Below are 72089 nucleotides of genomic sequence, written 5' to 3' on the forward strand. Positions count from 1 at the left end.
CTGCATCTGTTTCCCCGCCTCTGATTCCCCACCTCTGTTTCCCCATATCTGATTCCCCGCCTCTGATTCCCCAACTCTAATACCCCGCCTCTGATTCCCCAGCTCTGATTCCCCGCCTCTGATTCCCCGCATCTGATTCCCTGCCGCTGATTCCCCGCCTCTGATTCCGGCCTCTGATTCCCAACCTCTGATTCCCTGCTTCTGATTCTGATTCCCTGCCTCTGATTCCCCATCTCTGATTCCGCACATCTGATTCCTTGCCTCTGATTCCCCACCTCTGATTCCCCATATCTGATTCCCCGCCTGGGTTTCCCCGCCTCTGATTCCCCGCCTCTGTTTCCCAATATCTAAGTCCCCACCTCTGATTCCCCAAATCTGATTCCCCACCTCTGATTCCCCAGCTCTGATTCCCCGCATCTGATTCCCCGCATCTGATTCCCTGCATCTGATTCCAAGCTTCTGATTCCCTGCCTCTGATTCCCAACCTCTGATTCCCCACCTCTGATTCCCCATATCTGATTCCCCGCCTCTGTTTCCCCGCCTCGGATTCCCCGCCTCTGTTTCCCCATATCTGATTCCCGGCCTCTGATTCCCCGCCTCTGATTCCCCGCCTCTGATTCCCTGCCTCTGATTCCCCATCTCCGATTCCGCACATCTGATTCCCTTCCTCTGATTCCCCGCCTCTGATTCCCCGCCTCTGATTCCCTGCCTCTGATTCCCAACCTCGGATTACCCACCTCTGATTCCCCATATCTGATTCCCCGCCTCTGTTTCCCCGCCTCTGTTTCCCCGCCTCTGATTCCCCGCCTCTGTTTCCCTATATCTAATTCCCCACCTCTGATGCCCCAACTCTGATTCCCCGCCTCTGATTCCCCAGCTCTGATTCCCCGCCTCTGATTCCCTGCATCCGATTCCCCATATCTGATTCCACGCCTCTGTTTCCCCGCCACTGATGCCCCGCCTCTGTTTCCCCATATCTGATTCCCCGCCTCTGATTCCCAACTATGATTCCCCGCCTCTGATTCCCCAGCTCTGATTCCCTGCCTCTGATTCCCCGCGTTCTATTCCCTGCCTCTGATTCCCCGCCTGTGATTCCCCATCACTGATTCACCACCTCTGATTCCCCACCTCTGATTCCCCATATCTAATTCCCCGCCTCTGTTTTCCCGCCTCTGATTCCCCGCCTCTGTTTCCCCATATCTGATTCCCCGCCTCTGAATCCCCAACTCTGATTCCCTGCCTCAGATTCCCCAGCTCTGTTTCCCCGCCTTTGATTCCCCCCCGTCTGATTCCCAGCCTCTGAATCCCCGTGTCTGATTTCCTGCCTCTGATTCCCCGCCTCTGATTCCCCATCTCTGATTCACCGCCTCTGATTCCCCACCTCTGATTCCCCATCTCTGATTCCGCACATCCAATTCCCTGCCTCTGATTCCCCAACTCTGATTCCCCACCTCTGATTCCCCAGCTCTGATTCCCCGCCTCAGATTCCCCGCGTCTGATTCCCTACCTCTGATTCCCCGCCTCTGATTCCCTGCCTCTGATTCCCCATATCTGATTGCCCGCCTCTGATTCCCCAACTCTGATTCCCCGCTTCTGATTCCCCAGCTCTGAATCCCCGCCTCTGATTCCCCGCGTCTGATTCCCTGCCTCTGATTCCCCGCCTCTAATTCCCCATCTGTGATTCACAACCTCTGATGCCCCACCTCTGATTCCCCATATCTGATTCCCCGCCTCTGTTTCCCCGCCTCTGATTCACAACCTCTGATGCCCCACCTCTGATTCCCCATATCTGATTCCCCGCCTCTGTTTCCCCGCCTCTGATTCCGCACATCCGATTCCCTGCCTATGATTCCCCACCTCTGATTCCCCGCCTCTGATTCCCCATATCTGATTCCCTGCCTCTGTTTCCCCGCCTCTGATTCCCCACCTCTGTTTCCCCATATCTGATTCCCCGCCTCTAATTCCCCAACTCTAATACCCTGCCTCTGATTCCCCAGCTCTGATTCCCCGCCTCTGATTCCCCGCATCTGATTCCCTGCCTCTGATTCCCCGCCTCTGATTCCAGGCCTCTGATTTCCCGCATCTGATTCCCTGCCTCTGATTCCCCGCCTCTGATTCCAGGCCTCTGATTCCCAGCATCTGATTCCGGCCTCTCATTCCTGGCCTCTGATTCCCTGCTTCTGATTCTGATTCCCTGCCTCTGATTCCCCATCTCTGATTCCGCACATCTGATTCCCTGCCTCTGATTCCCCACCTCTGATTCCCCATATCTGATTCCCCGCCTCTGTTTCCCCGCCTCTGATTCCCCGCCTCTGTTTCCCCATATCTGATACCCCGCCTCTGATTCCCCAACTCTGATTGCCCTCCTCTAATTCGCCAGCTATGATTCCCCGCCTCTGATTCCCTGCGTCTGATTCCCTGCCTCTGATTCCCAGCCTCTGATTTCCCTTCTCTGATTCACCACCTCTGAATCCCCACCTCTGATTCCCCATCTCTGATTCCGCACATCCGATTCCCTGCCTCTGATTCCCCGCCTCTGATTCCCCGCCTCTGATTCGCAACCTCTAATTCCCCACCTCTGATTCCCCATATCTGATTCCCCGCCTCTGTTTCCCTGCCTCTGATTCCCGGCCTCTGTTTCCCCATATCTGATTCCCCTCCTCTGATTCCCCAACTCTGATTCCCCGCCTCTGATTCCCCAGCTCTGATTCCCCGCCTTTTATTCCCGGCCTCTGATTCCCTGCCACTGATTCCCCGCCCCTGATTCCCCACCTCTGATTCACCATATCTGATTCCCCGCCTCTGATTCCCCAGCTCTGATTCCCCACCTCTGATTCCCCAGCTCTGATTCCCTGCCACTGATTCCCCGCCCCTGATTCCCCACCTCTGATTCCCCATATCTGATTCCCCGCCTTTGTTTCCCCAGCTCTGATTCCCTGCCTCTGATTCCCTGCCCTGATTCCCCATCTCTGTTTCACCGCCTTTGATTCGCCACCTCTGATTCCCCATATCTGATTCCCCGCCTCTGTTTCCCCGCCTCTGATTCCCTGCCTCTGATTCCCAACCTCTGATTCCACACCTCTGATTCCCCATATCTGATTCCCCGCCTCTATTTCCCCATATCTGATTCCCCGCCTCTGATTCCCCAACTCTGATTCCCCGCCTCTGATTCCCCAGCTCTGATTCCCCGCCTCTGATTCCCGGCGTCCGATTCCCTGCCTCTGATTCCCCGCCTCTGATTCCCCATCTCTAATTCACCACCTCTGATTCCACACCTCTGATTCCCCATATCTAATTCCCCGCCTCTGTTTTCCCGCCTCTGATTCCCCGCCTCTGTTTCCCCATATCTGATTCCCCGCCTCTGAATCCCCAACTCTGATTCCCTGCCTCAGATTCCCCAGCTCTGATTCCCCATCTCTGATTCACCGCCTCTGATTCCCCACCTCTGATTCCCCATCTCTGATTCCGCACATCCAATTCCCTGCCTCTGATTCCCCAACTCTGATCCCCCACCTCTGATTCCCCAGCTCTGATTCCCCGCCTCAGATTCCCCGCGTCTGATTCCCTGCCTATGATTCCCCGCCTCTGATTCCCTGCCTCTGATTCCCCATATCTGATTCCCCGCCTCTGATTCCCCAACTCTGATTCCCCGCTTCTGATTCCCCAGCTCTGAATCCCCGCCTCTGATTCCCCGCGTCTGATTCCCTGCCTCTGATTCCCCGCCTCTAATTCCCCATCTGTGATTCACAACTTCTGATGCCCCACCTCTGATTCCCCATATCTGATTCCCCGCATCTGTTTCCCCGCCTCTGATTCCCCGCCTCTTATTCCCTGCCTCTGATTCCCAACCTCGGATTCCCCACCTCTGATTCCCCATATCTGATTCCCCGCCTCTGTTTCCCCGCCTCTGTTTCCACGCCTCTGATTCCCCGCCTCTGTTTCCCTATATCTAATTCCCCACCTCTGATGCCCCAACTCTGATTCCCCGCCTCTGATTCCCCAGCTCTGATTCCCCGCCTCTGATTCCCTGCATCCGATTCCCCATATCTGATTCCCCGCCTCTCTTTCCCCGCCACTGATTCCCCGCCTCTGTTTCCCCATATCTGATTCCCCGCCTCTGATTCCCAACTATGATTCCCCGCCTCTGATTCCCCAGCTCTGATTCCCTGCCTCTGATTCCCCGCGTTCTATTCCCTGCCTCTGATTCCCCGCCTGTGATTCCCCATCACTGATTCACCACCTCTGATTCCCCACCTCTGATTCCCCATATCTAATTCCCCGCCTCTGTTTTCCCGCCTCTGATTCCCCGCTTCTGTTTCCCCATATCTGATACCCCGCCTCTGAATTCCCAACTCTGATTCCCTGCCTCAGATTCCCCAGCTCTGATTCCCCGCCTTTGATTCCCCCCGTCTGATTCCCAGCCTCTGAATCCCCGTGTCTGATTTCCTGCCTCTGATTCCCCGCCTCTGATTCCCCATCTCTGATTCACCGCCTCTGATTCCCCACCTCTGATTCCCCATCTCTGATTCCGCACATCCAATTCCCTGCCTCTGATTCCCCAACTCTGATTCCCCACCTCTGATTCCCCATATCTGATTCCCCGCCTCTGTTTCCCCGCCTCTGATTCCCCGCCTCTGATTCCCCATATCTGATTCCCCGCCTCTGATTGCCCACCTCTGATTCCCCGCGTCTGATTCCCTGCCTCTGATTCCCCGCCTCTGATTCCCCATATCTGATTCACCACCTCTGATTCCCGGCCTCTGATTCCCCATCTCTGATTCCGCACATCCGATTCCCTGCCTATGATTCCCCACCTCTGATTCCCCGCCTCTGATTCCCCATATCTGATTCCCTGCCTCTGTTTCCCCGCCTCTGATTCCCCACCTCTGTTTCCCCATATCTGATTCCCCGCCTCTAATTCCCCAACTCTAATACCCTGCCTCTGATTCCCCAGCTCTGATTCCCCGCCTCTGATTCCCCGCATCTGATTCCCTGCCTCTGATTCCCCGCCTCTGATTCCAGGCCTCTGATTTCCCGCATCTGATTCCCTGCCTCTGATTCCCCGCCTCTGATTCCAGGCCTCTGATTCCCAGCATCTGATTCCGGCCTCTCATTCCTGGCCTCTGATTCCCTGCTTCTGATTCTGATTCCCTGCCTCTGATTCCCCATCTCTGATTCCGCACATCTGATTCCCTGCCTCTGATTCCCCACCTCTGATTCCCCATATCTGATTCCCCGCCTCTGTTTCCCCGCCTCTGATTCCCCGCCTCTGTTTCCCCATATCTGATACCCCGCCTCTGATTCCCCAACTCTGATTGCCCTCCTCTAATTCGCCAGCTATGATTCCCCGCCTCTGATTCCCTGCGTCTGATTCCCTGCCTCTGATTCCCAGCCTCTGATTTCCCTTCTCTGATTCACCACCTCTGAATCCCCACCTCTGATTCCCCATCTCTGATTCCGCACATCCGATTCCCTGCCTCTGATTCCCCGCCTCTGATTCCCCGCCTCTGATTCGCAACCTCTAATTCCCCACCTCTGATTCCCCATATCTGATTCCCCGCCTCTGTTTCCCTGCCTCTGATTCCCGGCCTCTGTTTCCCCATATCTGATTCCCCTCCTCTGATTCCCCAACTCTGATTCCCCGCCTCTGATTCCCCAGCTCTGATTCCCCGCCTTTTATTCCCGGCCTCTGATTCCCTGCCACTGATTCCCCGCCCCTGATTCCCCACCTCTGATTCCCCATATCTGATTCCCCGCCTCTGATTCCCCAGCTCTGATTCCCCACCTCTGATTCCCCAGCTCTGATTCCCTGCCACTGATTCCCCGCCCCTGATTCCCCACCTCTGATTCCCCATATCTGATTCCCCGCCTCTGTTTCCCCAGCTCTGATTACCTGCCTCTGATTCCCTGCCCTGATTCCCCATCTCTGTTTCACCGCCTTTGATTCGCCACCTCTGATTCCCCATATCTGATTCCCCGCCTCTGTTTCCCCGCCTCTGATTCCCTGCCTCTGATTCCCAACCTCTGATTCCACACCTCTGATTCCCCATATCTGATTCCCCGCCTCTATTTCCCCATATCTGATTCCCCGCCTCTGATTCCCCAACTCTGATTCCCCGCCTCTGATTCCCCAGCTCTGATTCCCCGCCTCTGATTCCCGGCGTCCGATTCCCTGCCTCTGATTCCCCGCCTCTGATTCCCCATCTCTAATTCACCACCTCTGATTCCACACCTCTGATTCCCCATATCTAATTCCCCGCCTCTGTTTTCCCGCCTCTGATTCCCCGCCTCTGTTTCCCCATATCTGATTCCCCGCCTCTGAATCCCCAACTCTGATTCCCTGCCTCAGATTCCCCAGCTCTGATTCCCCATCTCTGATTCACCGCCTCTGATTCCCCACCTCTGATTCCCCATCTCTGATTCCGCACATCCAATTCCCTGCCTCTGATTCCCCAACTCTGATTCCCCACCTCTGATTCCCCAGCTCTGATTCCCCGCCTCAGATTCCCCGTGTCTGATTCCCTGCCTATGATTCCCCGCCTCTGATTCCCTGCCTCTGATTCCCCATATCTGATTCCCCGCCTCTGATTCCCCAACTCTGATTCCCCGCTTCTGATTCCCCAGCTCTGAATCCCCGCCTCTGATTCCCCGCGTCTGATTCCCTGCCTCTGATTCCCCGCCTCTAATTCCCCATCTGTGATTCACAACTTCTGATGCCCCACCTCTGATTCCCCATATCTGATTCCCCGCATCCGTTTCCCCGCCTCTGATTCCCCGCCTCTTATTCCCTGCCTCTGATTCCCAACCTCGGATTCCCCACCTCTGATTCCCCATATCTGATTCCCCGCCTCTGTTTCCCCGCCTCTGTTTCCCCGCCTCTGATTCCCCGCCTCTGTTTCCCTATATCTAATTCCCCACCTCTGATGCCCCAACTCTGATTCCCCGCCTCTGATTCCCCAGCTCTGATTCCCCGCCTCTGATTCCCTGCATCCGATTCCCCATATCTGATTCCCCGCCTCTCTTTCCCCGCCACTGATTCCCCGCCTCTGTTTCCCCATATCTGATTCCCCGCCTCTGATTCCCAACTATGATTCCCCGCCTCTGATTCCCCAGCTCTGATTCCCTGCCTCTGATTCCCCGCGTTCTATTCCCTGCCTCTGATTCCCCGCCTGTGATTCCCCATCACTGATTCACCACCTCTGATTCCCCACCTCTGATTCCCCATATCTAATTCTCCGCCTCTGTTTTCCCGCCTCTGATTCCCCGCCTCTGTTTCCCCATATCTGATACCCCGCCTCTGAATTCCCAACTCTGATTCCCTGCCTCAGATTCCCCAGCTCTGATTCCCCGCCTTTGATTCCCCCCGTCTGATTCCCAGCCTCTGAATCCCCGTGTCTGATTTCCTGCCTCTGATTCCCCGCCTCTGATTCCCCATCTCTGATTCACCGCCTCTGATTCCCCACCTCTGATTCCCCATCTCTGATTCCGCACATCCAATTCCCTGCCTCTGATTCCCCAACTCTGATTCCCCACCTCTGATTCCCCAGCTCTGATTCCCCGCCTCAGATTCCCCGCGTCTGATTCCCTGCCTCTGATTCCCCGCCTCTGATTCCCTGCCTCTGATTCCCCATAACTGATTCCCCGCCTCTGATTCCCCAACTCTGATTCCCCGCTTCTGATTCCCCAGCTCTGAATCCCCGCCTCTGATTCCCCGTTCTGATTCCCTGCCTCTGATTCCCCGCCTCTAATTCCCCATCTGTGATTCACAACCTCTGATGCCCCACCTCTGATTCCCCATATCTGATTCCCCGCCTCTGTTTCCCCGCCTCTGATTCCCCGCCTCTGATTCCCCATATCTGATTCCCAGCCTCTGATTGCCCACCTCTGATTCCCCGCGTCTGATTCCCTGCCTCTGATTCCCCGCCTCTGATTCCCCATATCTGATTCACCACCTCTGATTCCCGGCCTCTGATTCCCCATCTCTGATTCCGCACATCCGATTCCCTGCCTATGATTCCCCACCTCTGATTCCCCGCCTCTGATTCCCCATATCTGATTCCCTGCCTCTGTTTCCCCGCCTCTGATTCCCCACCTCTGTTTCCCCATATCTGATTCCCCGCCTCTGATTCCCCAACTCTAATACCCTGCCTCTGATTCCCCAGCTCTGATTCCCCGCCTCTGATTCCCCGCATCTGATTCCCTGCCTCTGATTCCCCGCCTCTGATTCCAGGCCTCTGATTTCCCGCATCTGATTCCTTGCCTCTGATTCCCCGCCTCTGATTCCAGGCCTCTGATCCCAGCATCTGATTCCGGCCTCTGATTCCCAGCCTCTGATTCCCTGCTTCTGATTCTGATTCCCTGCCTCTGATTCCCCATCTCTGATTCCGCACTTCTGATTCCCTGCCTCTGATTCCCCACCTCTGATTCCCCATATCTGATTCCCCGCCTCTGTTTCCCCGCCTCTGATTCCCCGCCTCTGTTTCCCTATATCTGATTCCCCGCCTCTGATTCCCCAACTCTGATTCCCCTCCTCTAATTCGCCAGCTATGATTCCCCGCCTCTGATTTCCTGCGTCTGATTCCCTGCCTCTGATTCCCAGCCTCTGATTCCCCTTCTCTGATTCACCACCTCTGAATCCCCACCTCTGATTCCCCATCTCTGATTCCGCACATCCGATTCCCTGCCTCTGATTCCCCGTCTCTGATTCCCCGCCTCTGATTCGCAACCTCTAATTCCCCACCTCTGATTCCCCATATCTGATTCCCCGCCTCTGTTTCCCTGCCTCTGATTCCCGGCCTCTGTTTCCCCATATCTGATTCCCCTCCTCTGATTCCCCAACTCTGATTCCCCGCCTCTGATTCCCCAGCTCTGATTCCCCGCCTTTTATTCCCGGCCTCTGATTCCCTGCCACTGATTCCCCGCCCCTGATTCCCCACCTCTGATTCCCCATATCTGATTCCCCGCCTCTGTTTCCCCAGCTCTGATTCCCCACCTCTGATTCCCCAGCTCTGATTCCCTGCCACTGATTCCCCGCCCCTGATTCCCCACCTCTGATTACCCATATCTGATTCCCCGCTTCTGTTTCCCCAGCTCTGATTCCCTGCCTCTGATTCCCTGCCCTGATTCCCCATCTCTGTTTCACCGCCTTTGATTCGCCACCTCTGATTCCCCATATCTGATTCCCCGCCTCTTTCCCCGCCTCTGATTCCCTGCCTCTGATTCCCAACCTCTGATTCCACACCTCTGATTCCCCATATCTGATTCCCCGCCTCTATTTCCCCATATCTGATTCCCCGCCTCTGATTCCCCAACTCTGATTCCCCGCCTCTGATTCCCCAGCTCTGATTCCCCGCCTCTGATTCCCGGCGTCCGATTCCCTGCCTCTGATTCCCCGCCTCTGATTCCCCATCTCTGATTCACCACCTCTTATTCCCCACCTCTGATTCCCCATATCTAATACCCCGCCTCTGTTTTCCCGCCTCTGATTCCCCGCCTCTGTTTCCCCATATCTGATTCCCCGCCTCTGATTCCCTGCCTCTGATTCCCCATATCTGATTCCCCGCCTCTGATTCCCCAACTCTGATTCCCTGCCTCATATTCCCCAGCTTGATTCCCCGCCTTTGATTCCCCCCGTCTGATTCCCAGCCTCTGAATCCCCGTGTCTGATTTCCTGCCTCTGATTCCCCGCCTCTGATTCCCCATCTCTGATTCACCGCCACTGATTCCCCACCTCTGATTCCCCATCTCTGATTCCGCACATCCAATTCCCTGCCTCTGATTCCCCAACTCTGATTCCCCACCTCTGATTCCCCAGCTCTGATTCCCCGCCTCAGATTCCACGCGTCTGATTCCCTGCCTCTGATTCCCCGCCTCTGATTCCCTGCCTCTGATTCCCCATATCTGATTCCCCGCCTCTGATTCCCCAACTCTGATTCCCCGCTTCTGATTCCCCAGCTCTGAATCCCCGCCTCTGATTCCCCGCGTCTGATTCCCTGCCTCTGATTCCCCGCCTCTAATTCCCCATCTGTGATTCACAACTTCTGATGCCCCACCTCTGATTCCCCATATCTGATTCCCCGCCTCTGTTTCCCCGCCTCTGATTCCCCGCCTCTGATTCCCCATATCTGATTCCCCGCCTCTGATTGCCCACCTCTGATTCCCCGCGTCTGATTCCCTGCCTCTGATTCCCCGCCTCTGATTCCCCATATCTGATTCACCACCTCTCATTCCCGGCCTCTGATTCCCCATCTCTGATTCCGCACATCCGATTCCCTGCCTATGATTCCCCACCTCTGATTCCCCGCCTCTGATTCCCCATATCTGATACCCTGCCTCTGTTTCCCCGCCTCTGATTCCCCACCTCTGTTTCCCCATATCTGATTCCCCGCCTCTGATTCTCCAACTCTAATACCCTGCCTCTGATTCCCCAGCTCTGATTCCCCGCCTCTGATTCCCCGCATCTGATTCCCTGCCTCTGATTCCCCGCCTCTGATTCCAGGCCTCTGATTCCCAGCATCTGATTCCGGCCTCTGATTCCCGGCCTCTGATTCCCTGCTTCTGATTCTCATTCCCTGCCTCTGATTCCCCATCTCTGCTTCCGCACATCTGATTCCCTGCCTCTGATTCCCCACCTCTGATTCCCCATATCTGATTACCCGCCTCTGTTTCCCCGCCTCTGATTCCCCGCCTCTGTTTCCCCATATCTGATTCCCCGACTCTGATTCCCCAACTCTGATTCCCCTCCTCTAATTCGCCAGCTATGATTCCCCGCCTCTGATTCCCTGCGTCTGATTCCCTGCCTCTGATTCCCAGCCTCTGATTCCCCTTCTCTGTTTCACCACCTCTGAATCCCCACCTCTGATTCCCCATCTCTGATTCCGCACAACCGATTCCCTGCCTCTGATTCCCCGCCTCTGATTCCCCGCCTCTGATTCGCAACCTCTAATTCCCCACCTCTGATTCCCCATATCTGATTCCCCGCCTCTGTTTCCCTGCCTCTGATTCCCGGCCTCTGTTTCCCCATATCTGATTCCCCTCCTCTGATTCCCCAACTCTGATTCCCCGCCTCTGATTCCCCAGCTCTGATTCCCCGCCTTTTATTCCCGGCCTCTGATTCCCTGCCACTGATTCCCCGCCCCTGATTCCCCACCTCTGATTCCCCATATCTGATTCCCCGCCTCTGTTTCCCCAGCTCTGATTCCCTGCCTCTGATTCCCCGCCTTTGATTCCCCATCTCTGTTTCACCGCCTTTGATTCGCCACCTCTGATTCCCCATATCTGATTCCCCGCCTCTGTTTCCCCGCCTCTGATTCCCTGCCTCTGATTCCCAACCTCTGATTCCACACCTCTGATTCCCCATAGCTGATTCCCCGCTTCTATTTCCCCATATCTGATTCCCCGCCTCTGATTCCCCAACTCTGATTCCCCGCCTCTGATTCCCCAGCTCTGATTCCCCGCCTCTGATTCCCGGCGTCCGATTCCCTGCCTCTGATTCCCCGCCTCTGATTCCCCATCTCTGATTCACCACCTCTGATTCCCCACCTCTGATTCCCCATATCTAATTCCCCGCCTCTGTTTTCCCGCCTCTGATTCCCCGCCTCTGTTTCCCCATATCTGATTCCCCGCCTCTGATTCCCCAACTCTGATTCCCCGCTTCTATTTCCCCATATCTGATTCCCCGCCTCTGATTCCCCAACTCTGATTCCCCGCCTCTGATTCCCCAGCTCTGATTCCCAGCCTCTGAATCCCCGTGTCTGATTTCCTGCCTCTGATTCCCCGCCTCTGATTCCCCATCTCTGATTCACCGCCTCTGATTCCCCACCTCTGATTCCCCATCTCTGATTCCGCACATCCAATTCCCTGCCTCTGATTCCCCAACTCTGATTCCCCACCTCTGATTCCCCAGCTCTGATTCCCCGCCTCAGATTCCCCGCGTCTGATTCCCTGCCTCTGATTCCCCGCCTCTGATTCCCTGCCTCTGATTCCCCATATCTGATTCCCCGCCTCTGATTCCCCATCTCCGATTCCGCACATCTGATTCCCTTCCTCTGATTCCCCGCCTCTGATTCCCCGCCTCTGATTCCCTGCCTCTGATTCCCAACCTCGGATTCCCCACCTCTGATTCCCCATATCTGATTCCCCGCCTCTGTTTCCCCGCCTCTGTTTCCCCGCCTCTGATTCCCCGCCTCTGTTTCCCTATATCTAATTCCCCACCTCTGATGCCCCAACTCTGATTCCCCGCCTCTGATTCCCCAGCTCTGATTCCCCGCCTCTGATTCCCTGCATCCGATTCCCCATATCTGATTCCCCGCCTCTGTTTCCCCGCCACTGATTCCCCGCCTCTGTTTCCCCATATCTGATTCCCCGCCTCTGATTCCCAACTATGATTCCCCGCCTCTGATTCCCCAGCTCTGATTCCCTGCCTTTGATTCCCCCCATCTGATTCCCAGCCTCTGAATCCCCGTGTCTGATTTCCTGCCTCTGATTCCCCGCCTCTGATTCCCCATCTCTGATTCACCGCCTCTGATTCCCCACCTCTGATTCCCCATCTCTGATTCCGCACATCCAATTCCCTGCCTCTGATTCCCCAACACTGATTCCCCACCTCTGATTCCCCAGCTCTGATTCCCCGCCTCAGATTCCCCGCGTCTGATTCCCTGCCTCTGATTCCCCGCCTCTGATTCCCTGCCTCTGATTCCCCATATCTGATTGCCCGCCTCTGATTCCCCAACTCTGATTCCCCGCTTCTGATTCCCCAGCTCTGAATCCCCGCCTCTGATTCCCCGCGTCTGATTCCCTGCCTCTGATTCCCCGCCTCTGATTCCCTGCCTCTGATTCCCAACCTCGGATTCCCCACCTCTGATTCCCCATATCCGATTCCCCGCCACTGTTTCCCCGCCTCTGTTTCCCCGCCTCTGATTCCCCGCCTCTGTTTCCCTATATCTAATTCCCCACCTCTGATGCCCCAACTCTGATTCCCCGCCTCTGATTCCCCAGCTCTGATTCCCCGCCTCTGATTCCCTGCATCCGATTCCCCATATCTGATTCCCCGCCTCTGTTTCCCCGCCACTGATTCCCCGCCTCTGTTTCCCCATATCTGATTCCCCGCCTCTGATTCCCAACTATTATTCCCCGCCTCTGATTCCCCAGCTCTGATTCCCTGCCTCTGATTCCCCGCGTTCTATTCCCTGCCTCTGATTCCCCGCCTGTGATTCCCCATCACTGATTCACCACCTCTGATTCCCCACCTCTGATTCCCCATATCTAATTCCCCACCTCTGTTTTCCCGCCTCTGATTCCCCGCCTCTGTTTCCCCATATCTGATTCCCCGCCTCTGAATCCCCAACTCTGATTCCCTGCCTCAGATTCCCCAGCTCTGATTCCCCGCCTTTGATTCCCCCCGTCTGATTCCCAGCCTCTGAATCCCCGTGTCTGATTTCCTGCCTCTGATTCCCCGCCTCTGATTCCCCATCTCTGATTCACCGCCTCTGATTCCCCACCTCTGATTCCCCATCTCTGATTCCGCACATCCAATTCCCTGCCTCTGATTCCCCAACTCTGATTCCCCACCTCAGATTCCCCAGCTCTGATACCCCGCCTCTGATTCCCCATATCTGATTCCCCGCCTCTGTTTTCCCGCCTCTGATTCCCTGCCTCTGATTCCCCATATCTGATTCCCCGCCTCTGACTCCCCAACTCTGATTCCCCGCCTCTGATTCCCCAGCTCTGAATCCCCGCCTCTGATTCCCCGCGTCTGATTCCCTGCCTCTGCTTCCCCGCCTCTGATTCCCCATCTGTGATTCACAACCTCTGATGCCCCACCTCTGATTCCCCATATCTGATTCCCCGCCTCTGTTTCCCCGCCTCTGATTCCCCGCCTCTGATTCCCCATATCTGATTCCCCGCCTCTGATTGCCCACCTCTGATTCCCTGCCTCAGATTCCCCAGCTCTGATTCCCCGCCTTTGATTCCCCCCGTCTGATTCCCAGCCTCTGAATCCCCGTGTCTGATTTCCTGCCTCTGATTCCCCGCCTCTGATTCCCCATCTCTGATTCACCGCCTCTGATTCCCCACCTCTGATTCCCCATCTCTGATTCCGCACATCCAATTCCCTGCCTCTGATTTCCCAACTCTGATTCCCCACCTCTGATTCCCCAGCTCTGATACCCCGCCTCTGATTCCCCATATCTGATTCCCCGCCTCTGTTTTCCCGCCTCTGATTCCCTGCCTCTGATTCCCCATATCTGATTCCCCGCCTCTGATTCTCCAACTCTAATACCCTGCCTCTGATTCCCCAGCTCTGATTCCCCGCCTCTGATTCCCCGCATCTGATTCCCTGCCTCTGATTCCCCGCCTCTGATTCCAGGCCTCTGATTCCCAGCATCTGATTCCGGCCTCTGATTCCCGGCCTCTGATTCCCTGCTTCTGATTCTCATTCCCTGCCTCTGATTCCCCATCTCTGCTTCCGCACATCTGATTCCCTGCCTCTGATTCCCCACCTCTGATTCCCCATATCTGATTACCCGCCTCTGTTTCCCCGCCTCTGATTCCCCGCCTCTGTTTCCCCATATCTGATTCCCCGACTCTGATTCCCCAACTCTGATTCCCCTCCTCTAATTCGCCAGCTATGATTCCCCGCCTCTGATTCCCTGCGTCTGATTCCCTGCCTCTGATTCCCAGCCTCTGATTCCCCTTCTCTGTTTCACCACCTCTGAATCCCCACCTCTGATTCCCCATCTCTGATTCCGCACAACCGATTCCCTGCCTCTGATTCCCCGCCTCTGATTCCCCGCCTCTGATTCGCAACCTCTAATTCCCCACCTCTGATTCCCCATATCTGATTCCCCGCCTCTGTTTCCCTGCCTCTGATTCCCGGCCTCTGTTTCCCCATATCTGATTCCCCTCCTCTGATTCCCCAACTCTGATTCCCCGCCTCTGATTCCCCAGCTCTGATTCCCCGCCTTTTATTCCCGGCCTCTGATTCCCTGCCACTGATTCCCCGCCCCTGATTCCCCACCTCTGATTCCCCATATCTGATTCCCCGCCTCTGTTTCCCCAGCTCTGATTCCCTGCCTCTGATTCCCCGCCTTTGATTCCCCATCTCTGTTTCACCGCCTTTGATTCGCCACCTCTGATTCCCCATATCTGATTCCCCGCCTCTGTTTCCCCGCCTCTGATTCCCTGCCTCTGATTCCCAACCTCTGATTCCACACCTCTGATTCCCCATATCTGATTCCCCGCCTCTATTTCCCCATATCTGATTCCCCGCCTCTGATTCCCCAACTCTGATTCCCCGCCTCTGATTCCCCAGCTCTTATTCCCCGCCTCTGATTCCCGGCATCCGATTCCCTGCCTCTGATTCCCCGCCTCTGATTCCCCATCTCTGATTCCCCGCCTCTGATTCCCCGTGTCTGATACCCAGCCTCTGATTCCCCTCCTCAGATTCCCCGCCTCTGTTTCCCTGCCACTGATTCCCTGCCCCTGATTCCCCACCTCTGATTCCCCATATCTGATTCCCCGCCTCTGTTTCCCCGCCTCTGATTCCCCGCCTCTGATTCCCCATATCTGATTCCCTGCCTCTGATTCCCCAACTCTGATTCCCCGCCTCTGATTCCCCAGCTCTGAATCCCCGCCTCTGATTCCCCGCATCTGATTCCCTCCCTCTGATTCCCCGCCTTGATTCCCCATCTCTGATTCACAACCTCTGATTCCCCACCTCTGATTCCCCATATCTGATTCCCCGCCTCTGTTTCCCCGCCTCTGATTCCCCGCCTCTGATTCCCCATATCTGATTCCCCGGCTCTGATTGCCCACCTCTGATTCCCCGCCTCTGATTCGCCAGCTCTGATTCCCCGCCTCTGAATCCCCGCATCTGATTCCCTGCCTCTGATTCCCCGCCTCTGATTCCCCATCTCTGATTCACCGCCTTTGATTCGCCACCTCTGATTCCCCATATCTGATTCCCCACCTCTGTTTCCCCGCCCCTGATTCCCCGCCTCTGATTCTCCATATCTCATTCCCCGCCTCTGAATCCCCATCTCTGATTCCCAGACTCTGATTCCCCACCTCTGATTCCCGGCCTCTTATTCCCAGCATCTGATTCCCCATATCTGATTCTCCGCCTCTGTTTCCCTGCCTCTGATTCCGGCCTCTGTTTCCCCATATCTGATTCCCCTCCTCTGATTCCCCAACTCTGATTCCCCGCCTCTGATTCCCCAGCTCTGATTCCCCGCCTTTTATTCCCGGCCTCTGATTCCCTGCCACTGATTCCCCGCCCCAGATTCCCCACCTCAGATTCCCCATATCTGATTCCCCGCCTCTGTTTCCCCAGCTCTGATTCCCTGCCTCTGATTCCCTGCCCTGATTCCCCATCTCTGTTTCACCGCATTTGATTCGCCACCTCTGATTCCCCATATCTGATTCCCCGCCTCTGTTTCCCCACCTCTTATTCCCTGCCTCTGATTCCCAACCTCTGATTCCACACCTCTGATTCCCCATAGCTGATTCCCCGCTTCTATTTCCCCATATCTGATTCCCCGCCTCTGATTCCCCAACTCTGATTCCCCGCCTCTGATTCCCCAGCTCTGATTCCCCGCCTCTGATTCCCGGCGTCCGATTCCCTGCCTCTGATTCCCCGCCTCTGATTCCCCATCTCTGATTCACCACCTCTGATTCCCCACCTCTGATTCCCCATATCTAATTCCCCGCCTCTGTTTTCCCGCCTCTGATTCCCCGCCTCTGTTTCCCCATATCTGATTCCCCGCCTCTGATTCCCCAACTCTGATTCCCCGCTTCTATTTCCCCATATCTGATTCCCCGCCTCTGATTCCCCAACTCTGATTCCCCGCCTCTGATTCCCCAGCTCTGATTCCCAGCCTCTGAATCCCCGTGTCTGATTTCCTGCCTCTGATTCCCCGCCTCTGATTCCCCATCTCTGATTCACCGCCTCTGATTCCCCACCTCTGATTCCCCATCTCTGATTCCGCACATCCAATTCCCTGCCTCTGATTCCCCAACTCTGATTCCCCACCTCTGATTCCCCAGCTCTGATTCCCCGCCTCAGATTCCCCGCGTCTGATTCCCTGCCTCTGATTCCCCGCCTCTGATTCCCTGCCTCTGATTCCCCATATCTGATTCCCCGCCTCTGATTCCCCATCTCCGATTCCGCACATCTGATTCCCTTCCTCTGATTCCCCGCCTCTGATTCCCCGCCTCTGATTCCCTGCCTCTGATTCCCAACCTCGGATTCCCCACCTCTGATTCCCCATATCTGATTCCCCGCCTCTGTTTCCCCGCCTCTGTTTCCCCGCCTCTGATTCCCCGCCTCTGTTTCCCTATATCTAATTCCCCACCTCTGATGCCCCAACTCTGATTCCCCGCCTCTGATTCCCCAGCTCTGATTCCCCGCCTCTGATTCCCTGCATCCGATTCCCCATATCTGATTCCCCGCCTCTGTTTCCCCGCCACTGATTCCCCGCCTCTGTTTCCCCATATCTGATTCCCCGCCTCTGATTCCCAACTATGATTCCCCGCCTCTGATTCCCCAGCTCTGATTCCCTGCCTTTGATTCCCCCCATCTGATTCCCAGCCTCTGAATCCCCGTGTCTGATTTCCTGCCTCTGATTCCCCGCCTCTGGTTCCCCATCTCTGATTCACCGCCTCTGATTCCCCACCTCTGATTCCCCATCTCTGATTCCGCACATCCAATTCCCTGCCTCTGATTCCCCAACACTGATTCCCCACCTCTGATTCCCCAGCTCTGATTCCCCGCCTCAGATTCCCCGCGTCTGATTCCCTGCCTCTGATTCCCCGCCTCTGATTCCCTGCCTCTGATTCCCCATATCTGATTGCCCGCCTCTGATTCCCCAACTCTGATTCCCCGCTTCTGATTCCCCAGCTCTGAATCCCCGCCTCTGATTCCCCGCGTCTGATTCCCTGCCTCTGATTCCCCGCCTCTGATTCCCTGCCTCTGATTCCCAACCTCGGATTCCCCACCTCTGATTCCCCATATCCGATTCCCCGCCTCTGTTTCCCCGCCTCTGTTTCCCCGCCTCTGATTCCCCGCCTCTGTTTCCCTATATCTAATTCCCCACCTCTGATGCCCCAACTCTGATTCCCCGCCTCTGATTCCCCAGCTCTGATTCCCCGCCTCTGATTCCCTGCATCCGATTCCCCATATCTGATTCCCCGCCTCTGTTTCCCCGCCACTGATTCCCCGCCTCTGTTTCCCCATATCTGATTCCCCGCCTCTGATTCCCAACTATTATTCCCCGCCTCTGATTCCCCAGCTCTGATTCCCTGCCTCTGATTCCCCGCGTTCTATTCCCTGCCTCTGATTCCCCGCCTGTGATTCCCCATCACTGATTCACCACCTCTGATTCCCCACCTCTGATTCCCCATATCTAATTCCCCGCCTCTGTTTTCCCGCCTCTGATTCCCCGCCTCTGTTTCCCCATATCTGATTCCCCGCCTCTGAATCCCCAACTCTGATTCCCTGCCTCAGATTCCCCAGCTCTGATTCCCCGCCTTTGATTCCCCCCGTCTGATTCCCAGCCTCTGAATCCCCGTGTCTGATTTCCTGCCTCTGATTCCCCGCCTCTGATTCCCCATCTCTGATTCACCGCCTCTGATTCCCCACCTCTGATTCCCCATCTCTGATTCCGCACATCCAATTCCCTGCCTCTGATTCCCCAACTCTGATTCCCCACCTCTGATTCCCCAGCTCTGATACCCCGCCTCTGATTCCCCATATCTGATTCCCCGCCTCTGTTTTCCCGCCTCTGATTCCCTGCCTCTGATTCCCCATATCTGATTCCCCGCCTCTGATTCCCCAACTCTGATTCCCCGCCTCTGATTCCCCAGCTCTGAATCCCCGCCTCTGATTCCCCGCGTCTGATTCCCTGCCTCTGCTTCCCCGCCTCTGATTCCCCATCTGTGATTCACAACCTCTGATGCCCCACCTCTGATTCCCCATATCTGATTCCCCGCCTCTGTTTCCCCGCCTCTGATTCCCCGCCTCTGATTCCCCATATCTGATTCCCCGCCTCTGATTGCCCACCTCTGATTCCCCGCGTCTGATTCCCTGCCTCTGATTCCCCGCCTCTGATTCCCCATCTCTGATTCACCACCTCTGATTCCCGGCCTCCGATTCCCCATCTCTGATTCCGCACATCCGATTCCCTGCCTATGATTCCCCACCTCTGATTCTCCGCCTCTGATTCCCCATATCTGATTCCCTGCATCTGTTTCCCCGCCTCTGATTCCCCACCTCTGTTTCCCCATATCTGATTCCCCGCCTCTGATTCCCCAACTCTAATACCCCGCCTCTGATTCCCCAGCTCTGATTCCCCGCCTCTGATTCCCCGCATCTGATTCCCTGCCGCTGATTCCCCGCCTCTGATTCCGGCCTCTGATTCCCGGCCTCTGATTCCTTGCTTCTGATTCTGATTCCCTGCCTCTGATTCCCCATCTCTGATTCCGCACATCTGATTCCTTGCCTCTGATTCCCCACCTCTGATTCCCCATATCTGATTCCCCGCCTGGGTTTCCACGCCTCTGATTCCCCGCCTCTGTTTCCCAATATCTAAGTCCCCACCTCTGATTCCCCAAATCTGATTCCCCACCTCTGATTCCCCAGCTCTGATTCCCCGCCTCTGATTCCCCGCATCTGATTCCCTGCATCTGATTCCAAGCTTCTGATTCCCTGCCTCTGATTCCCAACCTCTGATTCCCCACCTCTGATTCCCCATATCTGATTCCCCGCCTCTGTTTCCCCGCCTCGGATTCCCCGCCTCTGTTTCCCCATATCTGATTCCCGGCCTCTGATTCCCCGCCTCTGATTCCCCGCCTCTGATTCCCTGCCTCTGATTCCCCATCTCCGATTCCGCACATCTGATTCCCTTCCTCTGATTCCCCGCCTCTGATTCCCCGCCTCTGATTCCCTGCCTCTGATTCCCAACCTCGGATTACCCACCTCTGATTCCCCATATCTGATTCCCCGCCTCTGTTTCCCCGCCTCTGTTTCCCCGCCTCTGATTCCCCGCCTCTGTTTCCCTATATCTAATTCCCCACCTCTGATGCCCCAACTCTGATTCCCCGCCTCTGATTCCCCAGCTCTGATTCCCCGCCTCTGATTCCCTGCATCCGATTCCCCATATCTGATTCCCCGCCTCTGTTTCCCCGCCACTGATGCCCCGCCTCTGTTTCCCCATATCTGATTCCCCGCCTCTGATTCCCAACTATGATTCCCCGCCTCTGATTCCCCAGCTCTGATTCCCTGCCTCTGATTCCCCGCGTTCTATTCCCTGCCTCTGATTCCCCGCCTGTGATTCCCCATCACTGATTCACCACCTCTGATTCCCCACCTCTGATTCCCCATATCTAATTCCCCGCCTCTGTTTTCCCGCCTCTGATTCCCCGCCTCTGTTTCCCCATATCTGATTCCCCGCCTCTGAATCCCCAACTCTGATTCCCTGCCTCAGATTCCCCAGCTCTGTTTCCCCGCCTTTGATTCCCCCCGTCTGATTCCCAGCCTCTGAATCCCCGTGTCTGATTTCCTGCCTCTGATTCCCCGCCTCTGATTCCCCATCTCTGATTCACCGCCTCTGATTCCCCACCTCTGATTCCCCATCTCTGATTCCGCACATCCAATTCCCTGCCTCTGATTCCCCAACTCTGATTCCCCACCTCTGATTCCCCAGCTCTGATTCCCCGCCTCAGATTCCCCGCGTCTGATTCCCTGCCTCTGATTCCCCGCCTCTGATTCCCTGCCTCTGATTCCCCATATCTGATTGCCCGCCTCTGATTCCCCAACTCTGATTCCCCGCTTCTGATTCCCCAGCTCTGAATCCCCGCCTCTGATTCCCCGCGTCTGATTCCCTGCCTCTGATTCCCCGCCTCTAATTCCCCATCTGTGATTCACAACCTCTGATGCCCCACCTCTGATTCCCCATATCTGATTCCCCGCCTCTGTTTCCCCGCCTCTGATTCACAACCTCTGATGCCCCACCTCTGATTCCCCATATCTGATTCCCCGCCTCTGTTTCCCCGCCTCTGATTCCGCACATCCGATTCCCTGCCTATGATTCCCCACCTCTGATTCCCCGCCTCTGATTCCCCATATCTGATTCCCTGCCTCTGTTTCCCCGCCTCTGATTCCCCACCTCTGTTTCCCCATATCTGATTCCCCGCCTCTAATTCCCCAACTCTAATACCCTGCCTCTGATTCCCCAGCTCTGATTCCCCGCCTCTGATTCCCCGCATCTGATTCCCTGCCTCTGATTCCCCGCCTCTGATTCCAGGCCTCTGATTTCCCGCATCTGATTCCCTGCCTCTGATTCCCCGCCTCTGATTCCAGGCCTCTGATTCCCAGCATCTGATTCCGGCCTCTCATTCCTGGCCTCTGATTCCCTGCTTCTGATTCTGATTCCCTGCCTCTGATTCCCCATCTCTGATTCCGCACATCTGATTCCCTGCCTCTGATTCCCCACCTCTGATTCCCCATATCTGATTCCCCGCCTCTGTTTCCCCGCCTCTGATTCCCCGCCTCTGTTTCCCCATATCTGATACCCCGCCTCTGATTCCCCAACTCTGATTGCCCTCCTCTAATTCGCCAGCTATGATTCCCCGCCTCTGATTCCCTGCGTCTGATTCCCTGCCTCTGATTCCCAGCCTCTGATTTCCCTTCTCTGATTCACCACCTCTGAATCCCCACCTCTGATTCCCCATCTCTGATTCCGCACATCCGATTCCCTGCCTCTGATTCCCCGCCTCTGATTCCCCGCCTCTGATTCGCAACCTCTAATTCCCCACCTCTGATTCCCCATATCTGATTCCCCGCCTCTGTTTCCCTGCCTCTGATTCCCGGCCTCTGTTTCCCCATATCTGATTCCCCTCCTCTGATTCCCCAACTCTGATTCCCCGCCTCTGATTCCCCAGCTCTGATTCCCCGCCTTTTATTCCCGGCCTCTGATTCCCTGCCACTGATTCCCCGCCCCTGATTCCCCACCTCTGATTCCCCATATCTGATTCCCCGCCTCTGATTCCCCAGCTCTGATTCCCCACCTCTGATTCCCCAGCTCTGATTCCCTGCCACTGATTCCCCGCCCCTGATTCCCCACCTCTGATTCCCCATATCTGATTCCCCGCCTCTGTTTCCCCAGCTCTGATTCCCTGCCTCTGATTCCCTGCCCTGATTCCCCATCTCTGTTTCACCGCCTTTGATTCGCCACCTCTGATTCCCCATATCTGATTCCCCGCCTCTGTTTCCCCGCGTCTGATTCCCTGCCTCTGATTCCCAACCTCTGATTCCACACCTCTGATTCCCCATATCTGATTCCCCGCCTCTATTTCCCCATATCTGATTCCCCGCCTCTGATTCCCCAACTCTGATTCCCCGCCTCTGATTCCCCAGCTCTGATTCCCCGCCTCTGATTCCCGGCGTCCGATTCCCTGCCTCTGATTCCCCGCCTCTGATTCCCCATCTCTAATTCACCACCTCTGATTCCACACCTCTGATTCCCCATATCTAATTCCCCGCCTCTGTTTTCCCGCCTCTGATTCCCCGCCTCTGTTTCCCCATATCTGATTCCCCGCCTCTGAATCCCCAACTCTGATTCCCTGCCTCAGATTCCCCAGCTCTGATTCCCCATCTCTGATTCACCGCCTCTGATTCCCCACCTCTGATTCCCCATCTCTGATTCCGCACATCCAATTCCCTGCCTCTGATTCCCCAACTCTGATTCCCCACCTCTGATTCCCCAGCTCTGATTCCCCGCCTCAGATTCCCCGCGTCTGATTCCCTGCCTATGATTCCCCGCCTCTGATTCCCTGCCTCTGATTCCCCATATCTGATTCCCCGCCTCTGATTCCCCAACTCTGATTCCCCGCTTCTGATTCCCCAGCTCTGAATCCCCGCCTCTGATTCCCCGCGTCTGATTCCCTGCCTCTGATTCCCCGCCTCTAATTCCCCATCTGTGATTCACAACTTCTGATGCCCCACCTCTGATTCCCCATATCTGATTCCCCGCATCTGTTTCCCAGCCTCTGATTCCCCGCCTCTTATTCCCTGCCTCTGATTCCCAACCTCGGATTCCCCACCTCTGATTCCCCATATCTGATTCCCCGCCTCTGTTTCCCCGCCTCTGTTTCCCCGCCTCTGATTCCCCGCCTCTGTTTCCCTATATCTAATTCCCCACCTCTGATGCCCCAACTCTGATTCCCCGCCTCTGATTCCCCAGCTCTGATTCCCCGACTCTGATTCCCTGCATCCGATTCCCCATATCTGATTCCCCGCCTCTCTTTCCCCGCCACTGATTCCCCGCCTCTGTTTCCCCATATCTGATTCCCCGCCTCTGATTCCCAACTATGATTCCCCGCCTCTGATTCCCCAGCTCTGATTCCCTGCCTCTGATTCCCCGCGTTCTATTCCCTGCCTCTGATTCCCCGCCTGTGATTCCACATCACTGATTCACCACCTCTGATTCCCCACCTCTGATTCCCCATATCTAATTCCCCGCCTCTGTTTTCCCGCCTCTGATTCCCCGCCTCTGTTTCCCCATATCTGATACCCCGCCTCTGAATTCCCAACTCTGATTCCCTGCCTCAGATTCCCCAGCTCTGATTCCCCGCCTTTGATTCTCCCCGTCTGATTCCCAGCCTCTGAATCCCCGTGTCTGATTTCCTGCCTCTGATTCCCCGCCTCTGATTCCCCATCTCTGATTCACCGCCTCTGATTCCCCACCTCTGATTCCCCATCTCTGATTCCGCACATCCAATTCCCTGCCTCTGATTCCCCAACTCTGATTCCCCACCTCTGATTCCCCATATCTGATTCCCCGCCTCTGTTTCCCCGCCTCTGATTCCCCGTCTCTGATTCCCCATATCTGATTCCCCGCCTCTGATTGCCCACCTCTGATTCCCCGCGTCTGATTCCCTGCCTCTGATTCCCCGCCTCTGATTCCCCATATCTGATTCACCACCTCTGATTCCCGGCCTCTGATTCCCCATCTCTGATTCCGCACATCCGATTCCCTGCCTATGATTCCCCACCTCTGATTCCCTGCCTCTGATTCCCCATATCTGATTCCCTGCCTCTGTTTCCCCGCCTCTGATTCCCCACCTCTGTTTCCCCATATCTGATTCCCCGCCTCTAATTCCCCAACTCTAATACCCTGCCTCTGATTCCCCAGCTCTGATTCCCCGCCTCTGATTCCCCGCATCTGATTCCCTGCCTCTGATTCCCCGCCTCTGATTCCAGGCCTCTGATTTCCCGCATCTGATTCCCTGCCTCTGATTCCCCGCCTCTGATTCCAGGCCTCTGATTCCCAGCATCTGATTCCGGCCTCTCATTCCTGGCCTCTGATTCCCTGCTTCTGATTCTGATTCCCTGCCTCTGATTCCCCATCTCTGATTCCGCACATCTGATTCCCTGCCTCTGATTCCCCACCTCTGATTCCCCATATCTGATTCCCCGCCTCTGTTTCCCCGCCTCTGATTCCCCGCCTCTGTTTCCCCATATCTGATACCCCGCCTCTGATTCCCCAACTCTGATTGCCCTCCTCTAATTCGCCAGCTATGATTCCCCGCCTCTGATTCCCTGCGTCTGATTCCCTGCCTCTGATTCCCAGCCTCTGATTTCCCTTCTCTGATTCACCACCTCTGAATCCCCACCTCTGATTCCCCATCTCTGATTCCGCACATCCGATTCCCTGCCTCTGATTCCCCGCCTCTGATTCCCCGCCTCTGATTCGCAACCTCTAATTCCCCACCTCTGATTCCCCATATCTGATTCCCCGCCTCTGTTTCCCTGCCTCTGATTCCCGGCCTCTGTTTCCCCATATCTGATTCCCCTCCTCTGATTCCCCAACTCTGATTCCCCGCCTCTGATTCCCCAGCTCTGATTCCCCGCCTTTTATTCCCGGCCTCTGATTCCCTGCCACTGATTCCCCGCCCCTGATTCCCCACCTCTGATTCCCCATATCTGATTCCCCGCCTCTGATTCCCCAGCTCTGATTCCCCACCTCTGATTCCCCAGCTCTGATTCCCTGCCACTGATTCCCCGCCCCTGATTCCCCACCTCTGATTCCCCATATCTGATTCCCCGCCTCTGTTTCCCCAGCTCTGATTCCCTGCCTCTGATTCCCTGCCCTGATTCCCCATCTCTGTTTCACCACCTTTGATTCGCCACCTCTGATTCCCCATATCTGATTCCCCGCCTCTGTTTCCCCGCCTCTGATTCCCTGCCTCTGATTCCCAACCTCTGATTCCACACCTCTGATTCCCCATATCTGATTCCCCGCCTCTATTTCCCCATATCTGATTCCCCGCCTCTGATTCCCCAACTCTGATTCCCCGCCTCTAATTCGCCAGCTATGATTCCCCGCCTCTGATTCCCTGCGTCTGATTCCCTGCCTCTGATTCCCAGCCTCTGATTTCCCTTCTCTGATTCACCACCTCTGAATCCCCACCTCTGATTCCCCATCTCTGATTCCGCACATCCGATTCCCTGCCTCTGATTCCCCGCCTCTGATTCCCCGCCTCTGATTCGCAACCTCTAATTCCCCACCTCTGATTCCCCATATCTGATTCCCCGCCTCTGTTTCCCTGCCTCTGATTCCCGGCCTCTGTTTCCCCATATCTGATTCCCCTCCTCTGATTCCCCAACTCTGATTCCCCGCCTCTGATTCCCCAGCTCTGATTCCCCGCCTTTTATTCCCGGCCTCTGATTCCCTGCCACTGATTCCCCGCCCCTGATTCCCCACCTCTGATTCCCCATATCTGATTCCCCGCCTCTGATTCCCCAGCTCTGATTCCCCACCTCTGATTCCCCAGCTCTGATTCCCTGCCACTGATTCCCCGCCCCTGATTCCCCACCTCTGATTCCCCATATCTGATTCCCCGCCTCTGTTTCCCCAGCTCTGATTCCCTGCCTCTGATTCCCTGCCCTGATTCCCCATCTCTGTTTCACCGCCTTTGATTCGCCACCTCTGATTCCCCATATCTGATTCCCCGCCTCTGTTTCCCCGCGTCTGATTCCCTGCCTCTGATTCCCAACCTCTGATTCCACACCTCTGATTCCCCATATCTGATTCCCCGCCTCTATTTCCCCATATCTGATTCCCCGCCTCTGATTCCCCAACTCTGATTCCCCGCCTCTGATTCCCCAGCTCTGATTCCCCGCCTCTGATTCCCGGCGTCCGATTCCCTGCCTCTGATTCCCCGCCTCTGATTCCCCATCTCTAATTCACCACCTCTGATTCCACACCTCTGATTCCCCATATCTAATTCCCCGCCTCTGAATCCCCAACTCTGATTCCCTGCCTCAGATTCCCCAGCTCTGATTCCCCATCTCTGATTCACCGCCTCTGATTCCCCACCTCTGATTCCCCATCTCTGATTCCGCACATCCAATTCCCTGCCTCTGATTCCCCAACTCTGATTCCCCACCTCTGATTCCCCAGCTCTGATTCCCCGCCTCAGATTCCCCGCGTCTGATTCCCTGCCTATGATTCCCCGCCTCTGATTCCCTGCCTCTGATTCCCCATATCTGATTCCCCGCCTCTGATTCCCCAACTCTGATTCCCCGCTTCTGATTCCCCAGCTCTGAATCCCCGCCTCTGATTCCCCGCGTCTGATTCCCTGCCTCTGATTCCCCGCCTCTAATTCCCCATCTGTGATTCACAACTTCTGATGCCCCACCTCTGATTCCCCATATCTGATTCCCCGCATCTGTTTCCCCGCCTCTGATTCCCCGCCTCTTATTCCCTGCCTCTGATTCCCAACCTCGGATTCCCCACCTCTGATTCCCCATATCTGATTCCCCGCCTCTGTTTCCCCGCCTCTGTTTCCCCGCCTCTGATTCCCCGCCTCTGTTTCCCTATATCTAATTCCCCACCTCTGATGCCCCAACTCTGATTCCCCGCCTCTGATTCCCCAGCTCTGATTCCCCGACTCTGATTCCCTGCATCCGATTCCCCATATCTGATTCCCCGCCTCTCTTTCCCCGCCACTGATTCCCCGCCTCTGTTTCCCCATATCTGATTCCCCGCCTCTGATTCCCAACTATGATTCCCCGCCTCTGATTCCCCAGCTCTGATTCCCTGCCTCTGATTCCCCGCGTTCTATTCCCTGCCTCTGATTCCCCGCCTGTGATTCCCCATCACTGATTCACCACCTCTGATTCCCCACCTCTGATTCCCCATATCTAATTCCCCGCCTCTGTTTTCCCGCCTCTGATTCCCCGCCTCTGTTTCCCCATATCTGATACCCCGCCTCTGAATTCCCAACTCTGATTCCCTGCCTCAGATTCCCCAGCTCTGATTCCCCGCCTTTGATTCTCCCCGTCTGATTCCCAGCCTCTGAATCCCCGTGTCTGATTTCCTGCCTCTGATTCCCCGCCTCTGATTCCCCATCTCTGATTCACCGCCTCTGATTCCCCACCTCTGATTCCCCATCTCTGATTCCGCACATCCAATTCCCTGCCTCTGATTCCCCAACTCTGATTCCCCACCTCTGATTCCCCATATCTGATTCCCCGCCTCTGTTTCCCCGCCTCTGATTCCCCGTCTCTGATTCCCCATATCTGATTCCCCGCCTCTGATTGCCCACCTCTGATTCCCCGCGTCTGATTCCCTGCCTCTGATTCCCCGCCTCTGATTCCCCATATCTGATTCACCACCTCTGATTCCCGGCCTCTGATTCCCCATCTCTGATTCCGCACATCCGATTCCCTGCCTATGATTCCCCACCTCTGATTCCCCGCCTCTGATTCCCCATATCTGATTCCCTGCCTCTGTTTCCCCGCCTCTGATTCCCCACCTCTGTTTCCCCATATCTGATTCCCCGCCTCTAATTCCCCAACTCTAATACCCTGCCTCTGATTCCCCAGCTCTGATTCCCCGCCTCTGATTCCCCGCATCTGATTCCCTGCCTCTGATTCCCCGCCTCTGATTCCAGGCCTCTGATTTCCCGCATCTGATTCCCTGCCTCTGATTCCCCGCCTCTGATTCCAGGCCTCTGATTCCCAGCATCTGATTCCGGCCTCTCATTCCTGGCCTCTGATTCCCTGCTTCTGATTCTGATTCCCTGCCTCTGATTCCCCATCTCTGATTCCGCACATCTGATTCCCTGCCTCTGATTCCCCACCTCTGATTCCCCATATCTGATTCCCCGCCTCTGTTTCCCCGCCTCTGATTCCCCGCCTCTGTTTCCCCATATCTGATACCCCGCCTCTGATTCCCCAACTCTGATTGCCCTCCTCTAATTCGCCAGCTATGATTCCCCGCCTCTGATTCCCTGCGTCTGATTCCCTGCCTCTGATTCCCAGCCTCTGATTTCCCTTCTCTGATTCACCACCTCTGAATCCCCACCTCTGATTCCCCATCTCTGATTCCGCACATCCGATTCCCTGCCTCTGATTCCCCGCCTCTGATTCCCCGCCTCTGATTCGCAACCTCTAATTCCCCACCTCTGATTCCCCATATCTGATTCCCCGCCTCTGTTTCCCTGCCTCTGATTCCCGGCCTCTGTTTCCCCATATCTGATTCCCCTCCTCTGATTCCCCAACTCTGATTCCCCGCCTCTGATTCCCCAGCTCTGATTCCCCGCCTTTTATTCCCGGCCTCTGATTCCCTGCCACTGATTCCCCGCCCCTGATTCCCCACCTCTGATTCCCCATATCTGATTCCCCGCCTCTGATTCCCCAGCTCTGATTCCCCACCTCTGATTCCCCAGCTCTGATTCCCTGCCACTGATTCCCCGCCCCTGATTCCCCACCTCTGATTCCCCATATCTGATTCCCCGCCTCTGTTTCCCCAGCTCTGATTCCCTGCCTCTGATTCCCTGCCCTGATTCCCCATCTCTGTTTCACCACCTTTGATTCGCCACCTCTGATTCCCCATATCTGATTCCCCGCCTCTGTTTCCCCGCCTCTGATTCCCTGCCTCTGATTCCCAACCTCTGATTCCACACCTCTGATTCCCCATATCTGATTCCCCGCCTCTATTTCCCCATATCTGATTCCCCGCCTCTGATTCCCCAACTCTGATTCCCCGCCTCTGATTCCCCAGCTCTGATTCCCCGCCTCTGATTCCCGGCGTCCGATTCCCTGCCTCTGATTCCCCGCCTCTGATTCCCCATCTCTAATTCACCACCTCTGATTCCACACCTCTGATTCCCCATATCTAATTCCCCGCCTCTGTTTTCCCGCCTCTGATTCCCCGCCTCTGTTTCCCCATATCTGATTCCCCGCCTCTGAATCCCCAACTCTGATTCCCTGCCTCAGATTCCCCAGCTCTGATTCCCCATCTCTGATTCACCGCCTCTGATTCCCCACCTCTGATTCCCCATCTCTGATTCCGCACATCCAATTCCCTGCCTCTGATTCCCCAACTCTGATTCCCCACCTCTGATTCCCCAGCTCTGATTCCCCGCCTCAGATTCCCCGCGTCTGATTCCCTGCCTATGATTCCCCGCCTCTGATTCCCTGCCTCTGATTCCCCATATCTGATTCCCCGCCTCTGATTCCCCAACTCTGATTCCCCGCTTCTGATTCCCCAGCTCTGAATCCCCGCCTCTGATTCCCCGCGTCTGATTCCCTGCCTCTGATTCCCCGCCTCTAATTCCCCATCTGTGATTCACAACTTCTGATGCCCCACCTCTGATTCCCCATATCTGATTCCCCGCATCTGTTTCCCCACCTCTGATTCCCCGCCTCTTATTCCCTGCCTCTGATTCCCAACCTCGGATTCCCCACCTCTGATTCCCCATATCTGATTCCCCGCCTCTGTTTCCCCGCCTCTGTTTCCCCGCCTCTGATTCCCCGCCTCTGTTTCCCCATATCTGATTCCCCGCCTCTCTTTCCCCGCCACTGATTCCCCGCCTCTGTTTCCCCATATCTGATTCCCCGCCTCTGATTCCCAACTATGATTCCCCGCCTCTGATTCCCCAGCTCTGATTCCCTGCCTCTGATTCCCCGCGTTCTATTCCCTGCCTCTGATTCCCCGCCTGTGATTCCCCATCACTGATTCACCACCTCTGATTCCCCACCTCTGATTCCCCATATCTAATTCCCCGCCTCTGTTTTCCCGCCTCTGATTCCCCGCCTCTGTTTCCCCATATCTGATACCCCGCCTCTGAATTCCCAACTCTGATTCCCTGCCTCAGATTCCCCAGCTCTGATTCCCCTCCTTTGATTCCCCCCGTCTGATTCCCAGCCTCTGAATCCCCGTGTCTGATTTCCTGCCTCTGATTCCCCGCCTCTGATTCCCCATCTCTGATTCACCGCCTCTGATTCCCCACCTCTGATTCCCCATCTCTGATTCCGCACATCCAATTCCCTGCCTCTGATTCCCCAACTCTGATTCCCCACCTCTGATTCCCCAGCTCTGATTCCCCGCCTCAGATTCCCCGCGTCTGATTCCCTGCCTCTGATTCCCCGCCTCTGATTCCCTGCCTCTGATTCCCCATATCTGATTCCCCGCCTCTGATTCCCCAACTCTGATTCCCCGCTTCTGATTCCCCAGCTCTGAATCCCCGCCTTTGATTCCCCGTTCTGATTCCCTGCCTCTGATTCCCCGCCTCTAATTCCCCATCTGTGATTCACAACCTCTGATGCCCCACCTCTGATTCCCCATATCTGATTCCCCGCCTCTGTTTCCCCGCCTCTGATTCCCTGCCTCTGATTCCCCATATCTGATTCCCAGCCTCTGATTGCCCACCTCTGATTCCCCGCGTCTGATTCCCTGCCTCTGATTCCCCGCCTCTGATTCCCCATATCTGATTCACCACCTCTGATTCCCGGCCTCTGATTCCCCATCTCTGATTCCGCACATCCGATTCCCTGCCTATGATTCCCCACCTCTGATTCCCCGCCTCTGATTCCCCATATCTGATTCCCTGCCTCTGTTTCCCCGCCTCTGATTCCCCACCTCTGTTTCCCCATATCTGATTCCCCGCCTCTGATTCCCCAACTCTAATACCCTGCCTCTGATTCCCCAGCTCTGATTCCCCGCCTCTGATTCCCCGCATCTGATTCCCTGCCTCTGATTCCCCGCCTCTGATTCCAGGCCTCTGATTTCCCGCATCTGATTCCTTGCCTCTGATTCCCCGCCTCTGATTCCAGGCCTCTGATCCCAGCATCTGATTCCGGCCTCTGATTCCCAGCCTCTGATTCCCTGCTTCTGATTCTGATTCCCTGCCTCTGATTCCCCATCTCTGATTCCGCACTTCTGATTCCCTGCCTCTGATTCCCCACCTCTGATTCCCCATATCTGATTCCCCGCCTCTGTTTCCCCGCCTCTGATTCCCCGCCTCTGTTTCCCCATATCTGATTCCCCGCCTCTGATTCCCCAACTCTGATTCCCCTCCTCTAATTCGCCAGCTATGATTCCCCGCCTCTGATTTCCTGCGTCTGATTCCCTGCCTCTGATTCCCAGCCTCTGATTCCCCTTCTCTGATTCACCACCTCTGAATCCCCACCTCTGATTCCCCATCTCTGATTCCGCACATCCGATTCCCTGCCTCTGATTCCCCGCCTCTGATTCCCCGCCTCTGATTCGCAACCTCTAATTCCCCACCTCTGATTCCCCATATCTGATTCCCCGCCTCTGTTTCCCTGCCTCTGATTCCCGGCCTCTGTTTCCCCATATCTGATTCCCCTCCTCAGATTCCCCAACTCTGATTCCCCGCCTCTGATTCCCCAGCTCTGATTCCCCGCCTTTTATTCCCGGCCTCTGATTCCCTGCCACTGATTCCCCGCCCCTGATTCCCCACCTCTGATTCCCCATATCTGATTCCCCGCCTCTGTTTCCCCAGCTCTGATTCCCCACCTCTGATTCCCCAGCTCTGATTCCCTGCCACTGATTCCCCGCCCCTGATTCCCCACCTCTGATTCCCCATATCTGATTCCCCGCTTCTGTTTCCCCAGCTCTGATTCCCTGCCTCTGATTCCCTGCCCTGATTCCCCATCTCTGTTTCACCGCCTTTGATTCGCCACCTCTGATTCCCCATATCTGATTCCCCGCCTCTGTTTCCCCGCCTCTGATTCCCTGCCTCTGATTCCCAACCTCTGATTCCACACCTCTGATTCCCCATATCTGATTCCCCGCCTCTATTTCCCCATATCTGATTCCCCGCCTCTGATTCCCCAACTCTGATTCCCCGCCTCTGATTCCCCAGCTCTGATTCCCCGCCTCTGATTCCCGGCGTCCGATTCCCTGCCTCTGATTCCCCGCCTCTGATTCCCCATCTCTGATTCACCACCTCTTATTCCCCACCTCTGATTCCCCATATCTAATACCCCGCCTCTGTTTTCCCGCCTCTGATTCCCCGCCTCTGTTTCCCCATATCTGATTCCCCGCCTCTGATTCCCTGCCTCTGATTCCCCATATCTGATTCCCCGCCTCTGATTCCCCAACTCTGATTCCCTGCCTCATATTCCCCAGCTTGATTCCCCGCCTTTGATTCCCCCAGTCTGATTCCCAGCCTCTGAATCCCCGTGTCTGATTTCCTGCCTCTGATTCCCCGCCTCTGATTCCCCATCTCTGATTCACCGCCTCTGATTCCCCACCTCTGATTCCCCATCTCTGATTCCGCACATCCAATTCCCTGCCTCTGATTCCCCAACTCTGATTCCCCACCTCTGATTCCCCAGCTCTGATTCCCCGCCTCAGATTCCCCGCGTCTGATTCCCTGCCTCTGATTCCCCGCCTCTGATTCCCTGCCTCTGATTCCCCATATCTGATTCCCCGCCTCTGATTCCCCAACTCTGATTCCCCGCTTCTGATTCCCCAGCTCTGAATCCCCGCCTCTGATTCCCCGCGTCTGATTCCCTGCCTCTGATTCCGGCCTCTGTTTCCCCATATCTGATTCTCCGCCTCTGTTTCCCTGCCTCTGATTCCGGCCTCTGTTTCCCCATATCTGATTCCCCTCCTCTGATTCCCCAACTCTGATTCCCCGCCTCTGATTCCCCAGCTCTGATTCCCCGCCTTTTATTCCCGGCCTCTGATTCCCTGCCACTGATTCCCCGCCCCAGATTCCCCACCTCAGATTCCCCATATCTGATTCCCCGCCTCTGTTTCCCCAGCTCTGATTCCCTGCCTCTGATTCCCTGCCCTGATTCCCCATCTCTGTTTCACCGCATTTGATTCGCCACCTCTGATTCCCCATATCTGATTCCCCGCCTCTGTTTCCCCGCCTCTTATTCCCTGCCTCTGATTCCCAACCTCTGATTCCACACCTCTGATTCCCCATAGCTGATTCCCCGCTTCTATTTCCCCATATCTGATTCCCCGCCTCTGATTCCCCAACTCTGATTCCCCGCCTCTGATTCCCTGCCTCTGATTCCCCGCCTCTGATTCCCCATATCTGATTCACCACCTCTGATTCCCGGCCTCTGATTCCCCATCTCTGATTCCGCACATCCGATTCCCTGCCTATGATTCCCCACCTCTGATTCCCCGCCTCTGATTCCCCATATCTGATTCCCTGCCTCTGTTTCCCCGCCTCTGATTCCCCACCTCTGTTTCCCCATATCTGATTCCCCGCCTCTGATTCCCCAACTCTAATACCCTGCCTCTGATTCCCCAGCTCTGATTCCCCGCCTCTGATTCCCCGCATCTGATTCCCTGCCTCTGATTCCCCGCCTCTGATTCCAGGCCTCTGATTTCCCGCATCTGATTCCTTGCCTCTGATTCCCCGCCTCTGATTCCAGGCCTCTGATCCCAGCATCTGATTCCGGCCTCTGATTCCCAGCCTCTGATTCCCTGCTTCTGATTCTGATTCCCTGCCTCTGATTCCCCATCTCTGATTCCGCACTTCTGATTCCCTGCCTCTGATTCCCCACCTCTGATTCCCCATATCTGATTCCCCGCCTCTGTTTCCCCGCCTCTGATTCCCCGCCTCTGTTTCCCCATATCTGATTCCCCGCCTCTGATTCCCCAACTCTGATTCCCCTCCTCTAATTCGCCAGCTATGATTCCCCGCCTCTGATTTCCTGCGTCTGATTCCCTGCCTCTGATTCCCAGCCTCTGATTCCCCTTCTCTGATTCACCACCTCTGAATCCCCACCTCTGATTCCCCATCTCTGATTCCGCACATCCGATTCCCTGCCTCTGATTCCCCGCCTCTGATTCCCCGCCTCTGATTCGCAACCTCTAATTCCCCACCTCTGATTCCCCATATCTGATTCCCCGCCTCTGTTTCCCTGCCTCTGATTCCCGGCCTCTGTTTCCCCATATCTGATTCCCCTCCTCTGATTCCCCAACTCTGATTCCCCGCCTCTGATTCCCCAGCTCTGATTCCCCGCCTTTTATTCCCGGCCTCTGATTCCCTGCCACTGATTCCCCGCCCCTGATTCCCCACCTCTGATTCCCCATATCTGATTCCCCGCCTCTGTTTCCCCAGCTCTGATTCCCCACCTCTGATTCCCCAGCTCTGATTCCCTGCCACTGATTCCCCGCCCCTGATTCCCCACCTCTGATTCCCCATATCTGATTCCCCGCTTCTGTTTCCCCAGCTCTGATTCCCTGCCTCTGATTCCCTGCCCTGATTCCCCATCTCTGTTTCACCGCCTTTGATTCGCCACCTCTGATTCCCCATATCTGATTCCCCGCCTCTGTTTCCCCGCCTCTGATTCCCTGCCTCTGATTCCCAACCTCTGATTCCACACCTCTGATTCCCCATATCTGATTCCCCGCCTCTATTTCCCCATATCTGATTCCCCGCCTCTGATTCCCCAACTCTGATTCCCCGCCTCTGATTCCCCAGCTCTGATTCCCCGCCTCTGATTCCCGGCGTCCGATTCCCTGCCTCTGATTCCCCGCCTCTGATTCCCCATCTCTGATTCACCACCTCTTATTCCCCACCTCTGATTCCCCATATCTAATACCCCGCCTCTGTTTTCCCGCCTCTGATTCCCCGCCTCTGTTTCCCCATATCTGATTCCCCGCCTCTGATTCCCTGCCTCTGATTCCCCATATCTGATTCCCCGCCTCTGATTCCCCAACTCTGATTCCCTGCCTCATATTCCCCAGCTTGATTCCCCGCCTTTGATTCCCCCAGTCTGATTCCCAGCCTCTGAATCCCCGTGTCTGATTTCCTGCCTCTGATTCCCCGCCTCTGATTCCCCATCTCTGATTCACCGCCTCTGATTCCCCACCTCTGATTCCCCATCTCTGATTCCGCACATCCAATTCCCTGCCTCTGATTCCCCAACTCTGATTCCCCACCTCTGATTCCCCAGCTCTGATTCCCCGCCTCAGATTCCCCGCGTCTGATTCCCTGCCTCTGATTCCCCGCCTCTGATTCCCTGCCTCTGATTCCCCATATCTGATTCCCCGCCTCTGATTCCCCAACTCTGATTCCCCGCTTCTGATTCCCCAGCTCTGAATCCCCGCCTCTGATTCCCCGCGTCTGATTCCCTGCCTCTGATTCCGGCCTCTGTTTCCCCATATCTGATTCTCCGCCTCTGTTTCCCTGCCTCTGATTCCGGCCTCTGTTTCCCCATATCTGATTCCCCTCCTCTGATTCCCCAACTCTGATTCCCCGCCTCTGATTCCCCAGCTCTGATTCCCCGCCTTTTATTCCCGGCCTCTGATTCCCTGCCACTGATTCCCCGCCCCAGATTCCCCACATCAGATTCCCCATATCTGATTCCCCGCCTCTGTTTCCCCAGCTCTGATTCCCTGCCTCTGATTCCCTGCCCTGATTCCCCATCTCTGTTTCACCGCATTTGATTCGCCACCTCTGATTCCCCATATCTGATTCCCCGCCTCTGTTTCCCCGCCTCTTATTCCCTGCCTCTGATTCCCAACCTCTGATTCCACACCTCTGATTCCCCATAGCTGATTCCCCGCTTCTATTTCCCCATATCTGATTCCCCGCCTCTGATTCCCCAACTCTGATTCCCCGCCTCTGATTCCCCAGCTCTGATTCCCTGCCTCTGATTCCCGGCGTCCGATTCCCTGCCTCTGATTCCCCGCCTCTGATTCCCCATCTCTGATTCACCACCTCTGATTCCCCACCTCTGATTCCCCATATCTAATTCCCCGCCTCTGTTTTCCCGCCTCTGATTCCCCGCCTCTGTTTCCCCATATCTGATACCCCGCCTCTGAATTCCCAACTCTGATTCCCTGCCTCAGATTCCCCAGCTCTGATTCCCCGCCTTTGATTCCCCCCGTCTGATTCCCAGCCTCTGAATCCCCGTGTCTGATTTCCCGCCTCTGTTTTCCCGCCTCTGATTCCCGGCCTCTGATTCCCTGCTTCAGATTCTGATTCCCTGCCTCTGATTCCCCATCTCTGATTCCGCACATCTGATTCCCTGCCTCTGATTCCCCACCTCTGATTCCCCATATCGGATTCCCCGCCTCTGTTTCCCCGCCTCTGATTCCCCGCCTCTGTTTCCCCATATCTGATTCCCCGCCTCTGATTCCCCAACTCTGATTCCCCTCCACTAATTCGCCAGCTATAATTCCCCGCCTCTGATTCCCTGCGTCTGATTCCCTGCCTCTGATTCCCAGCCTCTGATTCCCCTTTTCTGATTCACCACCTCTGAATCCCCACCTCTGATTCCCCATATCCGATTCCCTGCCTCTGATTCCCCGCCTCTGAATCCCCGCCTCTGATTCGCAACCTCAAATTCCCCACCTCTGATTCCCCATATCTGATTCCCCGCCTCTGTTTCCCTGCCCTGATTCCCCATCTCTGTTTCACCGCCTCTGATTCCCCGCCTCTGATTCCCAACTCTGATTCCCCGCCTCTGATTCCCCAGCTCTGATTCCCCACCTTTTATTCCCGGCCTCTGATTCCCTGCCACTGATTCCCCGCCCCTGATTCCCCACCTCTGATTCCCCATATCTGATTCCCCCCCTCTGTTTCCCCAGCTCTGATTCCCCACCTCTGATTCCCCAGCTCTAATTCCCTGCCACTCATTCCCCGCCCCTGATTCCCCACCTCTGATTCCCCATATCTGATTCCCCGCCTCTGTTTCCCCAGCTCTGATTCCCTGCCTCTGATTCCCTGCCCTGATTCCCCATCTCTGTTTCACCGCCTTTGATTCGCCACCTCTGATTCCCCATATCTGATTCCCCGCCTCTGTTTCCCCGCCTCTGATTCCCTATCTCTGATTCCCAACCTGTGATTCCACACCTCTGATTCCCCATATCTTATTCCCCGCCTCTATTTCCCCATATCTGATTCCACGCCTCTGATTCCCCAACTCTGATTCCCCACCTCTGATTCCCCAGCTCTGATTCCCCGCCTCTGATTTCCGGCGTCCGATTCCCTGCCTCTGATTCCCCGCCTCTGATTCACCATCTCTGATTCCCCGCCTCTGATTCCCCGTGTCTGATTCCCTGCCTCTGATTCCCCGGCTCAGATTCCCCGCCTCTGATTCCCTGCCACTGATTCCCTGCCCCTGATTCCCCACCTCTGATTCCCCATATCTGATTCCCCGCCTCTGTTTCCCCGCCTCTGATTCCCCGCCTCTGATTCCCCATATCTGATTCCCTGCCTCTGATTCCCCAACTCTGATTCCCCGCCTCTGATTCCCCAGCTCTGAATCCCCGCCTCTGATTCCCCGCGTCTGATTCCCTCCCTCTGATTCCCCGCCTTGATTCCCCATCTCTGATTCACAACCTCTGATTCCCCACCTCTGATTCCCCATATCTGATTCCCCGCCTCTGTTTCCCCGCCTCTGATTCCCCATATCTGATTCCCCGGCTCTGATTGCCCACCTCTGATTCCCCGCCTCTGATTCGCCAGCTCTGATTCCCCGCCTCTGAATCCCCGCATCTGATTCCCTGCCTCTGATTCCCCGCCTCTGATTCCCCATCTCTGATTCACCGCCTTTGATTCGCCACCTCTGATTCCCCATATCTGATTCCCCACCTCTGTTTCCCCGCCTCTGATTCCCCGCCTCTGATTCTCCATATCTCATTCCCCGCCTCTGAATCCCCATCTCTGATTCCCAGACTCTGATTCCCCACCTCTGATTCCCGGCCTCTTATTCCCAGCATCTGATTCCCGGCCTCTGATTCCCGGCCTCTGATTCCCCGCTTCTGATTCTGATTCCCTGCCTCTGATTCCCCATCTCTGATTCCGCACATCTGATTCCCTGCCTCTGATTCCCCACCTCTGATTCCCCATATCTGATTCCCCGCCTCTGTTTCCCCGCCTCTGATTCCCCGCCTCTGATTCTCCATATCTCATTCCCCGCCTCTGAATCGCCATCTCTGATTCACAGACTCTGATTCCCCACCTCTGATTCCCGGCCTCTTATTCCCAGCATCTGATTCCCGGCCTCTGATTCCCGGCCTCTGATTCCCCGCTTCTGATTCTGATTCCCTGCCTCTGATTCCCCATCTCTGATTCCGCACATCTGATTCCCTGCCTCTGATTCCCCACCTCTGATTCCCCATATCTGATTCCCCGCCTCTGTTTCCCCGCCTCTGATTCCCGGCCTCTGTTTCCCCATATCTGATTCCCCTCCTCTGATTCCCCGCCTCTGATTCCCCGCATCCGATTCCCCATGTCTGATTCCCCGCCTCTGTTTCCCCAGCTCTGATTCCCTGCCTCTGATTCCCCGCCTCTGATTCCCCAGCTCTGATTCCCTGCCTCTGATTCCCCGCCTCTGATTCCCCAACTCTGATTCCCCTCCTCTAATTCGCCAGCTATGATTCCCCGCCTCTGATTTCCTGCGTCTGATTCCCTGCCTCTGATTCCCAGCCTCTGATTCCCCTTCTCTGATTCACCACCTCTGAATCCCCACCTCTGATTCCCCATCTCTGATTCCGCACATCCGATTCCCTGCCTCTGATTCCCCGCCTCTGATTCCCCGCCTCTGATTCGCAACCTCTAATTCCCCACCTCTGATTCCCCATATCTGATTCCCCGCCTCTGTTTCCCTGCCTCTGATTCCCGGCCTCTGTTTCCCCATACCTGATTCCCCTCCTCTGATTCCCCAACTCTGATTCCCCGCCTCTGATTCCCCAGCTCTGATTCCCCGCCTTTTATTCCCGGCCTCTGATTCCCTGCCACTGATTCCCCGCCCCTGATTCCCCACCTCTGATTCCCCATATCTGATTCCCCGCCTCTGTTTCCCCAGCTCTGATTCCCCACCTCTAATTCCCCAGCTCTGATTCCCTGCCACTGATTCCCCGCCCCTGATTCCCCACCTCTGATTCCCCATATCTGATTCCCCGCTTCTGTTTCCCCAGCTCTGATTCCCTGCCTCTGATTCCCTGCCCTGATTCCCCATCTCTGTTTCACCGCCTTTGATTCGCCACCTCTGATTCCCCATATCTGATTCCCCGCCTCTGTTTCCCCGCCTCTGATTCCCTGCCTCTGATTCCCAACCTCTGATTCCACACCTCTGATTCCCCATATCTGATTCCCCGCCTCTATTTCCCCATATCTGATTCCCCGCCTCTGATTCCCCAACTCTGATTCCCCGCCTCTGATTCCACAGCTCTGATTCCCCGCCTCTGATTCCCGGCGTCCGATTCCCTGCCTCTGATTCCCCGCCTCTGATTCCCCATCTCTGATTCACCACCTCTTATTCCCCACCTCTGATTCCCCATATCTAATACCCCGCCTCTGTTTTCCCGCCTCTGATTCCCCGCCTCTGTTTCCCCATATCTGATTCCCCGCCTCTGATTCCCTGCCTCTGATTCCCCATATCTGATTCCCCGCCTCTGATTCCCCAACTCTGATTCCCTGCCTCATATTCCCCAGCTTGATTCCCCGCCTTTGATTCCCCCCGTCTGATTCCCAGCCTCTGAATCCCCGTGTCTGATTTCCTGCCTCTGATTCCCCGCCTCTGATTCCCCATCTCTGATTCACCGCCTCTGATTCCCCACCTCTGATTCCCCATCTCTGATTCCGCACATCCAATTCCCTGCCTCTGATTCCCCAACTCTGATTCCCCACCTCTGATTCCCCAGCTCTGATTCCCCGCCTCAGATTCCCCGCGTCTGATTCCCTGCCTCTGATTCCCCGCCTCTGATTCCCTGCCTCTGATTCCACATATCTGATTCCCCGCCTCTGATTCCCCAACTCTGATTCCCCGCTTCTGATTCCCCAGCTCTGAATCCCCACCTCTGATTCCCCGCGTCTGATTCCCTGCCTCTGATTCCCCGCCTCTAATTCCCCATCTGTGATTCACAACTTCTGATGCCCCACCTCTGATTCCCCATATCTGATTCCCCGCCTCTGTTTCCCCGCCTCTGATTCCCCGCCTCTGGTTCCCCATATCTGATTCCCCGCCTCTGATTGCCCACCTCTGATTCCCCGCGTCTGATTCCCTGCCTCTGATTCCCCGCCTCTGATTCCCCATATCTGATTCACCACCTCTCATTCCCGGCCTCTGATTCCCCATCTCTGATTCCGCACATCCGATTCCCTGCCTATGATTCCCCACCTCTGATTCCCCGCCTCTGATTCCCCATATCTGATACCCTGCCTCTGTTTCCCCGCCTCTGATTCCCCACCTCTGTTTCCCCATATCTGATTCCCCGCCTCTGATTCTCCAACTCTAATACCCTGCCTCTGATTCCCCAGCTCTGATTCCCCGCCTCTGATTCCCCGCATCTGATTCCCTGCCTCTGATTCCCCGCCTCTGATTCCAGGCCTCTGATTCCCAGCATCTGATTCCGGCCTCTGATTCCCGGCCTCTGATTCCCTGCTTCTGATTCTCATTCCCTGCCTCTGATTCCCCATCTCTGATTCCGCACATCTGATTCCCTGCCTCTGATTCCCCACCTCTGATTCCCCATATCTGATTACCCGCCTCTGTTTCCCCGCCTCTGATTCCCCGCCTCTGTTTCCCCATATCTGATTCCCCGACTCTGATTCCCCAACTCTGATTCCCCTCCTCTAATTCGCCAGCTATGATTCCCCGCCTCTGATTCCCTGCGTCTGATTCCCTGCCTCTGATTCCCAGCCTCTGATTCCCCTTCTCTGTTTCACCACCTCTGAATCCCCACCTCTGATTCCCCATCTCTGATTCCGCACAACCGATTCCCTGCCTCTGATTCCCCGCCTCTGATTCCCCGCCTCTGATTCGCAACCTCTAATTCCCCACCTCTGATTCCCCATATCTGATTCCCCGCCTCTGTTTCCCTGCCTCTGATTCCCGGCCTCTGTTTCCCCATATCTGATTCCCCTCCTCTGATTCCCCAACTCTGATTCCCCGCCTCTGATTCCCCAGCTCTGATTCCCCGCCTTTTATTCCCGGCCTCTGATTCCCTGCCACTGATTCCCCGCCCCTGATTCCCCACCTCTGATTCCCCATATCTGATTCCCCGCCTCTGTTTCCCCAGCTCTGATTCCCTGCCTCTGATTCCCCGCCTTTGATTCCCCATCTCTGTTTCACCGCCTTTGATTCGCCACCTCTGATTCCCCATATCTGATTCCCCGCCTCTGTTTCCCCGCCTCTGATTCCCTGCCTCTGATTCCCAACCTCTGATTCCACACCTCTGATTCCCCATATCTGATTCCCCGCCTCTATTTCCCCATATCTGATTCCCCGCCTCTGATTCCCCAACTCTGATTCCCCGCCTCTGATTCCCCAGCTCTTATTCCCCGCCTCTGATTCCCGGCATCCGATTCCCTGACTCTGATTCCCCGCCTCTGATTCCCCATCTCTGATTCCCCGCCTCTGATTCCCCGTGTCTGATTCCCAGCCTCTGATTCCCCTCCTCAGATTCCCCGCCCCTGTTTCCCTGCCACTGATTCCCTGCCCCTGATTCCCCACCTCTGATTCCCCATATCTGATTCCCCGCCTCTGTTTCCCCGCCTCTGATTCCCCGCCTCTGATTCCCCATATCTGATTCCCTGCCTCTGATTCCCCAACTCTGATTCCCCGCCTCTGATTCCCCAGCTCTGAATCCCCGCCTCTGATTCCCCGCGTCTGATTCCCTCCCTCTGATTCCCCGCCTTGATTCCCCATCTCTGATTCACAACCTCTGATTCCCCACCTCTGATTCCCCATATCTGATTCCCCGCCTCTGTTTCCCCGCCTCTGATTCCCCGCCTCTGATTCCCCATATCTGATTCCCCGGCTCTGATTGCCCACCTCTGATTCCCCGCCTCTGATTCGCCAGCTCTGATTCCCCGCCTCTGAATCCCCGCATCTGATTCCCTGCCTCTGATTCCCCGCCTCTGATTCCCCATCTCTGATTCACCGCCTTTGATTCGCCACCTCTGATTCCCCATATCTGATTCCCCACCTCTGTTTCCCCGCCCCTGATTCCCCGCCTCTGATTCTCCATATCTCATTCCCCGCCTCTGAATCCCCATCTCTGATTCCCAGACTCTGATTCCCCACCTCTGATTCCCGGCCTCTTATTCCCAGCATCTGATTCCCCATATCTGATTCTCCGCCTCTGTTTCCCTGCCTCTGATTCCGGCCTCTGTTTCCCCATATCTGATTCCCCTCCTCTGATTCCCCAACTCTGATTCCCCGCCTCTGATTCCCCAGCTCTGATTCCCCGCCTTTTATTCCCGGCCTCTGATTCCCTGCCACTGATTCCCCGCCCCAGATTCCCCACCTCAGATTCCCCATATCTGATTCCCCGCCTCTGTTTCCCCAGCTCTGATTCCCTGCCTCTGATTCCCTGCCCTGATTCCCCTTCTCTGTTTCACCGCATTTGATTCGCCACCTCTGATTCCCCATATCTGATTCCCCGCCTCTGTTTCCCCGCCTCTTATTCCCTGCCTCTGATTCCCAACCTCTGATTCCACACCTCTGATTCCCCATAGCTGATTCCCCGCTTCTATTTCCCCATATCTGATTCCCCGCCTCTGATTCCCCAACTCTGATTCCCCGCCTCTGATTCCCCAGCTCTGATTCCCTGCCTCTGATTCCCGGCGTCCGATTCCCTGCCTCTGATTCCCCGCCTCTGATTCCCCATCTCTGATTCACCACCTCTGATTCCCCACCTCTGATTCCCCATATCTAATTCCCCGCCTCTGTTTTCCCGCCTCTGATTCCCCGCCTCTGTTTCCCCATATCTGATACCCCGCCTCTGAATTCCCAACTCTGATTCCCTGCCTCAGATTCCCCAGCTCTGATTCCCCGCCTTTGATTCCCCCCGTCTGATTCCCAGCCTCTGAATCCCCGTGTCTGATTTCCCGCCTCTGTTTTCCCGCCTCTGATTCCCGGCCTCTGATTCCCTGCTTCAGATTCTGATTCCCTGCCTCTGATTCCCCATCTCTGATTCCGCACATCTGATTCCCTGCCTCTGATTCCCCACCTCTGATTCCCCATATCGGATTCCCCGCCTCTGTTTCCCCGCCTCTGATTCCCCGCCTCTGTTTCCCCATATCTGATTCCCCGCCTCTGATTCCCCAACTCTGATTCCCCTCCACTAATTCGCCAGCTATAATTCCCCGCCTCTGATTCCCTGCGTCTGATTCCCTGCCTCTGATTCCCAGCCTCTGATTCCCCTTTTCTGATTCACCACCTCTGAATCCCCACCTCTGATTCCCCATATCCGATTCCCTGCCTCTGATTCCCCGCCTCTGAATCCCCGCCTCTGATTCGCAACCTCAAATTCCCCACCTCTGATTCCCCATATCTGATTCCCCGCCTCTGTTTCCCTGCCCTGATTCCCCATCTCTGTTTCACCGCCTCTGATTCCCCGCCTCTGATTCCCAACTCTGATTCCCCGCCTCTGATTCCCCAGCTCTGATTCCCCGCCTTTTATTCCCGGCCTCTGATTCCCTGCCACTGATTCCCCGCCCCTGATTCCCCACCTCTGATTCCCCATATCTGATTCCCCCCCTCTGTTTCCCCAGCTCTGATTCCCCACCTCTGATTCCCCAGCTCTAATTCCCTGCCACTCATTCCCCGCCCCTGATTCCCCACCTCTGATTCCCCATATCTGATTCCCCGCCTCTGTTTCCCCAGCTCTGATTCCCTGCCTCTGATTCCCTGCCCTGATTCCCCATCTCTGTTTCACCGCCTTTGATTCGCCACCTCTGATTCCCCATATCTGATTCCCCGCCTCTGTTTCCCCGCCTCTGATTCCCTATCTCTGATTCCCAACCTCTGATTCCACACCTCTGATTCCCCATATCTTATTCCCCGCCTCTATTTCCCCATATCTGATTCCACGCCTCTGATTCCCCAACTCTGATTCCCCACCTCTGATTCCCCAGCTCTGATTCCCCGCCTCTGATTTCCGGCGTCCGATTCCCTGCCTCTGATTCCCCGCCTCTGATTCACCATCTCTGATTCCCCGCCTCTGATTCCCCGTGTCTGATTCCCTGCCTCTGATTCCCCGGCTCAAATTCCCCGCCTCTGATTCCCTGCCACTGATTCCCTGCCCCTGATTCCCCACCTCTGATTCCCCATATCTGATTCCCCGCCTCTGTTTCCCCGCCTCTGATTCCCCGCCTCTGATTCCCCATATCTGATTCCCTGCCTCTGATTCCCCAACTCTGATTCCCCGCCTCTGATTCCCCAGCTCTGAATCCCCGCCTCTGATTCCCCGCGTCTGATTCCCTCCCTCTGATTCCCCGCCTTGATTCCCCATCTCTGATTCACAACCTCTGATTCCCCACCTCTGATTCCCCATATCTGATTCCCCGCCTCTGTTTCCCCGCCTCTGATTCCCCATATCTGATTCCCCGGCTCTGATTGCCCACCTCTGATTCCCCGCCTCTGATTCGCCAGCTCTGATTCCCCGCCTCTGAATCCCCGCATCTGATTCCCTGCCTCTGATTCCCCGCCTCTGATTCCCCATCTCTGATTCACCGCCTTTGATTCGCCACCTCTGATTCCCCATATCTGATTCCCCACCTCTGTTTCCCCGCCTCTGATTCCCCGCCTCTGATTCTCCATATCTCATTCCCCGCCTCTGAATCCCCATCTCTGATTCCCAGACTCTGATTCCCCACCTCTGATTCCCGGCCTCTTATTCCCAGCATCTGATTCCCGGCCTCTGATTCCCGGCCTCTGATTCCCCGCTTCTGATTCTGATTCCCTGCCTCTGATTCCCCATCTCTGATTCCGCACATCTGATTCCCTGCCTCTGATTCCCCACCTCTGATTCCCCATATCTGATTCCCCGCCTCTGTTTCCCCGCCTCTGATTCCCCGCCTCTGATTCTCCATATCTCATTCCCCGCCTCTGAATCCCCATCTCTGATTCCCAGACTCTGATTCCCCACCTCTGATTCCCGGCCTCTTATTCCCAGCATCTGATTCCCGGCCTCTGATTCCCGGCCTCTGATTCCCCGCTTCTGATTCTGATTCCCTGCCTCTGATTCCCCATCTCTGATTCCGCACATCTGATTCCCTGCCTCTGATTCCCCACCTCTGATTCCCCATATCTGATTCCCCGCCTCTGTTTCCCCGCCTCTGATTCCCGGCCTCTGTTTCCCCATATCTGATTCCCCTCCTCTGATTCCCCGCCTCTGATTCCCCGCATCCGATTCCCCAGCTCTGATTCCCTGCCTCTGATTCCCGGCGTCCGATTCCCTGCCTCTGATTCCCCACCTCTGATTCCCCGCCTCTGATTCCCGGCCTCTGATTCCCCATCTCTGATTCCGCACATCTGATTCCCCACCTCTGATTCCCCATATCTGATTCCCCGCCTCTGTTTCCCCGCCTCTGATTCCCCGCCTCTGATTCCCCATATCTGATTCCCCGGCTCTGATTGCCCACCTCTGATTCCCCGCCTCTGATTCGCCAGCTCTGATTCCCCGCCTCTGAATCCCCGCATCTGATTCCCTGCCTCTGATTCCCCGCCTCTGATTCCCCATCTCTGATTCACCGCCTTTGATTCGCCACCTCTGATTCCCCATATCTGATTCCCCACCTCTGTTTCCCCGCCCCTGATTCCCCGCCTCTGATTCTCCATATCTCATTCCCCGCCTCTGAATCCCCATCTCTGATTCCCAGACTCTGATTCCCCACCTCTGATTCCCGGCCTCTTATTCCCAGCATCTGATTCCCCATATCTGATTCTCCGCCTCTGTTTCCCTGCCTCTGATTCCGGCCTCTGTTTCCCCATATCTGATTCCCCTCCTCTGATTCCCCAACTCTGATTCCCCGCCTCTGATTCCCCAGCTCTGATTCCCCGCCTTTTATTCCCGGCCTCTGATTCCCTGCCACTGATTCCTCGCCCCAGATTCCCCACCTCAGATTCCCCATATCTGATTCCCCGCCTCTGTTTCCCCAGCTCTGATTCCCTGCCTCTGATTCCCTGCCCTGATTCCCCATCTCTGTTTCACCGCATTTGATTCGCCACCTCTGATTCCCCATATCTGATTCCCCGCCTCTGTTTCCCCGCCTCTTATTCCCTGCCTCTGATTCCCAACCTCTGATTCCACACCTCTGATTCCCCATAGCTGATTCCCCGCTTCTATTTCCCCATATCTGATTCCCCGCCTCTGATTCCCCAACTCTGATTCCCCGCCTCTGATTCCCCAGCTCTGATTCCCTGCCTCTGATTCCCGGCGTCCGATTCCCTGCCTCTGATTCCCCGCCTCTGATTCCCCATCTCTGATTCACCACCTCTGATTCCCCACCTCTGATTCCCCATATCTAATTCCCCGCCTCTGTTTTCCCGCCTCTGATTCCCCGCCTCTGTTTCCCCATATCTGATACCCCGCCTCTGAATTCCCAACTCTGATTCCCTGCCTCAGATTCCCCAGCTCTGATTCCCCGCCTTTGATTCCCCCCGTCTGATTCCCAGCCTCTGAATCCCCGTGTCTGATTTCCCGCCTCTGTTTTCCCGCCTCTGATTCCCGGCCTCTGATTCCCTGCTTCAGATTCTGATTCCCTGCCTCTGATTCCCCATCTCTGATTCCGCACATCTGATTCCCTGCCTCTGATTCCCCACCTCTGATTCCCCATATCGGATTCCCCGCCTCTGTTTCCCCGCCTCTGATTCCCCGCCTCTGTTTCCCCATATCTGATTCCCCGCCTCTGATTCCCCAACTCTGATTCCCCTCCACTAATTCGCCAGCTATAATTCCCCGCCTCTGATTCCCTGCGTCTGATTCCCTGCCTCTGATTCCCAGCATCTGATTCCCCTTTTTGATTCACCACCTCTGAATCCCCACCTCTGATTCCCCATATCCGATTCCCTGCCTCTGATTCCCCGCCTCTGAATCCCCGCCTCTGATTCGCAACCTCAAATTCCCCACCTCTGATTCCCCATATCTGATTCCCCGCCTCTGTTTCCCTGCCCTGATTCCCCATCTCTGTTTCACCGCCTCTGATTCCCCGCCTCTGATTCCCAACTCTGATTCCCCGCCTCTGATTCCCCAGCTCTGATTCCCCGCCTTTTATTCCCGGCCTCTGATTCCCTGCCACTGATTCCCCGCCCCTGATTCCCCACCTCTGATTCCCCATATCTGATTCCCCCCCTCTGTTTCCCCAGCTCTGATTCCCCACCTCTGATTCCCCAGCTCTAATTCCCTGCCACTCATTCCCCGCCCCTGATTCCCCACCTCTGATTCCCCATATCTGATTCCCCGCCTCTGTTTCCCCAGCTCTGATTCCCTGCCTCTGATTCCCTGCCCTGATTCCCCATCTCTGTTTCACCGCCTTTGATTCGCCACCTCTGATTCCCCATATCTGATTCCCCGCCTCTGTTTCCCCGCCTCTGATTCCCTATCTCTGATTCCCAACCTCTGATTCCACACCTCTGATTCCCCATATCTTATTCCCCGCCTCTATTTCCCCATATCTGATTCCACGCCTCTGATTCCCCAACTCTGATTCCCCACCTCTGATTCCCCAGCTCTGATTCCCCGCCTCTGATTTCCGGCGTCCGATTCCCTGCCTCTGATTCCCCGCCTCTGATTCACCATCTCTGATTCCCCGCCTCTGATTCCCCGTGTCTGATTCCCTGCCTCTGATTCCCCGGCTCAGATTCCCCGCCTCTGATTCCCGGCCTCTGATTCCCCATCTCTGATTCCGCACATCTGATTCCCCACCTCTGATTCCCCATATCTGATTCCCCGCCTCTGTTTCCCCGCCTCTGATTCCCCGCCTCTGATTCCCCATATCTGATTCCCCGGCTCTGATTGCCCACCTCTGATTCCCCGCCTCTGATTCGCCAGCTCTGATTCCCCGCCTCTGAATCCCCGCATCTGATTCCCTGCCTCTGATTCCCCGCCTCTGATTCCCCATCTCTGATTCACCGCCTTTGATTCGCCACCTCTGATTCCCCATATCTGATTCCCCACCTCTGTTTCCCCGCCCCTGATTCCCCGCCTCTGATTCTCCATATCTCATTCCCCGCCTCTGAATCCCCATCTCTGATTCCCAGACTCTGATTCCCCACCTCTGATTCCCGGCCTCTTATTCCCAGCATCTGATTCCCCATATCTGATTCTCCGCCTCTGTTTCCCTGCCTCTGATTCCGGCCTCTGTTTCCCCATATCTGATTCCCCTCCTCTGATTCCCCAACTCTGATTCCCCGCCTCTGATTCCCCAGCTCTGATTCCCCGCCTTTTATTCCCGGCCTCTGATTCCCTGCCACTGATTCCTCGCCCCAGATTCCCCACCTCAGATTCCCCATATCTGATTCCCCGCCTCTGTTTCCCCAGCTCTGATTCCCTGCCTCTGATTCCCTGCCCTGATTCCCCATCTCTGTTTCACCGCATTTGATTCGCCACCTCTGATTCCCCATATCTGATTCCCCGCCTCTGTTTCCCCGCCTCTTATTCCCTGCCTCTGATTCCCAACCTCTGATTCCACACCTCTGATTCCCCATAGCTGATTCCCCGCTTCTATTTCCCCATATCTGATTCCCCGCCTCTGATTCCCCAACTCTGATTCCCCGCCTCTGATTCCCCAGCTCTGATTCCCTGCCTCTGATTCCCGGCGTCCGATTCCCTGCCTCTGATTCCCCGCCTCTGATTCCCCATCTCTGATTCACCACCTCTGATTCCCCACCTCTGATTCCCCATATCTAATTCCCCGCCTCTGTTTTCCCGCCTCTGATTCCCCGCCTCTGTTTCCCCATATCTGATACCCCGCCTCTGAATTCCCAACTCTGATTCCCTGCCTCAGATTCCCCAGCTCTGATTCCCCGCCTTTGATTCCCCCCGTCTGATTCCCAGCCTCTGAATCCCCGTGTCTGATTTCCCGCCTCTGTTTTCCCGCCTCTGATTCCCGGCCTCTGATTCCCTGCTTCAGATTCTGATTCCCTGCCTCTGATTCCCCATCTCTGATTCCGCACATCTGATTCCCTGCCTCTGATTCCCCACCTCTGATTCCCCATATCGGATTCCCCGCCTCTGTTTCCCCGCCTCTGATTCCCCGCCTCTGTTTCCCCATATCTGATTCCCCGCCTCTGATTCCCCAACTCTGATTCCCCTCCACTAATTCGCCAGCTATAATTCCCCGCCTCTGATTCCCTGCGTCTGATTCCCTGCCTCTGATTCCCAGCATCTGATTCCCCTTTTTGATTCACCACCTCTGAATCCCCACCTCTGATTCCCCATATCCGATTCCCTGCCTCTGATTCCCCGCCTCTGAATCCCCGCCTCTGATTCGCAACCTCAAATTCCCCACCTCTGATTCCCCATATCTGATTCCCCGCCTCTGTTTCCCTGCCCTGATTCCCCATCTCTGTTTCACCGCCTCTGATTCCCCGCCTCTGATTCCCAACTCTGATTCCCCGCCTCTGATTCCCCAGCTCTGATTCCCCGCCTTTTATTCCCGGCCTCTGATTCCCTGCCACTGATTCCCCGCCCCTGATTCCCCACCTCTGATTCCCCATATCTGATTCCCCCCCTCTGTTTCCCCAGCTCTGATTCCCCACCTCTGATTCCCCAGCTCTAATTCCCTGCCACTCATTCCCCGCCCCTGATTCCCCACCTCTGATTCCCCATATCTGATTCCCCGCCTCTGTTTCCCCAGCTCTGATTCCCTGCCTCTGATTCCCTGCCCTGATTCCCCATCTCTGTTTCACCGCCTTTGATTCGCCACCTCTGATTCCCCATATCTGATTCCCCGCCTCTGTTTCCCCGCCTCTGATTCCCTATCTCTGATTCCCAACCTCTGATTCCACACCTCTGATTCCCCATATCTTATTCCCCGCCTCTATTTCCCCATATCTGATTCCACGCCTCTGATTCCCCAACTCTGATTCCCCACCTCTGATTCCCCAGCTCTGATACCCCGCCTCTGATTTCCGGCGTCCGATTCCCTGCCTCTGATTCCCCGCCTCTGATTCACCATCTCTGATTCCCCGCCTCTGATTCCCCGTGTCTGATTCCCTGCCTCTGATTCCCCGGCTCAGATTCCCCGCCTCTGATTCCCTGCCACTGATTCCCTGCCCCTGATTCCCCACCTCTGATTCCCCATATCTGATTCCCCGCCTCTGTTTCCCCGCCTCTGATTCCCCGCCTCTGATTCCCCATATCTGATTCCCTGCCTCTGATTCCCCAACTCTGATTCCCCGCCTCTGATTCCCCAGCTCTGAATCCCCGCCTCTGATTCCCCGCGTCTGATTCCCTCCCTCTGATTCCCCGCCTTGATTCCCCATCTCTGATTCACAACCTCTGATTCCCCACCTCTGATTCCCCATATCTGATTCCCCGCCTCTGTTTCCCCGCCTCTGATTCCCCATATCTGATTCCCCGGCTCTGATTGCCCACCTCTGATTCCCCGCCTCTGATTCGCCAGCTCTGATTCCCCGCCTCTGAATCCCCGCATCTGATTCCCTGCCTCTGATTCCCCGCCTCTGATTCCCCATCTCTGATTCACCGCCTTTGATTCGCCACCTCTGATTCCCCATATCTGATTCCCCACCTCTGTTTCCCCGCCTCTGATTCCCCGCCTCTGATTCTCCATATCTCATTCCCCGCCTCTGAATCCCCATCTCTGATTCCCAGACTCTGATTCCCCACCTCTGATTCCCGGCCTCTTATTCCCAGCATCTGATTCCCGGCCTCTGATTCCCGGCCTCTGATTCCCCGCTTCTGATTCTGATTCCCTGCCTCTGATTCCCCATCTCTGATTCCGCACATCTGATTCCCTGCCTCTGATTCCCCACCTCTGATTCCCCATATCTGATTCCCCGCCTCTGTTTCCCCGCCTCTGATTCCCCGCCTCTGATTCTCCATATCTCATTCCCCGCCTCTGATTCCCCGCGTTCTATTCGCTGCCTCTGATTCCCCGCCTGTGATTCCCCATCTCTGATTCACCACCTCTGATTTCCAACCTCTGATTCCCCATATCTAATTCCCCGCCTCTGCTTGCCCGCCTCTCATTCCCCGCCTCTGTTTCCCCATATCTGATTCCCCGCCTCTGAATCCCCAACTCTGATTCCCCGCCTCTATTTCCCCATATCTGCTTCGCCGCCTCTGATTCCCCAACTCTGATTCCCCGCCTCTGATTCACCAGCTCTGATTCCCCGCCTCTGTTTCCCCCCCTCTGATTCCCAGCCTCTGATTCCCCATATCTGATTCCCCGCCTCTATTTCCCCATATCTGCTTCGCCGCCTCTGATTCCCCAACTCTGATTCCCTGCCTCTGATTCCCCAGCTCTGATTTCCCGCCTCTGATTCCCGGCATCCGATTCCCTGCCTCTGATTCCCCGCCTCTGATTCCCCATCTCTGATTCCCCGCCTCTGATTCCCCGCCTCTGATTCCCCATATCTGATTCCCCGCCTCTGTTTTCCCGCCTCTGATTCCCTGCCTCTGATTCCCCATATCTGATTCCCCGCCTCTGATTCCCCAACTCTGATTCCCAGCCTCTGATTCCCCAGCTCTGAATCCCCGCCTCTGATTCCCCGCGTCTGATTCCCTGCCTCTGATTCCCCGCCTCTGATTCCCCATCTGTGATTCACAACCTCTGATGCCCCACCTCTGATTCCCCATATCTGATTCCCCACCTCTGTTTCCCCGCCTCTGATTCCCCGCCTCTGATTCCCCATATCTGATTCCCCGCCTCTGATTGCCCACCTCTGATTCCCCGCGTCTGATTCCCTGCCTCTGATTCCCCGCCTCTGATTCCCCATCTCTGATTCACCACCTCTGATTCCCAGCCTCTGATTCCCCATCTCTGATTCCGCACATCCGATTCCCTGCCTATGATTCCCCACCTCTGATTCCCCGCCTCTGATTCCCCATATCTGATTCCCTGCCTCTGTTTCCCCGCCTCTGATTCCCCACCTCTGTTTCCCCATATCTGATTCCCCGCCTCTGATTCCCCAACTCTAATACCCCGCCTCTGATTCCCCAGCTCTGATTCCCCGCCTCTGATTCCCCGCATCTGATTCCCTGCCTCTGATTCCCCACCTCTGATTCCAGGCCTCTGATTCCCAGCATCTGATTCCGGCCTCTGATTCCCGGCCTCTGATTCCCTGCTTCTGATTCTGATTCCCTGCCTCTGATTCCCCACCTCTGATTCCGCACATCTGATTCCTTGCCTCTGATTCCCCACCTCTGATTCCCCATATCTGATTCGCCGGCTGGGTTTCCCCGCCTCTGATTCCCCGCCTCTGTTTCCCAATATCTAAGTCCCCGCCTCTGATTCCCCAAATCTGATTCCCCACCTCTGATTCCCCAGCTCTGATTCCCCGCCTCTGATTCCCCGCATCTGATTCCCTGCATCTGATTCCAAGCCTCTGATTCCCTGCCTCTGATTCCCAACCTCTGATTCCCCACCTCTGATTCCCCATATCTGATTCCCCGCCTCTGTTTCCCCGCCTCGGATTCCCCGCCTCTGTTTCCCCATATCTGATTCCCGGCCTCTGATTCCCCGCCTCTGATTCCCCGCCTCTGATTCCCTGCCTCTGATTCCCCATCTCCGATTCCGCACATCTGATTCCCTTCCTCTGATTCCCCGCCTCTGATTTTCCGCCTCTGATTCCCTGCCTCTGATTCCCAACCTCGGATTCCCCACCTCTGATTCCCCATATCTGATTCCCCGCCTCTGTTTCCCCGCCTCTGATTCCCCGCCTCTGATTCCCAACTCTGATTCCCCGCCTCTGATTCCCCAGCTCTGATTCCCCGTGTTTGATTCCCTGCCTCTGTTTCCCTGCCCTGATTCCCCATCTCTGTTTCACCGCCTTTGATTCGCCACCTCTGATTCCCCATATCTGATTCCCCGCCTCTGTTTCCCCGACTCTGATTCCCTGCCTCTGATTCCCAACCTCTGATTCCACACCTCTGATTCCCCATATCTGATTCCCCGCCTCTATTTCCCCATATCTGATTCCCCGCCTCTGATTCCCCAACTCTGATTCCCCGCCTCTGATTCCCCAGCTCTGATTCCCCGACTCTGATTCCCGGCATACGATACCCTGCCTCTGATTCCCCATCTCTGATTCCCCGCCTCTGATTCCCCGTGTCTGATTCCCTGCCTTTGATTCCCCGCCTCTGATTCCCCGCCTCTGATTCCCTGCCACTGATTCCCTGCCCCTGATTCCCCACCTCTGATTCCCCACATCTGATTCCCCGCCTCTGTTTCCCCGCCTCTGATTCCCCGCCTCTGATTCCCCATATCTGATTCCCTGCCTCTGATTCCCCAACTCTGATTCCCCGCCTCTGATTCCCCAGCTCTGAATCCCCGCCTCTGATTCCCCGCGTCTGATTCCCTGCCTCTGATTCCCCGCCTTGATTCCCCATCTCTGATTCACAACCTCTGATTCCCCACCTCTGATTCCCTATATTTGATTCCCCACCTCTGTTTCCCCGCCTCTGATTCCCCGCCTCTGATTCCCCATATCTGATTCCCCGCCACTGATTGCCCACCTCTGATTCCCAGCCTCTGATTCGCCAGCTCTGATTCCCCGCCTCTGATTCCCCGCATTTGATTCCCTGCCTCTGATTCCCCGCCTCTGATTCCCCATCTCTGATTCACCGCCTTTGATTCTCCACCTCTGATTCCCCATATCTGATTCCCCACCTCTGATTCCCGGCCTCTTATTCCCAGCATCTGATTCCCGGCCTCTGATTCCTGGCCTCTGATTCCCCGCTTCTGATTCTGATTCCCTGCCTCTTATTCCCCATCTCTGATTCCGCACATCTGATTCCCTGGCTCTGATTCCCCACCTCTGATTCCCCATATCTGATTCCCCGCCTCTGTTTCCCCGCCTCTGATTCCCCGCCTCTGTTTCCCTATATCTAATTCCCCACCTCTGATGCCCCAACTCTGATTCCCCGCCTCTGATTCCCCAGCTCTGATTCCCCGCCTCTGATTCCCTGCATCCGATTCCCCATATCTGATTCCCCGCCTCTGTTTCACCGCCTCTGATTGCCCACCTCTGATTCCCCGCGTCTGATACCCTGCCTCTGATTCCCCGCCTCTGATTCCCCATATCTGATTCCCCACCTCTGTTTCCCCGCCTCTGATTCCCCGCCTCTGTTTCCCAATATCTAAGTCCCCACCTCTGATTCCCTGCATCTGATTCCCCACCTCTGATTCCCCAGCTCTGATTCCCCGCCTCTGATGCCCCTCATCTGATTCCCTGCATCTGATTCCAAGCCTCTGATTCCCTGCCTCTGATTCCCAACCTCTGATTCCCCACCTCTGATTCCCCATATCTGATTCCCCGCCTCTGTTTCCCCGCCTCGGATTCCCCGCCTCAGTTTCCCCATATCTGATTCCCGGCCTCTGATTCCCCGCCTCTGATTCCCCGCCTCTGATTCCCCGCCTCTGATTCCCCATCTCCGATTCTGCACATCTGATTCCCTTCCTCTGATTCCCCGCCTCTGATTCCCCGCCTCTGATTCCCTGCCTCTGATTCCCAACCTCTGATTCCCCACCTCTGATTCCCCATATCTGATTCCCCGCCTCTGTTTCCCCGCCTCTGATTCCCCGCCTCTGATTCCCAACTCTGATTCCCCGCCTCTGATTCCCCGTGTTTGATTCCCTGCCTCTGATTCCCTGCCCTGATTCCCCATCTCTGTTTCACCGCCTTTGATTCGCCACCTCTGATTCCACATATCTGATTCCCCGCCTCTGTTTCCCCGACTCTGATTCCCTTCCTCTGATTCCCCATCTCCGATTCTGCACATCTGATTCCCTTCCTCTGATTCCCCGCCTCTGATTCCCCGCCTCTGATTCCCCACCTCTGATTCCCCATATCTGATTCCCCGCCTCTGTTTCCCCGCCTCGGATTCCCTGCCTCTGTTTCCCCATATCTGGTTTCCGGCCTCTGATTCCCCGCCTCTGATTCCCCATATCTGATTCCCTGCCTCTGATTCCCCAACTCTGATTCCAAGCCTCTGATTCCCCAGCTCTGAATCACCGCCTCTGATTCCCCGCGTCTTATTCCCTGCCTCTGATTCCCCGCCTTGGATTCCCCATATCTGATTCCCCGCCTCTGTTTCCCCGCCTCTGATTCCCCGCCTCTGATTCCCCATATCTGATTCCCTGCCTCTGATTCCCCAACTCTGATTCCCCGCCTCTGATTCCCCAGCTCTGAATCCCCGCCTCTAATTCCCCGTGTCTGATTCCCTGCCTCTGATTCCCCGCCTTGATTCCCCATCTCTGATTCACAACCTCTGATTCCCCACCTCTGATTCCCTATATTTGATTCCCCGCCTCTGTTTCCCCGCCTCTGATTCCCCGCCTCTGATTCCCCATATCTGATTCCCCGCCTCTGATTGCCCACCTCTGATTCCCCGCCTCTGATTCGCCAGCTCTGATTCCCCGCCTCTGATTCCCCGCATCTGATTCCCTGCCTCTGATTCCCCGCCTCTGATTCCCCATCTCTGATTCACCGCCTTTGATTCGCCACCTCTGATTCCCCATATCTGATTCCCCACCTCTGTTTCCCGGCCTCTGATTCCCCGCCTCTGATTCTCTATATCTCATTCCCCGCCTCTGAATCCCCATCTCTGATTCCCGGACTCTGATTCCCCACCTCTGATTCCCGGCCTCTTATTCCCAGCATCTGATTCCCGGCCTCTGATTCCCGGCCTCTGATTCCCCGCTTCTGATTCTGATTCCCTGCCTCTGATTCCCCATCTCTGATTCCGCACATCTGATTCCCTGCCTCTGATTCCCCACCTCTGATTCCCCATATCTGATTCCCCGCCTCTGTTTCCCCGCCTCTGATTCCCCGCCTCTGTTTCCCTATATCTAATTCCCCACCTCTGATGCCCCAACTCTGATTCCCCGCCTCTGATTCCCCAGCTCTGATTCCCCGCCTCTGATTCCCCGCATCCGATTCCCCATATCTGATTCCCCGCCTCTGTTTCCCCGCCTCTGATTCCCCGCCTCTGTTTCCCCATATCTGATTCCCCGCCTCTGATTCCCAACTATGATTCCCCGCCTCTGATTCCCCAGCTCTGATTCCCTGCGTCTGATTCCCTGCGTTCTATTCCCTGCCTCTGATTCCCCGCCTGTGATTCCCCATCACTGATTCACCACCTCTGATTCCCCACCTCTGATTCCCCATATCTAATTCCCCGCCTCTGTTTGCCCGCCTCTGATTCCCCGCCTCTGTTTCCCCATATCTGATTCCCCGTCTCTGAATCCCCAACTCTGATTCCCTGCCTCTGATTCCCCAGCTCTGATTCCCCGCCTTTGATTCCCCCCGTCTGATTCCCAGCCTCTGAATCCCCGTGTCTGATTTCCTGCCTCTGATTCCCCGCCTCTGATTCCCCATCTCTGATTCCTCTGATTCCCCACATCTGATTCCCCATCTCTGATTCCGCACATCCGATTCCCTGCCTCTGATTCCCCAACTCTGATTCCCCACCTCTGATTCCCCAGCTCTGATTCCCCGCCTCAGATTCCCCGCGTCTGATTCCCTGCCTCTGATTCCCCGCCTCTGATTCCCCATCTCTGATTCCCCACCTCTGATTCCACATGTCTGATTCCCTGCCTCTGATTCCCCGCCTCTGAATCCCAGCCTCTGATTCCCCATATCTGATTCCCCGCCTCTGATTCCCTGCCTCTGATTCCCCAGCTCTGATTCCCCGCCTTTGATTCCCCCCGTCTGATTCCCAGCCTCTGAATCCCCGTGTCTGATTTCCTGCCTCTGATTCCCCGCCTCTGATTCCCCATCTCTGATTCACCGCCTCTGATTCCCCATCTCTGATTCCCCACCTCTGATTTCCCATATCTGATTCCCTGCCTCTGTTTCCCCGCCTCTGATTCCCCACCTCTGTTTCCCCATATCTGATTCCCCGCCTCTGATTCCCCAACTCTAATACCCCACCTCTGATTCCCCAGCTCTGATTCCCCGCCTCTGATTCCCCGCATCTGATTCCCTGCCTCTGATTCCCCGCCTCTGATTCCAGGCATCTGATTCCCAGCATCTGATTCCCCATCTCTGATTCACCGCCTTTGATTCTCCACCTCTGATTCCCCATATCTGATTCCCCACCTCTGATTCCCGGCCTCTTATTCCCAGCATCTGATTCCCGGCCTCTGATTCTTGGCCTCTGATTCCCCGCTTCTGATTCTGATTCCCTGCCTCTTATTCCCCATCTCTGATTCCGCACATCTGATTCCCTGGCTCTGATTCCCCACCTCTGATTCCCCATATCTGATTCCCCGCCTCTGTTTCCCCGCCTCTGATTCCCCGCCTCTGTTTCCCTATATCTAATTCCCCACCTCTGATGCCCCAACTCTGATTCCCCGCCTCTGATTCCCCAGCTCTGATTCCCCGCCTCTGATTCCCTGCATCCGATTCCCCATATCTGATTCCCCGCCTCTGTTTCACCGCCTCTGATTGCCCACCTCTGATTCCCCGCGTCTGATACCCTGCCTCTGATTCCCCGCCTCTGATTCCCCATATCTGATTCCCCAACTCTGTTTCCCCGCCTCTGATTCCCCGCCTCTGTTTCCCAATATCTAAGTCCCCACCTCTGATTCCCTGCATCTGATTCCCCACCTCTGATTCCCCAGCTCTGATTCCCCGCCTCTGATGCCCCTCATCTGATTCCCTGCATCTGATTCCAAGCCTCTGATTCCCTGCCTCTGATTCCCAACCTCTGATTCCCCACCTCTGATTCCCCATATCTGATTCCCCGCCTCTGTTTCCCCGCCTCGGATTCCCCGCCTCAGTTTCCCCATATCTGATTCCCGGCCTCTGATTCCCCGCCTCTGATTCCCCGCCTCTGATTCCCCGCCTCTGATTCCCCATCTCCGATTCTGCACATCTGATTCCCTTCCTCTGATTCCCCGCCTCTGATTCCCCGCCTCTGATTCCCTGCCTCTGATTCCCAACCTCTGATTCCCCACCTCTGATTCCCCATATCTGATTCCCCGCCTCTGTTTCCCCGCCTCTGATTCCCCGCCTCTGATTCCCAACTCTGATTCCCCGCCTCTGATTCCCCAGCTCTGATTCCCCGTGTTTGATTCCCTGCCTCTGATTCCCTGCCCTGATTCCCCATCTCTGTTTCACCGCCTTTGATTCGCCACCTCTGATTCCACATATCTGATTCCCCGCCTCTGTTTCCCCGACTCTGATTCCCTTCCTCTGATTCCCCATCTCCGATTCTGCACATCTGATTCCCTTCCTCTGATTCCCCGCCTCTGATTCCCCGCCTCTGATTCCCCACCTCTGATTCCCCATATCTGATTCCCCGCCTCTGTTTCCCCGCCTCGGATTCCCCGCCTCTGTTTCCCCATATCTGGTTCCCGGCCTCTGATTCCCCGCCTCTGATTCCCCATATCTGATTCCCTGCCTCTGATTCCCCAACTCTGATTCCAAGCCTCTGATTCCCCAGCTCTGAATCACCGCCTCTGATTCCCCGCGTCTTATTCCCTGCCTCTGATTCCCCGCCTTGGATTCCCCATATCTGATTCCCCGCCTCTGTTTTCCCGCCTCTGATTCCCCGCCTCTGATTCCCCATATCTGATTCCCTGCCTCTGATTCCCCAACTCTGATTCCCCGCCTCTGATTCCCCAGCTCTGAATCCCCGCCTCTGATTCCCCGTGTCTGATTCCCTGCCTCTGATTCCCCGCCTTGATTCCCCATCTCTGATTCACAACCTCTGATTCCCCACCTCTGATTCCCTATATTTGATTCCCCGCCTCTGTTTCCCCGCCTCTGATTCCCCGCCTCTGATTCCCCATATCTGATTCCCCGCCTCTGATTGCCCACCTCTGATTCCCCGCCTCTGATTCGCCAGCTCTGATTCCCCGCCTCTGATTCCCCGCATCTGATTCCCTGCCTCTGATTCCCCGCCTCTGATTCCCCATCTCTGATTCACCGCCTTTGATTCGCCACCTCTGATTCCCCATATCTGATTCCCCACCTCTGTTTCCCGGCCTCTGATTCCCCGCCTCTGATTCTCTATATCTCATTCCCCGCCTCTGAATCCCCATCTCTGATTCCCGGACTCTGATTCCCCACCTCTGATTCCCGGCCTCTTATTCCCAGCATCTGATTCCCGGCCTCTGATTCCCGGCCTCTGATTCCCCGCTTCTGATTCTGATTCCCTGCCTCTGATTCCCCATCTCTGATTCCGCACATCTGATTCCCTGCCTCTGATTCCCCACCTCTGATTCCCCATATCTGATTCCCCGCCTCTGTTTCCCCGCCTCTGATTCCCCGCCTCTGTTTCCCTATATCTAATTCCCCACCTCTGATGCCCCAACTCTGATTCCCCGCCTCTGATACCCCAGCTCTGATTCCCCGCCTCTGATTCCCCGCATCCGATTCCCCATATCTGATTCCCCGCCTCTGTTTCCCCGCCTCTGATTCCCCGCCTCTGTTTCCCCATATCTGATTCCCCGCCTCTGATTCCCAACTATGATTCCCCGCCTCTGATTCCCCAGCTCTGATTCCCTGCGTCTGATTCCCTGCGTTCTATTCCCTGCCTCTGATTCCCCGCCTGTGATTCCCCATCACTGATTCACCACCTCTGATTCCCCACCTCTGATTCCCCATATCTAATTCCCCGCCTCTGTTTGCCCGCCTCTGATTCCCCGCCTCTGTTTCCCCATATCTGATTCCCCGTCTCTGAATCCCCAACTCTGATTCCCTGCCTCTGATTCCCCAGCTCTGATTCCCCGCCTTTGATTCCCCCCGTCTGATTCCCAGCCTCTGAATCCCCGTGTCTGATTTCCTGCCTCTGATTCCCCGCCTCTGATTCCCCATCTCTGATTCCTCTGATTCCCCACATCTGATTCCCCATCTCTGATTCCGCACATCCGATTCCCTGCCTCTGATTCCCCAACTCTGATTCCCCACCTCTGATTCCCCAGCTCTGATTCCCCGCCTCAGATTCCCCGCGTCTGATTCCCTGCCTCTGATTCCCCGCCTCTGATTCCCCATCTCTGATTCCCCACCTCTGATTCCACATGTCTGATTCCCTGCCTCTGATTCCCCGCCTCTGAATCCCAGCCTCTGATTCCCCATATCTGATTCCCCGCCTCTGATTCCCTGCCTCTGATTCCCCAGCTCTGATTCCCCGCCTTTGATTCCCCCCGTCTGATTCCCAGCCTCTGAATCCCCGTGTCTGATTTCCTGCCTCTGATTCCCCGCCTCTGATTCCCCATCTCTGATTCACCGCCTCTGATTCCCCATCTCTGATTCCCCACCTCTGATTTCCCATATCTGATTCCCTGCCTCTGTTTCCCCGCCTCTTATTCCCCACCTCTGTTTCCCCATATCTGATTCCCCGCCTCTGATTCCCCAACTCTAATACCCCACCTCTGATTCCCCAGCTCTGATTCCCCGCCTCTGATTCCCCGCATCTGATTCCCTGCCTCTGATTCCCCGCCTCTGATTCCAGGCATCTGATTCCCAGCATCTGATTCCGGCCTCTGATTCCCGGCCTCTGATTCCCTGCTTCTGATTCTGATTCCCTGCCTCTGATTCCCCATCTCTTATTCCGCACATCTGATTCCTTGCCTCTGATTCCCCACCTCTGATTCCCCATATCTGATTCCCCGCCTGGGTTTCCCCGCCTCTCATTCCCCGCCTCTGTTTCCCAATATCTAAGTCCCCGCCTCTGATTCCCCAAATCTGATTCCCCACCTCTGATTCCCCAGCTCTGATTCCCCGCCTCTGATTCCCCGCATCTGATTCCCTGCATCTGATTCCAAGCCTCTGATTCCCTGCCTCTGATTCCCAACCTCTGATTCCCCAACTCTGATTCCCCATATCTGATTCCCCGCCTCTGTTTCCCCGCCTCGGATTCCCAGCCTCTGTTTTCCCATATCTGATTCCCGGCCTCTGATTCCCCGCCTCTGATTCCCCGCCTCTGATTCCCTGCCTCTGATTCCCCATCTCCGATTCCGCACATCTGATTCCCTTCCTCTGATTCCCCGCCTCTGATTCCCCGCCTCTGATTCCCTGCCTCTGATTCCCAACCTCGGATTCCCCACCTCTGATTCCCCATATCTGATTCCCCGCCTCTGTTTCCCCGCCTCTGATTCCCCGCCTCTGATTCCCTGCCTCTGGTTCCCCATATCTGATTCCCCGCCTCTGATTCCCCAACTCTGATTCCCCGCTTCTGATTCCCCAGCTCTGAATCCCCGCCTCTGATTCCCCGCGTCTGATTCCCTGCCTCTGATTCCCCGCCTCTTATTCCCCATCTGTGATTCACAACCTCTGATGCCCCACCTCTGATTCCCCATATCTGATTCCCCGCCTCTGTTTCCCCGCCTCTGATTCCCTGCCTCTGATTCCCCATATCTGATTCCCCGCCTTTGATTGCCCACCTCTGATTTCCCGCGTCTGATACCCTGCCTCTGATTCCCCGCCTCTGATTCCCCATATCTGATTCCCCACCTCTGTTTCCCCGCCTCTGATTCTCCGCCTCTGTTTCCCAATATCTAAGTCCCCACCTCTGATTCCCAAAATCTGATTCCCCACCTCTGATTCCCCAGCTCTGATTCCCCGCCTCTGATGCCCCTCATCTGATTCCCTGCATCTGATTCCAAGCCTCTGATTCCCTGCCTCTGATTCCCAACCTCTGATTCCCCACCTCTGATTCCCCATATCTGATTCCCCGCCTCTGTTTCCCCGCCTCGGATTCCCCGCCTCAGTTTCCCCATATCTGATTCCCGGCCTCTGATTCCCCGCCTCTGATTCCCCGCCTCTGATTCCCTGCCTCTGATTCCCCATCTCCGATTCTGCACATCTGATTCCCTTCCTCTGATTCCCCGCCTCTGATTCCCCGCCTCTGATTCCCTGCCTCTGATTCCCAACCTCTGATTCCCCACCTCTGATTCCCCATATCTGATTCCCCGCCTCTGTTTCCCCGCCTCTGATTCCCCGCCTCTGATTCCCAACTCTGATTCCCCGCCTCTGATTCCCCAGCTCTGATTCCCTGCGTCTGATTCCCTGCGTTCTATTCCCTGCCTCTGATTCCCCGCCTGTGATTCCCCATCACTGATTCACCACCTCTGATTCCCCACCTCTGATTCCCCATATCTAATTCCCCGCCTCTGTTTGCCCGCCTCTGATTCCCCGCCTCTGTTTCCCCATATCTGATTCCCCGTCTCTGAATCCCCAACTCTGATTCCCTGCCTCTGATTCCCCAGCTCTGATTCCCCGCCTTTGATTCCCCCCGTCTGATTCCCAGCCTCTGAATCCCCGTGTCTGATTTCCTGCCTCTGATTCCCCGCCTCTGATTCCCCATCTCTGATTCCTCTGATTCCCCACATCTGATTCCCCATCTCTGATTCCGCACATCCGATTCCCTGCCTCTGATTCCCCAACTCTGATTCCCCACCTCTGATTCCCCAGCTCTGATTCCCCGCCTCAGATTCCCCGCGTCTGATTCCCTGCCTCTGATTCCCCGCCTCTGATTCCCCATCTCTGATTCCCCACCTCTGATTCCACATGTCTGATTCCCTGCCTCTGATTCCCCGCCTCTGAATCCCAGCCTCTGATTCCCCATATCTGATTCCCCGCCTCTGATTCCCTGCCTCTGATTCCCCAGCTCTGATTCCCCGCCTTTGATTCCCCCCGTCTGATTCCCAGCCTCTGAATCCCCGTGTCTGATTTCCTGCCTCTGATTCCCCGCCTCTGATTCCCCATCTCTGATTCACCGCCTCTGATTCCCCATCTCTGATTCCCCACCTCTGATTTCCCATATCTGATTCCCTGCCTCTGTTTCCCCGCCTCTGATTCCCCACCTCTGTTTCCCCATATCTGATTCCCCGCCTCTGATTCCCCAACTCTAATACCCCACCTCTGATTCCCCAGCTCTGATTCCCCGCCTCTGATTCCCCGCATCTGATTCCCTGCCTCTGATTCCCCGCCTCTGATTCCAGGCATCTGATTCCCAGCATCTGATTCCGGCCTCTGATTCCCGGCCTCTGATTCCCTGCTTCTGATTCTGATTCCCTGCCTCTGATTCCCCATCTCTTATTCCGCACATCTGATTCCTTGCCTCTGATTCCCCACCTCTGATTCCCCATATCTGATTCCCCGCCTGGGTTTCCCCGCCTCTCATTCCCCGCCTCTGTTTCCCAATATCTAAGTCCCCGCCTCTGATTCCCCAAATCTGATTCCCCACCTCTGATTCCCCAGCTCTGATTCCCCGCCTCTGATTCCCCGCATCTGATTCCCTGCATCTGATTCCAAGCCTCTGATTCCCTGCCTCTGATTCCCAACCTCTGATTCCCCAACTCTGATTCCCCATATCTGATTCCCCGCCTCTGTTTCCCCGCCTCGGATTCCCAGCCTCTGTTTTCCCATATCTGATTCCCGGCCTCTGATTCCCCGCCTCTGATTCCCCGCCTCTGATTCCCTGCCTCTGATTCCCCATCTCCGATTCCGCACATCTGATTCCCTTCCTCTGATTCCCCGCCTCTGATTCCCCGCCTCTGATTCCCTGCCTCTGATTCCCAACCTCGGATTCCCCACCTCTGATTCCCCATATCTGATTCCCCGCCTCTGTTTCCCCGCCTCTGATTCCCCGCCTCTGATTCCCTGCCTCTGGTTCCCCATATCTGATTCCCCGCCTCTGATTCCCCAACTCTGATTCCCCGCTTCTGATTCCCCAGCTCTGAATCCCCGCCTCTGATTCCCTGCCTCTGATTCCCCATATCTGATTCCCCGCCTTTGATTGCCCACCTCTGATTCCCCGCGTCTGATACCCTGCCTCTGATTCCCCGCCTCTGATTCCCCATATCTGATTCCCCACCTCTGTTTCCCCGCCTCTGATTCCCCGCCTCTGTTTCCCAATATCTAAGTCCCCACCTCTGATTCCCAAAATCTGATTCCCCACCTCTGATTCCCCAGCTCTGATTCCCCGCCTCTGATGCCCCTCATCTGATTCCCTGCATCTGATTCCAAGCCTCTGATTCCCTGCCTCTGATTCCCAACCTCTGATTCCCCACCTCTGATTCCCCATATCTGATTCCCCGCCTCTGTTTCCCCGCCTCGGATTCCCCGCCTCAGTTTCCCCATATCTGATTCCCGGCCTCTGATTCCCCGCCTCTGATTCCCCGCCTCTGATTCCCTGCCTCTGATTCCCCATCTCCGATTCTGCACATCTGATTCCCTTCCTCTGATTCCCCGCCTCTGATTCCCCGCCTCTGATTCCCTGCCTCTGATTCCCAACCTCTGATTCCCCACCTCTGATTCCCCATATCTGATTCCCCGCCTCTGTTTCCCCGCCTCTGATTCCCCGCCTCTGATTCCCAACTCTGATTCCCCGCCTCTGATTCCCCAGCTCTGATTCCCCGTGTTTGATTCCCTGCCTCTGATTCCCTGCCCTGATTCCCCATCTCTGTTTCACCGCCTTTGATTCGCCACCTCTGATTCCACATATCTGATTCCCCGCCTCTGTTTCCCCGACTCTGATTCCCTTCCTCTGATTCCCCATCTCCGATTCTGCACATCTGATTCCCTTCCTCTGATTCCCCGCCTCTGATTCCCCGCCTCTGATTCCCCACCTCTGATTCCCCATATCTGATTCCCCGCCTCTGTTTCCCCGCCTCGGATTCCCCGCCTCTGTTTCCCCATATCTGATTCCCGGCCTCTGATTCCCCGCCTCTGATTCCCCATATCTGATTCCCTGCCTCTGATTCCCCAACTCTGATTCCCCGCCTCTGATTCCCCAGCTCTGAATCACCGCCTCTGATTCCCCGCGTCTTATTCCCTGCCTCTGATTCCCCGCCTTGGATTCCCCATATCTGATTCCCCGCCTCTGTTTCCCCGCCTCTGATTCCCCGCCTCTGATTCCCCATATCTGATTCCCCGCCTCTGATTGCCCACCTCTGATTCCCCGCCTCTGATTCGCCAGCTCTGATTCCCCGCCTCTGATTCCCCGCATCTGATTCCCTGCCTCTGATTCCCCGCCTCTGATTCCCCATCTCTGATTCACCGCCTTTGATTCGCCACCTCTGATTCCCCATATCTGATTCCCCACCTCTGTTTCCCGGCCTCTGATTCCCCGCCTCTGATTCTCTATATCTCATTCCCCGCCTCTGAATCCCCATCTCTGATTCCCGGACTCTGATTCCCCACCTCTGATTCCCGGCCTCTTATTCCCAGCATCTGATTCCCGGCCTCTGATTCCCGGCCTCTGATTCCCCGCTTCTGATTCTGATTCCCTGCCTCTGATTCCCCATCTCTGATTCCGCACATCTGATTCCCTGCCTCTGATTCCCCACCTCTGATTCCCCATATCTGATTCCCCACCTCTGATTCCCCAGCTCTGATTCCCCGCCTCTGATTCCCCACATCTGATTCCCTGCATCTGATTCCAAGCCTCTGATTCCCTGCCTCTGATTCCCAACCTCTGATTCCCCAACTCTGATTCCCCATATCTGATTCCCCGCCTCTGTTTCCCCGCCTCGGATTCCCAGCCTCTGTTTTCCCATATCTTATTCCCGGCCTCTGATTCCCCGCCTCTGATTCCCCGCCTCTGATTCCCTGCCTCTGATTCCCCATCTCCGATTCCGCACATCTGATTCCCTTCCTCTGATTCCCCGCCTCTGATTCCCCGCCTCTGATTCCCTGCCTCTGATTCCCAACCTCGGATTCCCCACCTCTGATTCCCCATATCTGATTCCCCGCCTCTGTTTCCCCGCCTCTGATTCCCCGCCTCTGATTCCCAACTCTGATTCCCCGCCTCTGATTCCCCAGCTCTGATTCCCCGTGTTTGATTCCCTGCCTCTGATTCCCTGCCCTGATTCCCCATCTCTGTTTCACCGCCTTTGATTCGCCACCTCTGATTCCCCATATCTTATTCCCCGCCTCTGTTTCCCCGACTCTGATTCCCTGCCTCTGATTCCCAACCTCTGATTCCACACCTCTGATTCCCCATATCTGATTCCCCGCCTCTATTTCCCCATATCTGATTCCCCGCCTCTGATTCCCCAACTCTGATTCCCCGCCTCTGATTCCCCAGCTCTGATTCCCCAACTCTGATTCCCGGAGTCCGATTCCCTGCCTCTGATTCCCCGCCTCTGATTCCCCATCTCTGATTCCCCGCCTCCGATTCCCCGTGTCTTATTCCCTGCCTCTGATTCCCCGCCTCTGATTCCACGCCTCTGATTCCCTGCCACTGATTCCCTGCCCCTGATTCCCCAATTCTGATTCCCCATATCTGATTCCCCGCCTCTGTTTCCCCGCCTCTGATTCCCCGCCTCTGATTCCCCATATCTGATTCCCTGCCTCTGATTCCCCAACTCTGATTCACCGCCTCTGATTCGCCACCTCTGATTCCCCATATCTGATTCCCCACCTCTGTTTCCCGGCCTCTGATTCCCCGCCTCTGATTCTCTATATCTCATTCCCCGCCTCTGAATCCCCATCTCTGATTCCCGGACTCTGATTCCCCACCTCTGATTCCCGGCCTCTTATTCCCAGCATCTGATTCCCGGCCTCTGATTCCCGGCCTCTGATTCCCCGCTTCTGATTCTGATTCCCTGCCTCTGATTCCCCATCTCTGATTCCGCACATCTGATTCCCTGCCTCTGTTTCCCCACCTCTGATTCCCCATATCTGATTCCCCGCCTCTGTTTCCCCGCCTCTGATTCCCCGCCTCTGTTTCCCTATATCTAATTCCCCACCTCTGATGCCCCAACTCTGATTCCCCGCCTCTGATACCCCAGCTCTGATTCCCCGCCTCTGATTCCCCGCATCCGATTCCCCATATCTGATTCCCCGCCTCTGTTTCCCCGCCTCTGATTCCCCGCCTCTGTTTCCCCATATCTGATTCCCCGCCTCTGATTCCCAACTATGATTCCCCGCCTCTGATTCCCCAGCTCTGATTCCCTGCGTCTGATTCCCTGCGTTCTATTCCCTGCCTCTGATTCCCCGCCTGTGATTCCCCATCACTGATTCACCACCTCTGATTCCCCACCTCTGATTCCCCATATCTAATTCCCCGCCTCTGTTTGCCCGCCTCTGATTCCCCGCCTCTGTTTCCCCATATCTGATTCCCCGTCTCTGAATCCCCAACTCTGATTCCCTGCCTCTGATTCCCCAGCTCTGATTCCCCGCCTTTGATTCCCCCCGTCTGATTCCCAGCCTCTGAATCCCCGTGTCTGATTTCCTGCCTCTGATTCCCCGCCTCTGATTCCCCATCTCTGATTCCTCTGATTCCCCACATCTGATTCCCCATCTCTGATTCCGCACATCCGATTCCCTGCCTCTGATTCCCCAACTCTGATTCCCCACCTCTGATTCCCCAGCTCTGATTCCCCGCCTCAGATTCCCCGCGTCTGATTCCCTGCCTCTGATTCCCCGCCTCTGATTCCCCATCTCTGATTCCCCACCTCTGATTCCACATGTCTGATTCCCTGCCTCTGATTCCCCGCCTCTGAATCCCAGCCTCTGATTCCCCATATCTGATTCCCCGCCTCTGATTCCCTGCCTCTGATTCCCCAGCTCTGATTCCCCGCCTTTGATTCCCCCCGTCTGATTCCCAGCCTCTGAATCCCCGTGTCTGATTTCCTGCCTCTGATTCCCCGCCTCTGATTCCCCATCTCTGATTCACCGCCTCTGATTCCCCATCTCTGATTCCCCACCTCTGATTTCCCATATCTGATTCCCTGCCTCTGTTTCCCCGCCTCTTATTCCCCACCTCTGTTTCCCCATATCTGATTCCCCGCCTCTGATTCCCCAACTCTAATACCCCACCTCTGATTCCCCAGCTCTGATTCCCCGCCTCTGATTCCCCGCATCTGATTCCCTGCCTCTGATTCCCCGCCTCTGATTCCAGGCATCTGATTCCCAGCATCTGATTCCGGCCTCTGATTCCCGGCCTCTGATTCCCTGCTTCTGATTCTGATTCCCTGCCTCTGATTCCCCATCTCTTATTCCGCACATCTGATTCCTTGCCTCTGATTCCCCACCTCTGATTCCCCATATCTGATTCCCCGCCTGGGTTTCCCCGCCTCTCATTCCCCGCCTCTGTTTCCCAATATCTAAGTCCCCGCCTCTGATTCCCCAAATCTGATTCCCCACCTCTGATTCCCCAGCTCTGATTCCCCGCCTCTGATTCCCCGCATCTGATTCCCTGCATCTGATTCCAAGCCTCTGATTCCCTGCCTCTGATTCCCAACCTCTGATTCCCCAACTCTGATTCCCCATATCTGATTCCCCGCCTCTGTTTCCCCGCCTCGGATTCCCAGCCTCTGTTTTCCCATATCTGATTCCCGGCCTCTGATTCCCCGCCTCTGATTCCCCGCCTCTGATTCCCTGCCTCTGATTCCCCATCTCCGATTCCGCACATCTGATTCCCTTCCTCTGATTCCCCGCCTCTGATTCCCCGCCTCTGATTCCCTGCCTCTGATTCCCAACCTCGGATTCCCCACCTCTGATTCCCCATATCTGATTCCCCGCCTCTGTTTCCCCGCCTCTGATTCCCCGCCTCTGATTCCCTGCCTCTGGTTCCCCATATCTGATTCCCCGCCTCTGATTCCCCAACTCTGATTCCCCGCTTCTGATTCCCCAGCTCTGAATCCCCGCCTCTGATTCCCCGCGTCTGATTCCCTGCCTCTGATTCCCCGCCTCTTATTCCCCATCTGTGATTCACAACCTCTGATGCCCCACCTCTGATTCCCCATATCTGATTCCCCGCCTCTGTTTCCCCACCTCTGATTCCCTGCCTCTGATTCCCCATATCTGATTCCCCGCCTTTGATTGCCCACCTCTGATTCCCCGCGTCTGATACCCTGCCTCTGATTCCCCGCCTCTGATTCCCCATATCTGATTCCCCACCTCTGTTTCCCCGCCTCTGATTCCCCGCCTCTGTTTCCCAATATCTAAGTCCCCACCTCTGATTCCCAAAATCTGATTCCCCACCTCTGATTCCCCAGCTCTGATTCCCCGCCTCTGATGCCCCTCATCTGATTCCCTGCATCTGATTCCAAGCCTCTGATTCCCTGCCTCTGATTCCCAACCTCTGATTCCCCACCTCTGATTCCCCATATCTGATTCCCCGCCTCTGTTTCCCCGCCTCGGATTCCCCGCCTCAGTTTCCCCATATCTGATTCCCGGCCTCTGATTCCCCGCCTCTGATTCCCCGCCTCTGATTCCCTGCCTCTGATTCCCCATCTCCGATTCTGCACATCTGATTCCCTTCCTCTGATTCCCCGCCTCTGATTCCCCGCCTCTGATTCCCTGCCTCTGATTCCCAACCTCTGATTCCCCACCTCTGATTCCCCATATCTGATTCCCCGCCTCTGTTTCCCCGCCTCTGATTCCCTGCCTCTGATTCCCAACTCTGATTCCCCGCCTCTGATTCCCCAGCTCTGATTCCCTGCGTCTGATTCCCTGCGTTCTATTCCCTGCCTCTGATTCCCCGCCTGTGATTCCCCATCACTGATTCACCACCTCTGATTCCCCACCTCTGATTCCCCATATCTAATTCCCCGCCTCTGTTTGCCCGCCTCTGATTCCCCGCCTCTGTTTCCCCATATCTGATTCCCCGTCTCTGAATCCCCAACTCTGATTCCCTGCCTCTGATTCCCCAGCTCTGATTCCCCGCCTTTGATTCCCCCCGTCTGATTCCCAGCCTCTGAATCCCCGTGTCTGATTTCCTGCCTCTGATTCCCCGCCTCTGATTCCCCATCTCTGATTCCTCTGATTCCCCACATCTGATTCCCCATCTCTGATTCCGCACATCCGATTCCCTGCCTCTGATTCCCCAACTCTGATTCCCCACCTCTGATTCCCCAGCTCTGATTCCCCGCCTCAGATTCCCCGCGTCTGATTCCCTGCCTCTGATTCCCCGCCTCTGATTCCCCATCTCTGATTCCCCACCTCTGATTCCACATGTCTGATTCCCTGCCTCTGATTCCCCGCCTCTGAATCCCAGCCTCTGATTCCCCATATCTGATTCCCCGCCTCTGATTCCCTGCCTCTGATTCCCCGCCTCTGATTCCCTGCCTCTGATTCCCCATCTCCGATTCTGCACATCTGATTCCCTTCCTCTGATTCCCCGCCTCTGATTCCCCGCCTCTGATTCCCTGCCTCTGATTCCCAACCTCTGATTCCCCACCTCTGATTCCCCATATCTGATTCCCCGCCTCTGTTTCCCCGCCTCTGATTCCCCGCCTCTGATTCCCAACTCTGATTCCCCGCCTCTGATTCCCTGCCTCTGATTCCCCATCTCCGATTCTGCACATCTGATTCCCTTCCTCTGATTCCCCGCCTCTGATTCCCCGCCTCTGATTCCCTGCCTCTGATTCCCAGCCTCTGAATCCCAGCCTCTGATTCCCCATATCTGATTCCCGGCCTCTGTTTCCCCGCCTCTGATTCCCCGCCTCTGATTCCCTGCCTCTGATTCCCCATCTCCGATTCTGCACATCTGATTCCCTTCCTCTGATTCCCCGCCTCTGATTCCCCGCCTCTGATTCCCTGCCTCTGATTCCCAACCTCTGATTCCCCACCTCTGATTCCCCATATCTGATTCCCCGCCTCTGTTTCCCCGCCTCTGATTCCCCGCCTCTGATTCCCAACTCTGATTCCCCGCCTCTGATTCCCCAGCTCTGATTCCCCGTGTTTGATTCCCTGCCTCTGATTCCCTGCCCTGATTCCCCATCTCTGTTTCACCGCCTTTGATTCGCCACCTCTGATTCCACATATCTGATTCCCCGCCTCTGTTTCCCCGACTCTGATTCCCTTCCTCTGATTCCCCATCTCCGATTCTGCACATCTGATTCCCTTCCTCTGATTCCCCGCCTCTGATTCCCCGCCTCTGATTCCCCACCTCTGATTCCCCATATCTGATTCCCCGCCTCTGTTTCCCCGCCTCGGATTCCCCGCCTCTGTTTCCCCATATCTGATTCCCGGCCTCTGATTCCCCGCCTCTGATTCCCCATATCTGATTCCCTGCCTCTGATTCCCCAACTCTGATTCCCCGCCTCTGATTCCCCAGCTCTGAATCACCGCCTCTGATTCCCCGCGTCTTATTCCCTGCCTCTGATTCCCCGCCTTGGATTCCCCATATCTGATTCCCCGCCTCTGTTTCCCCGCCTCTGATTCCCCGCCTCTGATTCCCCATATCTGATTCCCCGCCTCTGATTGCCCACCTCTGATTCCCCGCCTCTGATTCGCCAGCTCTGATTCCCCGCCTCTGATTCCCCGCATCTGATTCCCTGCCTCTGATTCCCCGCCTCTGATTCCCCATCTCTGATTCACCGCCTTTGATTCGCCACCTCTGATTCCCCATATCTGATTCCCCACCTCTGTTTCCCGGCCTCTGATTCCCCGCCTCTGATTCTCTATATCTCATTCCCCGCCTCTGAATCCCCATCTCTGATTCCCGGACTCTGATTCCCCACCTCTGATTCCCGGCCTCTTATTCCCAGCATCTGATTCCCGGCCTCTGATTCCCGGCCTCTGATTCCCCGCTTCTGATTCTGATTCCCTGCCTCTGATTCCCCATCTCTGATTCCGCACATCTGATTCCCTGCCTCTGATTCCCCACCTCTGATTCCCCATATCTGATTCCCCACCTCTGATTCCCCAGCTCTGATTCCCCGCCTCTGATTCCCCACATCTGATTCCCTGCATCTGATTCCAAGCCTCTGATTCCCTGCCTCTGATTCCCAACCTCTGATTCCCCAACTCTGATTCCCCATATCTGATTCCCCGCCTCTGTTTCCCCGCCTCGGATTCCCAGCCTCTGTTTTCCCATATCTTATTCCCGGCCTCTGATTCCCCGCCTCTGATTCCCCGCCTCTGATTCCCTGCCTCTGATTCCCCATCTCCGATTCCGCACATCTGATTCCCT

Source organism: Narcine bancroftii, chromosome 1 (genome assembly GCF_036971445.1).
Source record: "Narcine bancroftii isolate sNarBan1 chromosome 1, sNarBan1.hap1, whole genome shotgun sequence".
Taxonomy (NCBI): domain Eukaryota; kingdom Metazoa; phylum Chordata; class Chondrichthyes; order Torpediniformes; family Narcinidae; genus Narcine; species Narcine bancroftii.